A 71372-nucleotide genomic window follows, 5' to 3' on the forward strand; every position below is an offset into this window, starting at 1 on the left:
CTTGCATTGTCCCATTATTTTCATCTGAGTTTTATGATGTCATCAATTCAAGGCATTAGAATGTCAGTTAGTCATCATCAACACATTTTCTGTGACTTCCAGGAGCCCCAGTCCAAAGTGGAAGGAGGAATGAAGTATGGAAGAAGTATGGGGAGGTGGTGCAGGTCTTGGGGAGGCAGGGAAGCCTAAGGAAGTTGGGAGATGTCCCCTCCCTAGCCTTCCAATTTGTTCTGTTGGATGGTTCCCTCCTACACACCCTGCCTTCAAAATTCTATATTTCCAATATCAGAAAAATGGGGGGAGATAGTGAATAAAAAGAGCTTTAGAGTCACTAACAAACTGGCCTATTGGCACTCTCTGCCTGTGGGTCTGCAGCCATCCATGTCCCCACAAGTTTTTGGAGCACATGAAGTTTAGATAATCACACCCTATTCTCAGAGACCAGGTGGAGAAAGGGCTTGGACCAAGCAAATATTTCACCCCAGAGGAAGTTTTAGCAGCAATTTTTGGCTATATCACCTTTTCTTTTTAACATTATAATCTTGTTCCATACTGCTTTTAATTAATCATGTCTTAGAAACTCAGTATCATTTATTATAATAACTTATGAGATTTCATAATATAGAGGGGCTATATCATCTTTTAAAGCAAACTTCCCCCTACCCAGGGAACTCTGTGCTCAAACACTAATTAGCTCTGTAGAGTGGAACACAAAAACTTTTCCAAAGCATTAACCATAAAGAAAAACTAATACATTGTTGGGTGTGTGTGTGTGTGTGTGTGTGTGTGTTGTGTGGATGTGCATGCACGTGCCTTGAATGAGAAAGCACTTATTTGCCGTAAAGTCATTGAAATTTATGTCCATTGGGGGAATAAATTATCAGTTTCAACCTGCCTTTTTTATGGGTTCAGTGTTCCTTGTATATTAACCCGAAGTTATTATTTCTATGCTAGCAAATGGTGCCCATGAAAGCAAATTCACATGAGAAAGTAAGATAAGTGGAATGCATTTTGAGAAGTCACCTGAAAATTAATGACAAATTCTCAAAAAATCTTCTGTATGTGAAGAACATGCAGTGGGGTGACCCTCTTACTCAAGAATTCCACCAAAGCAAATAATGCAAGAAACACTCTGTAAATGGCCTTGTCCTGTAAATCAAGTACCATCCAATTGTTTTCTCATGATTTACTCATTTAGAATTGAGACAGGATAGAATACATAAGGATAGGTTAAAAGAGAGAGAGAGAGAGAGAGAGAGAGAGAGAGAGAGAGAGAGAGAGAGACATGCAGAACAATATAAGAGTAGCCAAGATTAAATTTCGGAATTAAAAAGTCACTTTCATATAACTTAATCACAAAGAGCAATATTCAGTGAATTATTAGACCTTATTCACAGCTACACCAATATAGTATTGTGTTCACAAAGCAGAATTCATCAAAAACAAAGAAGAAATGAAAATGACCCCTGCATTCTGGTAATGGTCAATATATCAGTAAATGACCATCTCAGAAATAGTTAACATGTCAGTAAATGCCCCCTTCCCTGACACCACTAATAATGTTCAATATGACCATTTACCAACAAAATGTACTAAAAATGCCCTCTTAGAACATGTCCCTGTACTGTTGATTTTACATGCATAAACAGGCCTATCTGAGATGTAGCTGTGGGTTCCTCTCCAATGCCCGCACACTACCCTTTCTTTCAGAGTGTATACTTTTTTTCTTTCTCTTAACAAATTTCATCTGAGCCTCACTTTGATCCATCCTCTGGTTCATTTTTTTTTTTTTTTGTTACAAGATTAAGGACCCTAACGGCCCAAACTGAGACCTACTTTCCTTTGTGGAGTTCTTCTCACAATCACACTAACTTCTTTTAAAATTGCTTTAAAAAAAATCATTTGTCGGAAATTTTATGTCTGTGTGATGGTTTACATAAGAGATGTTCCCTAGAAGTTTCTGTGTTAATGCAGGAATGTACAGAGGTAAAACCATTACATTATGAGATGGGTAACCTAACCAGTAGAATGTGAAACTATTCAATTATTAGAACTGTACCCTAATTGATGGATTAATCCATTTGATGGATTAATAATCTGAATAGATTAACTGGGTGGCAACTGCAGGTAGGTGAGGCATGGCGGGAGGGAAGGAGGTCAGTGGGGGCATGCCTTGGGGATTATATCTTGCCCCCTGGCTCCTGTTTCTCTGCTTCCTGGCTGCCATGAGCAGCGCAGCTTTCGCCTGCCTTGCCCTTCTGTCCTGTCCGCCTCACCTGGAACCCAGAGCGATGGAGTCAGCTGTCCATGGACCGAACCTCTGAAACTGTGAGCTAAAATAACCTTTTTCTCCTCTTCGTTGCTCTTGTCAGGTATTTGTGTCACAGTGATGAAAAGCTGACTAACACAGTTGGAGACAGTGAAGGGAAAGAATCATATAAAGTCATCCATAAAAGGCCTCAGGCAAGCAATCGTTCATTTTAATTCAAAACTCTACTTACTGTTTTCAGGGATTACACTTGGAAAATGACTCTCCTTATTAATTCTATTTACATTAAAGTATATGAGCTTATACTCAAAACCCACAAATCTAAAGTACAATTTTAGCACTGTGATCGCACCCAGGTGTTTTACTTTTTCCTGGAAGTACTGGAGGGAGGAAGGTAATTTCTCAGTCACCCTGAGCAGCACCTTGCTGCCCAGATGCAAACCAGAGCAAAGAAGCCCGCCTCCAGGGTGGCCTCACATGGCAGTCCCTGTGGCTTCTTTAAGCTCTCCTACTTGCAAATCAAGCCTAAATTCATTCTTTGTGGCTCATTAGCAAAACATCGGATAGTAGTTGTTTCCATTTGGCTTTTTATGGATCTTACAAAGTCAGTCTGAACTGTTCACAAAGCAATGCCATTTTCTAAAGACTTCTGATGTCAGAATGCTATAAAGAATAAGACAGCCCGGAGAAAACATCACAAATGATGCCAAGTTTATCCAAATCAGATTTCTTCAATCATACTGCAAGTTGGTAGTGGGAGCCTATTTGGAGACTCTTGTTTCCCCTTCCCTGGCCTTCTCCCCTCTTAACTATGTTGGTTATCTAGAATCTGAAAAATTATGAACTAAGTTTTGGCTAGCCATCTTTACTTCTTCTAGGGAATTTGCCATTGCTGTTATTTTTTACTCATCTCCATTAAAAAACCCCAAAAAGAAGGTTCTGACTATTAAGCTGTGTTGATTTGTCCTACTTATTCTATATAACTTTACTATAATATTCACATGGTACATGTGTACTTTTTTGTATATGTCTTTCTCCATACTTGTATATAGTTTCATGAAGACAAGTTTCATTTCTGTGCTTTGTATACTGATATATCTTGAACTTCTACAACAGAATCTGGCATATGGTGAATATTTAATAAATATTTGCTAAGTGAATTAAAAAAAAAAAAAAAAAGACAGCCCGAGATCAACATGATACCTGTTAGTGGATTCCCAAAAGCCTCCTTTATTGGGGGTAACGCCGTGCAGTAAGGAGTCCTGCAAAAACTTCTGTGCCACCTCAGGGCTCCTGAGTATCCGTGACAGGTAGATGGTGTCCTACTCTCATTCCTGATGGCACAAATACAACCGCACCCCACAGGGCCACCAGGACGCAAACTCCGCTCTACCATGTTACTTGCTTGTCACTTTGGATGAAGTATGGAGCCTCCCTGAGTCTGTTTTCTTTCCTGACCCTGGCAACAAGGGGGAAAAAAATCCATCACATAACAAATATTGATGAAATACTATGTAGTCTAGGCAGTCAGTGTTTAAGAAAACAGTGCCCTCCCTCCAAAGAGCTTTCAACTAAGAAGTCAGACAGCATACTAGAGAGGGGTATGTGTGGGTCAGGAAATGGGCATGTTAGGGAGGGGGCCAGGAATACCTCAAGAGAAGGTGATTTGTGAGTCAAGACCAGGAGGAGCTGAGGAATTCAGTCTTGCAGGCCTCTGGGGCAATTGCCTTCCATGGTGAAGGGACAGCAAATGCAAAGTCCCTGCAGCAGGAGCAGTCCTGGTATGTGGGAGGCACAGCATGACTAGGGCAGAAAGGAGAGAAGTAAAAGGAGATGAGATCACAGAAGCCATAAAGAACACAAGATCATCTAGGCAAGAAGTTGACCAACTATGGCTCATGTGTCACATGTGTTATGCCATCTGCTTTTGTAAACAGTTTTTTTTTTTTTTTTAAGGTGTGGTGCAGATATTCTATAATGTTAATACAAACCCAAATCTTTTTATCTTTATAAGCCACCAACCTCAGGACATGGACGACATGTTGTTTCATGATCTCAAAATGGTTGCCAATGTTCCAAACATTACACATTGTATTTATATTTGAGACAGAAAAGCAGGGCAGGTGACATCTGTTCTTCTACCAGGAAAGCAAAAGACGTCTTCATCTACTGCCCCTGGCCAGCACGGGCAGCTAAACTAAAGGTCATTCAAGTGAATTTCCTAAGGTATCGAATAAAACACAGACACACAATTTACTTTTAATTCAAGCCCTGCGTCAGCTCCTCTGCCCTCAGCCTCAAGCTCCCCAAACAGGAGAGCGAGAAAATGTCACGAGAGGGTGGAGAGACAGAGCTAGCATGTTCAGGAGTGGTCTTCTATTGGGGGGACTCTGATTCTTAAAAATTTCCATCCAAAAAAAGGTCAAGAAGGGCAGGGTTACAAGGTAAAGTAACTTAATCCCTGGGGATGTAGGAAGACACACCCACGCATGAAGACACATTTGGCAACATTTTTAGGACTCTCAAGATCAGGGCCACCATCTTCAGCCACTTTGATGAAGCCAGACCACTGGAAGTGAAGACAGAGCCTCAACCAATCAGGAGAGGAAAATGCTGGTCACATGACATGGGGGCCTCCCACATTCATCCTCCATCAAATCCTCTCTCTCCCACATAATTCCGCCCCCCTCCTTAGCCCAGAAGTAGATGTTGTGGCACTGCTAGCTTCAAAGGAAGCTGATTGACTGAGATGGATTTTTTTCATTCTTTTGACTGTGATACACAGTGAGAAACACATTTTATGTCACAGCCTAATACACACAATTGAAACACAAATAACACAAGCCAAGTTTTAGGAAACACAACTTACAATACGTGCTGTATACTGATATTTTCTCATCTATTCTTTTGAGTCTCAACATCCACTTGATTAATCTCATGACCCATTTTCGGGTTGTATGTATAGTATAAAAAACGCAAGCAATCTTGATCCTTTCCTAGGGCCTGGCATGTTGCTGCTCCAAACAAAGTGACTTCTCTCCTTTCTTTCTCTTTTTTTTTTCCTTCCCTTTTATTTTACTTCCTTCCTTTTTTTTTCATTTTTTCTTTTCCAAAGGAGAAGAGAATGATGAAGAGTACTCACAGTATCTAAAGCATTCATCATAATTGAGGGGAGTGGCAGAGAAGGTTCTATGGAATACTGAAAAGCAAGGTGACCCCTCCTTCTGAAAGAATAGAGGATCCTGCTATGGATCATGTGAAATGCAAGTAGAAACACCCACTGCCTGGAGGACTCACAGAATTGCAAGATCCCTGATATGAAGCACTAACACAGTGTCTGACATACAATGGGTACACAGGACACATGGGTTTGCTTCCCAAGCTAAATCACCACTCCAGGCTAGAAGAGCATTCACTGTGACAATGAATCATGCTCAAGTGCTGGGAAACCTTAGGGAAACCAAATATCTCCTGGATGTTCTCTTTACTTTTCCTATTGGAAATTAATTAATTTTGGGGATCTAATGCTCAGAAGTTGAGAGGTTGAATTTTATGCATTGGTTTTAAAAACCTTTAAGAAGCATCCGATTATTGTTCTCAGCTTTAATGTGTCTGACTTCTGGGTTGTAGAAGGACAAATGTCAGCAACCACAGGGACCCCTGGACCTGGTAGAGGATGGGTCATTCTTCAAGAATACAAGCAAAGTAGAGATGGGGGAACACCTCAATTGATCATCTTTAGTGCCTTCACATTTTTTATGTAAGAAAGCAGGCCCAGAAGGGTTGCAACATGGGCAGGATCATGGAGGGAGGCAATACATGGCATAATCTCTCTCTTTTTTTTTTTTGCTTAGGAGGATTTATTGAGAGAATTCATGTTAATTATACAGTGTCTGGCACATATTAAGTACTCAGGTATTAGCCATTATTATTTATATTTCACCTTGCTAAACCCAGTACATATAGAATATAGTATCTTATAGTTATTATGGCTCATGCATAATGAACTAAAAATCAAGATAATTTTATTTATTTTTTTCCCTTTCCCTCCCATCTCATGTCTCTGTTTAATGTTACTCTTTTCTTCCTGCTCTTCCTCCCTGCTCTGTTCATAGTTGCTCTCATTATATCAAAGAAGACATTTGGTATTTGTTTTTTAGGGATTGGCTAGCTTCACTAAGCATAATCTGCTCTAGTGCCATCCATTTCCCTGCAAATTCTATGATTTTGTCATTTTTTATTGCTGCATAGTACTCCATTGTGTATAGATGCCACTTTTTTTTTTTATCCAGCAAATTGGTGCGGCCAATTTGGCATAATCTCTTTGCTCCCAATCCAGCAGTCCTAACAACCATTAACATAGCCCCACTGAACTGAGGTCCTGGGACCCATTGACCCAAATCCCAAGTTGAATGTGACACATATACACCTGCATTTTTTAGAAGATCTCTATCAGATTTTAAAATGGTCCTGTGACCCTGGAAAAATTAGGAAACACAGACTGAGCAAAACTAAAATGACTTATGTTGAGGCTGAGGCCAAAAAGTTCGGAGGTCAGGACTTGGAATGATGAGATAAAACAGAAACTGCTAAATGTTACCATAAGATCCGCTCCCAATCCTGCCAACCCTCACCACAGAAACAGTGAATTCTTCCACTTTCCCTGAATGGCCTGTGGTTTTTCTGTCCTTTCTGCTTCAATGCCCCTAAAGATTAACTTTTTCCTTTCCTTTCTTTTTTCATGAATGAGAGTTATTACATGATACAAAAGTTATTGAACAGGCCATGCCCAGCAAATCGCCAGACTGCACACAGGTGTCCCTTGCACAATAAATAACAAAGGCTCGAGTGTTTATTGATAAGTCCCCCCTCCACTCCCCGCCCCACACCATCCCAAGAACCAAAAGTAATAGCGGCGCCTGCGCGGCGGCCTTTGTTGTAAACCAAAGGGTCCACATCTTCCAAGGGTCCACATTATGCAAGGGTCCCTAGACGCCGTCAGCAGACCCGGTTCTTTGGGGCCAGGTCGAGCTGCTTTTCTTCGCGCATCCTGGAACGCCCTCGGGGACCACAGATTCGGGTCTCGCGGCGCGCCAACCGGTAGTCCGAGGACACCCGGCAATCAGTACGCAGACGTCCCAAACCTTCCCCATCCACCCTCCGGCACCGCCCGGCGCCGGGTCTCCGCGGGTGCCCAGGGCGGAGCGGGGCGGTGCACAAGAACGGTCCCATCGTCCAGTGAGAGGTAAGGGGCTAGTCCAGGACGGGAGGGGAGGGAAGGATGGGGAGGTGCCATTGGCTGGATGGGGTAAGGGCGGGGCGAGGGGCGGGCCGGGTCCCCGTGCAGCAGAGCCGGTGGACCGCAGGCGCTGCGGGCTCAGCTCCCATGCGGGCGCAGCTCTGGTTGGAGGCTGGGACAGGGCTCTGGCAGTGGCTTCTGGATGGAGCGATGACTGGACGGTGAGTGATGCCCGGGCAGGAGTGCTAGTGGGCGTCCATGGAGCACCACACCCCCGAGCCCCGGGCTGTCACCCTGCAGATGCGCTAGAGCCTGGGCACTTGTGCCCTTTGACCGCTGCGCGCGGAGTCTCCTCCCATTGCCAGCCTGGCGCATGGCGGGCTTGGGGCCCAAAGCTTTCAATGGGCACTGTGCCTGGCACCTCCTTTAAGAGGAAGTCACTGTAGGAGCTAAGATATTAGCATGACAGGTGAGTGCGGTCTCAGGCTTCACCTGTGCCCACCTCAACCCTCACCTCAGCCGGTCTCCTAGAAGAATAGACCCTAGAGTTGGGAAGAGAGCTTCAGAGCACTTTTGCACAACTCTCTGATTTCACAGATGGAAAACCGAGACCAAAATATAGGCAGAGAGAGGGGCTTGTCTCACAATCGCTATTTGTGGAGGGTTCGCCTTCTACTAGACTCTGTGCTAAGGGTTTCAACACAATGTACCACACCCTCTGCGGCATTGTGAGATTGACACTTTCATTATCCCCATTTTCAGATGAAAAACTGAGGCTTAAAGAATTACAGAAGTGTCTACCCTTACTCAGAAGAGCCAGTGTTAGAGCAGGAATTTAAACCCAGGGTTGGCTGTGCCTTCAGGCCTCCTTCACCCCACCCTCTGGCTTTAAAGCTTATACAACCTGCTTCCCTGCTCTTCCTGTGCTCTGTACTTAATTGCTGAAGGATGTCTTAATGTTATCATGAGTCTGGCATAACCCTGACAAGGGAGGCCTCCTCTCATACCAGGCCAGTGCCAGGCCAGCCAGCACTTTATTAAAACTCAGTAAGCAGAGATTTAGAAACCCAATTTCACATGGAAATTAAATGAGGTCATGCAGCAAATAAGGCCTGGGATTCTGGAATTCAAACCCAAACAGGTTAGACTCCAAAGTTTGCCACCACAGTGGCAGAAGGGACCCTCACTGTCTTCACTATACTTAGCTGTGTCAATCAAAATCTGTTGTCAGAAATGATAAAAATAAAAACAAAACAAAAACTGAAAGTGAATACTGTAACCAACAGGTAAATGCAAGTCTGCAGACCTCCTGATCCTCTGTGTAGTTCCTGGGCTACTGTCCCTGGGACTGGAAGTTCTAGGGAAAAGAAAGGAGTATGCAGAGGAGAGAGGGAGAGAAGAGAAGATGAAATGCATTGCAATTAGGTGAAAAAGTTGCTGGCTAGAAGTTGTAATGGGGTGCATTTCACCACTTTGTCGGTGTATGATCAGTTTGTCTTTATTAGTTCTAGTCATAATTCTGTGTGTAGTGTGGTGTTTCCAGACTTGTCATTGAAAGTAAGGTTGATGCACAGATTAAAGTGTCCATCTGAACCCCAGGAGCCTCTAGTGGTGGGGGGACCTGAAGGTAGAGAACAGAATTAAGGTTCAGTATCACCTTGGGTCAGGGCCACCTGGATCATGGCAGATAAAAAGCATGAACAAACTTGGGTGTCATTCTACTAATGCAAAGCCTCAGATGGCCTGTGTGAGGCCATCCAGGCTGCAGCCCTGGGGATCTGATTCTGGTTTCAGGAGTAAACTCAGCCTATTTCCTCACTCATCCAGGCTGCAGCCCTGGGGATCTGATTCTGGTTTCAGGAGTAAACTCAGCCTATTTCCTCACTCATCCAGGCTGCAGCCCTGGGGATCTGATTCTGGTTTCAGGAGTAAACTCAGCCTATTTCCTCACTCATAGTCACTTCTGCAGGAAGATAACTCTCATCCTCTTTGAATTTCACATTCCCATTTCCAGATCCTTACTGTTTCTCTGGAGCCTCTAGAACTCCTGACTCCCAATGTCAACAGTGATGTTAATGGGAGCTTCTGTTTATTATAGATGAGTCCATACTATGCCCATCTGAAAGGTCTCATTTGCCTTCATAAAATTCATCTAGAATTATAATTATTTGATAAATGAGAAACCAGAGAGGTTCAGAGGGGGAAGGGAACTTGCCAAGGGTCATACAGCCAGAGAAACACAGAACAGAGCTTTGAGCTCAGCACATTACAAAGGTTGAGAGGTTATCTTCTCACAGAGTACACTGAAGAAAATATTTTGAAATTGTTTTAAAGTAAATTAACATCAAGTAGGAAGTGGGTGCACTTCCCAAAATTTCTGTAGTTTTCTCATTTCTGCTAAAGGGGAACTTTGAGTTTCCTAGGTCTCCTTTTCTGTGTCCAGCCTCCTTCCCCAGCATGTACAACTGATGGAAATCTCTTAAACTCCCTCTCCTTGACTTGCCTGGCCTTGGAGAACACAGATGGGATGTCACAGAGCCCAGGAATGCACTGCTGGGAAGAGCCCTGAAGACATTCTAGTCCAGCTACCACTAAACTCTGGCAAGAACCAGGCCCCAGAGATGCACTGAGGTCATATACCAAGTCAATGCCATTGCAAAACATACCCATCTCTCTGATGCTCCTCTGCCTCCTCTTTTTTTTTTTTTTTTTTTTTTTTTTTTTGCTGTGTCACATTTCAGTACAGATTCTCAGCCTGGGATCTAGGGATTCTAGGGATACATGAAAGCAGTCTCCCTGACCCTTCTTCAATAGTATGCAAGTTTAGTGTATATGTGTGCACACATACATACGTGCAGTTTTTTTGAGGAGAGTGTGGTAAGTTTTCAAGAGACTCATAAGGACTCCATGAGCCAAAAAATTCTGAGATCCACTGTGCCTCCCAGGGAACCATTACCAGCAGCTTCCTGTGGTACACAGCCTGGGGCAGAGGTAGCACCGGTAGGAGATTGCCCAGGGCAGCCAGGCTGCAAGCACTTGTTGGCAAGAGCTTAGAGGGTCTGCCCTTCTGCTCTGCACCCCTGGCCCCAGACAGTTGGGATGTTGTCTAGCTACCATACTAAGCACCTGGTTAACCCAAAAGCTATTTCTTGGGAGGATCTTTCTTTCCAACAAATCCCCTGTTCTACAGACAGGAGGTAAACCTTATTTGTGGTGGGGGACACAGAGCCAGGGAGTTTGGGTATTAAGTATTAAGAAGGGACAGTAAGATTGGAAATGGCTTTCTTATTCCAGGTTGCTGTGACTTGTAAACAAGGGCAGAAAACAGAACCCAGCCCTGGGAGTCTGGGGGAGGGCCACCAGGAAGCATTAGGAGATGGCCAGTCTGCTGCATGCATGGGGGACAAAAATCAGGCTCTTCAGAGAAAGGGGAGGTCCAGGAATCTGAATGGGCTCAGGGAAACCCTTCAGGGGAAGCCCAGGACTGTGGAGGGTTAGGGATCCAATAGAAAAGAGCTGGTTTGATCAGCCCAGAGTTAGGCAGGGAGTGGAGGGAGCAATGGCTGCATCTGCCTCTCCTGCACTTCCCAGGCTTCTGTCACTTCCATCGGACTGTGTGCTGCATCCTCTAGCGCTTCCCAGCTGGCGCAACTGGAGCTGGGTCAGGAGGCTGAACCAGAGGTGGGTGATGGTAGGGGTGGAGAGGGAGGGAGGGGGGACATTGAAACTGAACAGCAGGAGAGAACAGCAGCTGCACAGTCACTGCCCGCTGTCCACACTGGAACAGCTGACTTTTTTTGTTGCTAAGGGGCAGCCTGCTGTCCAGCCAGACCCCCTTAGAGGCAGCTGGCTTCTTCCTGTGGCCAACCTCCCGCCATTTGCTGGCTGACAGGTGCAGGGAGGACCCTTTTAAAGATTCATTGTTTTCAGAGCCTCCCTGCTGCCCTGGATGATGTTTGGAAGTTGTGGCCAGGGCTGCAGAGGAGCGGAGGACTGAGGCTTCCTAGGAATGCAGGGTAGAACAGCCTGCACCCAGTTGTGTCCCTCCATCTGGCCTCCTTTCCTGTGCTTCCCAGGTCACTTTCTTTATTACCTGTTTGATTTCAATCATGCTTAAGTGAGAAAATAAGAGCCGTGATGTCATAAAATGTTAGAACAGAGGTAACCAAGATTTGAACAGGTAATCAAGAGGTAATCCACTTAGATTTCATTGGTGCTATCTTTGAATCTTTTAATTTGGATGTATTATCCATATTTCCAAGAGAGGACCCCAACACCTATGCAAAGAAGACAGTACATAATCTTACTGTAAGAGGCTTTCAAGTGCACACAGTTTAGTTTCCTGAAAATCCTACTTCATTTGGCTCCTTTTTCTCCTTTTACAATTGACCTGTAGAAATTGGGCCCCAGTGTTTCCCTGAAGAATCACAGAGTCACCTTCTTCTGTAATAACTAGCCCCAAGACTGCAAAAAAAGAAAAGAGGGCCCAGGCTTGGTAGTTGTAAAGGCCTCCCTGGCCTTTGTCCCTCCATAGCAGGCTGTCTCTGCACGGCTGGCAGAGCAGCCGCTGAAGTGGAAAGTGAAAACAACTCACTGCTTGTTCACTGAGGACAGGTAGCCTGGCTGGCACACCCGTGCCCCTGGGGGCCTCTCCTCTGAGGAGCCTGGGAAGCAAGCTTGGAGGCCTGAGTTGTGTGCCCTGGGGCCTGGGGCCAGGGAGCAAGCCAGGACAAAGAAGGCTGCTGGGGGGGAGGGGAGGTGCCCTCAGGCAGGCCAACTAGGCCTGTCCAGCTGCATCTGTCACTCTGTGTTTTGCAGACTGTGCCTGGGTAGCAGGCCAGCCTTAGCCTCATCCTTTCTGGGCTCAGGCTTCTGCTTGCACCTAAGCATCCTCTCTTGAATCAACTTGTGCTTTCATTGGGCTTCTGCCTTTTCAAGATTGTGCTGTTATAGAGATTGAAAAAACAGTTTTTCAGAGATATTCAGAGGCCTTTCCCAGGGCACAAGGAGATTCAATGCATGGAAGGCAGTCCAAGGAAAATGTTCCAAATGGAGATACATCCCCCTTCCTCTCCTGCTGGGTGTTACCTTCTTTCCCACAGTTCTCATCCAATGTCATTTCTTGACATTTCTTGACTGTGTCTTAGATACTGTTTGAAACTCACCAAGACCCAGAGAGAGAATGAATGAAAATCAGCTCCACCCTCGATCTGGTAAAGCAGCAGACACAGTGTTTTCATTTGAGTAGAATTCTGCCAGCCATTCCAGAGAGAGAGACTCAGGAGCTCAGGGAGATAGGTTTGTGTTGCCTGCTTGGGATGGAGGCATGTGAGAGTCAGAGAGACCAAGTGACTCACGTAAAGGCCATGCAACTGATTAAAGTCAGAGGATACAAATGCATGTATGGTTCTCTTAAAAGAGAGACTCACTTTCTGTGGGACTAGAATTCCTGTCCCATAAGGTGCATGGCCCAGTCCAGCAAACAGAAAGAGCCCTGTTACTAAAGCGGGCCCCGTCACACCTCCCAGCCTTGCTCACTATCCTCTCTGCCCTCCCATGGGATGGTGTCCCATCCTCCATCCCTGCCAAGCTTGCCTGTTTATCCTATAAGCCCATCTTCCCCTTTCTCCCCTCACTTTGCTATCTGCAGTCTAGGGCCCTCTTTAACTTTCCTCCTGGTTCTTTCTCTGTGCAGTGGATGTCACCCCCACCTCAGCTAGAGACTGAGCACACTGGCCATGTCCTAACATAAACAGGCCCTCAGAGGCAAAGCACTCCTAAATGCTAGCCAGGGAGGCCAGTGCTATCCAAAAAGGAAATCTTGGTGCTCTATTGGATGGGGCTACATGACACACACCTTACTGTCAACCAAAGCAGCTCCTTTTAGTATGATTTGCATAAATTTTTCATTTGAACAAAAAAATCTACAATTAAGAATAGGTCGAACATATTGGAGGTCAATATTCTTTATGGTACAGATGGAAAAATTAAGTCTCTGAAGAAAAAGCAAGCATATAGGTCTTAGCAGCTCCCAGCCCAAAGCTTTTTAGGAAATAACTTCTATTAATAAAAAACCACCATCTGACTTATAGGGAAATTTTACTTTTGGATGTTTCTACTACATACAACAAAATGCTGTGGGAAAATCAAAGTATTGTAGAGTTTTGTCATGAGTTAGAGGACGAAAAACTAGAGCCCCACTAAATGCATCTGCCTCAAAAGTGTGTTAGGTCTGACTATATTCCTTTTGAAATATATTTAAATATAAAATATTAAGTTAAATGTATATGCCATTTTAAATTTACTGCATTAGTAAGGCTAGGGTGGGTTATGGTGCAATAACAAATCTCTGAAATACCAGTGGCCTATCCCAGAGATTTATTTCTCTTTCCCATTGTATATCTGATGTGGATCAGCAGAAGGCTGTGATTCAGAGTCACTCAGGGACAAGGGCTTACTATTGAGTAACTGTGCCAATTAGAACAAGTGGCTTTCTCAGTAATCATGTTAGGAGACAGGTGTTGGTTCTTAAATGCATTGGCCTGGAAGTACCCATAACACTTCTGTTTGTAGCCCATGGGCCAGAGTTCATCACATGACCCGACTGAATTGCAGGGTCTGGGGAAGGTTAGCAATCACATGGTCCTTTCAAGAGCAGTAAATACCTATAATCACTTGACTTTAAACAGTGGAATATAATCCTAACAATCCAGATTTCTGGCTTCCTATCAAACCAGATGATCTATACCTTTGAAGGAGTAATATGTCCCCAATTTCTCACAGATTCTGTTTCTCAACTAAGTCACCTCCTTAGTCCCCAGATGCTGTTATATTTTGTTATCCTGATATGTATGCCCAACTCTGGAGGAGCTGACTTAAGGGGGAGTCTGTGGATCTTCTTGTAGTAATTCAGTCATTCAACAACCATTCAGCCTCTGTTGATGTGCCAGGCTATGCTTGGGGCTGGAAACCAGTAGTAAAGTAGAAATGCATTGCTACCACCTCACCATGCTCCTGTGCTTCTGTGAGTTTTGGAACAAGAGGTATGGCCCTTCAGGGCCCAGCAGGGTGGGAAGTCAAGAGGTGGTACCTGGGTAAAGAGGTGCTGCACCTATCCTGACAGAGGGCTGTTTGGGCAAGGGTTTCTTAGAGAGCTAGCATCAGAATATTGGAAAAGCAGCAGGCTATGTTCTGATTAGAAACTGTAAATGTACTAAAGGAGGAAAAAGCTTGGCACCCACTGTGAGCTGCAATCAACCCAGCAAACCTGAGGCTCAGAATAGGAAGTGGGATTGAGGCTGGATATAGAGGAAGACAAGAGAAAAACCCACCTGCAGTTGTTTCTTTGTAAATCCAGCCCTTCCTACAATAAGCTTTCTTAAAAATATGGCTGGACCCTGTACCCACAGAAAGTGTCAACCCAGAAGCCCAGACTCAGGGCAGCTCCTGCCCCACAAGTGTTTGAGGAACTACCCAAACATGCAGCTGGCAAATCACTTTTTCCACAGGCGAGCTGAGGAGCTGAGGAACTGAAACCCTATTTTGAAACCTCTGCTGCCTGACCAAGAAGAATGCAGCAGGGTGTCCCCAGCTCCAGGTCTCAGTGGTGCCATAGCACTGTGTCCTTGTATAGGTGGGGGGGGGGGTCTACCTTACTTTAGAGCAAGGCAAAAGGAGTGTTAACTGGATGATGCTGAGATCACTGAAAAGCTCACCTCCCTCAGATCATTTCCCTTCTCCATGCTAATTGTATTTTCTCTGCTTCTGCAATCAAATATTCATTCCCAACACAGAGGATGGGTTCATGATATTTGTGAGAGCAAGGAGGAAGAGAACTTGCTGGACGGTCAATATCAGTGTCAGAGGGGACAGAATATTCTGCAGTGACAGGCCCTGAAATCATTAATAAATATAACAGAAGTTGGGCCTGACCTTGAGCTCCCAGTAACATTTGCACACACACAGCTCAGCTTGATAGGCTATGATGGATTCATCTCAACACATGTTGGAGGTTTGTGAATAAGCTGATCTCTGTGGTGGAAGGACATAGAATGCACCCTGGCTGTGTTACCTTCCAGTGTCACTCTACCCCTTTAACCCCTAAATGCAACTGGGAAAGTATGAAGAGAGATAAAAACTGGGTTTTTGTTTTGTTTTTGTTTTTTTTTTTTAGAGAGAGAGAGAATTCTTTAATATTCATTTGTTAGTTCTTGGCGGACACAACATCTTTGTTTGTATGTGGTGCTGAGGATTGAACCCGGGCCGCACGCATGCCAGGCGAGCGCGCTACCCTGCTTGAGCCACATCCCCAGCCCAAGAGAGAAAAACTTTAGCTCATTCCCCAGCATGTAGGAAGCCTTGATAAGAGAGGATCCTCAGCCAGAATGTAATCCTCATCTGTAGTTTTGTTTTCTGTGATTTTTGTTACCCAGGGTCAATCTTAGTTGAAAATACTGTGGGGAAAAAAAATGCAAAAAGGAAGCAACACTATTCTGAGTAGCATGATTAAATCTCATTATCCCACTTCTTCCCACACAGACATGAGACATCCCTTTGTCCAGTCTATCCACACTGTGTACTACCTGACCATTAGTCACTTAGTAGTTGTCTCTGTTTTCAGATCAGCTGTCATGGAATCACAGTGATTGTGTTCAAGCAACCTTCATTTTATTTTATTGCATGGTTCCCAGATGTAAGAGTAGTGATAATGGCAATTCAGGTATGCTAAAGAGAATCTTTATAGTACTTTCTTTAAATGAAAAAAGTTCTTGACTTGATAAGGAAAAAAAAAATCTATACAATGTTGCAAGGATCTATAGTAAGAATATATCTTCTCTTCATGAATTGTGGAGAAGGGAGAAGAAATTCATCTGGCTTTTTTTCCCCCTTTTTTCTTTATTACACCTAAAACTATATAAGTTAGGCCACAGCTTTGACTAAGTGCTTAGTCAAGCTGGAAAAGGGATTAGATTACAGTATTCAATACTATCACAGGTTTCAGGAATCCCCTGGGGATTTTGAAATGTATCCTGTATATGTAAAAGGGGTGTGTGTTATTATAAGGGGAGATAGAGAAGTAGGAATCTGGGCAGCATACCAGCAAGATAGAGAAGACTCTCCTGATTTACCCTCCATGAGAGAAAACCAGGCTGGGCTTGAGAAGCCCTTTAGACCTTTTACAGTATGGAGAGGCACACAGATAGCTTCACATGATAATCCACTACTCATCCTGAAGGCTAGATATGAGCCCACTGCACAAAGGAGAAAAGGAAGCTGATGGTGGTGGGGGAATGCTAAATCCCTGCCCAAAAGCAATATAGAGAAGAGGTTAAGAGACAAGAATCGGAGGTCCAAATGCTTGTGTGCAGATAGTGACTTTGCTTCTTTTTTTTTTTATTTTTAAAACATTTTATATAACTCATAAAACAGTGCTTGTATAAAAATTCACACAAAGTTGCTAGAGAGCATACAATTTCCAAAAATGTCGTGGGTTTTTGTTACATTCAGTTTTCTAAAGATGCACTCAATTCAATGGTAATATGCAGACATTATGCGATATTTCATTATCTTTGGTAAAACTATTCTCATTATTTTGTCTCCTCACAGTATTAACTCTGATATCCGCTTTGTGCAGGGTCTGCTCTCACTAGGATGTCAGAAAATATTAAGGCTGGATCTACTAGAGGCAAATATTCCCAACAGCAGGGACACCCCTGGCCCCCAACCCCACTTCAGAATCGTCACCACAGCCAGACAGGGCAAGAGCTCAATGACCTCCACCAGGGGTCTCAAGAACCCTTGTGGGGGAAGGTGGAAACTGGGGCCATCTCTACAGGAACCCAAGTGGCCATGCTGCGGTGTGGTCAGGCAGCAACGCTTACCAACTCTTACCATTTTAACAGCCAATCCAGTCACCACTAAGTAGATTCCATTGGTTGGTTGATAACTGCTGCTGATATGCCCCCTAACTTGAAAGGAAAGCAAGGTTTGGAGCCAACACTGAAGGGGGGGGGGCACACTAGTGCTAGTGACACAGACACCACTTGATTCCTTGTCAAACTTCTGTCGTCATGTAGACACAGCCATGTGAACTGAAGCAGGATCCGAACACTGAGTACATTTATGACTATCTTCATACATTCTTCAACAACTTACTAACAGAGAAAACCATGACCACTACCACCTGCCATGACTTACTATTTTACTTAACGTCAGAATGTGTCTGTGCTAATTCTTTAGTCCTTGGGATACAAGGCAGAAAATAATCCAAAACACAAACAAGTAAAAACCAAAGAATTAAGATGGGGAGAAGGATGGGGTGATGCCAACAGATTTTATGGAACACACTAAATTCTGGAAAAATAAGTATTTTGTACTTCTATTGCTTCATGTAAAAAAACAACAACAACAAAAAAAAACCATGCCCACTGGAGCCACCTATATGGATGCAGAAGTGAGGACACCATACAGACAGAACACAATCCAGGGGGACAGGAAATGCTCCCAGAGTGTGTCCACCTCTCTTCACTGAAAGGGACTGTAGGATATTGGGGGTCGGGGGGTGAGTTACACAAGAAGGGTGTTAAGGAAACCACCAAAATACAGTTTCCAAAAATTTAACATGCTCTAAGTAACAAAGAGACATATTTAATTTCTAGAACCTGTTGACTTCAATGTTAAGCAAACACGAACTTTTCAAAAATTAACAATTGATTGTGCTTCTGAAGTTGCAGGGTCACATTCACCCTCTAGAAAGCAGGGCAATTTTCACATGGCTTGGAATCCTCTTGGATACATCCTAGAGAGCAGAAAAAAATTCCATGGGACCCCCCCAACTAGTGGGGCCTGCAGGAGAGTGCCACAGCCATCTTTGGGTAGGGCGCATGCACGTGTGTATGTAGTGGAGAGACTAAGGCAGAAAGAAAAGCCCAAGTGAGCAGGGAAGTGAGTCTGCTGGCTGCCCCAGTTCCTTCACAGGCACAAAGGCAAACGAGTATTCACCGAGGTCCCCTTCATCTCACTTAAGTTTTCTAGTAAGGAGAAGTGTGTGTGTGTTTGTGTGTATGGGTGCGTGTGACAGAGTCACTAAGTCCCTGTGCATTTTTCAATTCCAAAAATTCAGGTTTACAGTTTTAACAAAAATAATCTGTAAATGATACTGAAGAGTCATTTTTAAGCAGCTCAAGATCCTGTTATATAAACAAATGTCTACTGAGTGAAGGCAAAATTTATGTCATATAGCTACTGGAACTAAAGTTCTTAAGTATATGAGGAAAATTCACAGGTTATTTCTATTATATCTGCATTTTAAGGTAGCAAAATATTAAACCATTAGGGTATCCAATCTGTAACCTCCCACAAGGCTTTATGACTATCCTGTGTGGGTCGATTTCCCAGGTCTCTGGTAAGATGCATCCAATTTGGGTTAGACTGCTTCCTTTCTTTCTTCAGCATCTGGCCCCCAACATAGGGCAAGTAAAAGTTCTGTCTTTAAAGATGTGACCGGCTGGGGAGTTTCCCAACTGGCGCCCCTAGAGAGCAAACTGCCGGCTTGGAGCAGTGTGACCTTCCCAATCCGTGGGGAGGGGAGAGATGTACACCTAGAAGATAGGGCATGGGCCAGGGTAAGACAGTAGAACCTTCTAGAGGACCCAAGGGGAAAGTTCTGAGTGGACCTGGGAAGGGATGTGGGAGCCCCATTTGAGGTGACCTGTGCCCTTTCAATATCAGGTATCCTCATGAGGGCCCCAGGCCTGGGCCTGCCCAGAGGCATAAAGATGCCATGCTAATGGGAGGAGCTAATGCTGAGGTCTGGCAAGCTATGCAATCAACCTGTGACTTTGCTTCTTGTTTGCCAGGTGATCTTAGGCAGCATGCTTCACCTCTGTCCCTGCTTTCTTATCTATAAAATGGGAATATGTGATCCCTACTTCATAATGTTGTTGTAGGACCAGGTGATTCCTAGAAAATGCTCAACAGTGTCCAGCATGCTGTGAGCACTGTACTGAGTAACCCTGGACTTGGAGAACAGGCCCAGGGGAACTGACTCCCAAGGCAGTGCTAGGGCCACTCTCCAAGCTTAGTGGGAAGGGAAGAGAGATCCAGGGTGGCTTTGAGGACTTGGGGAGCAGCCAAGACAGACGCCATCATTCAGGGTGTTGCCACGAAGGAAAGAGAGCCACATGGCCTGAAACGGTGAGAAAACTGTTCCAAATTCCTAAAGATCATGGAGTTTTCCAGAGTGGGGGACTCCATCCTCTGGGCCTGATTCTTTCAACTATAGTCACCCTACACTTGAACAGGTATGAAGCCAAGGTTACAGGCCTCTGTGCTGGGGCCCCAGGTGCTAGAATATACTAGGTAGAACTCTTCCTGGCTCACTTGTCTGTGAACCCTCCCTCATCTTTCCACCAGGTAACTTCCAGGTCTGCAGACAAGAGAAGATGAAGGAAGAGTGTCCATCCAGCTCTCACGTGCCCATCAGTGACAGCAAGTCTATCCTTAAGTAAGCTTTGGTGTATGGTAAAGGAGATTTTTGCATCTCCTTTTGGCACCTCCCTGCATGGCAGCCATGTGGAGGGATGGGGGACTTTTTCAGAGATAGAATATGTACCCTAGGGACAATTGTGGGTGCTGTGTTTTGAGGCCTGTTTCTTTGGAGATCAGTGTACCCTTCAGAGTATGGATTTGAGCCCAACCTCCTAGAATTCACAAAACCAGGAAGGCAGAATGGTACCCACTGGGGTTCCACAGGGACTACTTTTAATTTATTTACAAACTAGAATGATACTAACACCCTCGCTAAGTTGAATGGTTAAAAAACTCAAAACTGGTTTTGAGTTTTTAGTAAAAAAAAAAAAAAAAGAGTTCTTAGTTAAAAAGTATTTTATTGATGTATTTTTAACTTTGCTTATTTCTATTTACTTTCATAAAAATATTGGGGATATTTTCTCAATCCATTTCTGAACTGAAGAAAAGTATCTTTTTCATTTTGTCTTGCATTTTGAGTCCTGAGTCCAAATATTTTCTAATATTTTTACCCTGCCAACTTGAAGGTGAGCCAACATCCTTGAAATGATTAGCTTTTGCTGAAGACCTTCCCCCAAGGGTCCTCCCAGGAACAATCCAAGAAACACACATTGTTATATCACATCATTGCTTCTCTTCGCATTATTTTTTATTTAAATTTTGTAATAAGAGCAATGTAACAATATAATCTAAAAAGTCATAAAAACCTTAATCATGATTAAGTTCATGTAAATATGTATTTTCTAATAATTTTATGCTCAGCCTTTATCTCCTACACAATGGAGATGTGACACTGAATCCTGCCTTCTTAATACCATAAGTTTATACATTGCTTCCCCTATCAGTTCCCATCATGTCCACGTCACATACAGACCACAGACTCAGGCCCTAGAGCAGGTTCTGCTGTCCTCATTTTGTGTTGTTTGCATGTGGCGGGAGGCACTGCCTGAAAAGGAGCCAGAACCTTGGGCTCCTGCAGGGGAACCTTACACCTCATAAAACTGGCTGGGCAGGTATGGTTCCTAGACCCTCCATAGGGAAAGCACTTTGGCAAAATAAAAAGAATGTATCGGCTTTCACCAATAAATTTTGAATTGGTTCTGCTGATAGTATAACAATTTAGATGTTCTGGGTTCAATAAATGTGTTATCGCTACTAATTTTACCTGTTTTGTTTTCCCTTTCAATATGACTACTAGAAGATTTAAAATTGTGTAGCTGCATCTTGTGTAGATTGTCCTGTGCTGCCTTGCATAGCCTTTTCAGGTGTGGAAGCTATCCTGGTCTTCTCTGTCCAGCACATCTGTCAGGGCACTGTCACTTTTCCTTTATATGGGCAAAGTGGGCTCCCTGGGCCATCAGGATCTGACTCTCAGCCTGTTATCTTCATGCTTTGATTGTTCCTCTGGAAAGTCAAGATGGGCAAGAGGCAGGCACCCCTCCTGTTCTCTCTGCAGAAGCCACACAGGGCCTTTTTAGGAATCAATACCAGGAAAAAGCATGAATCTTTGAAATGTCAATAATCCAAGCCCCGGGTATTCCTCTGAGGAAGTGACAAGAGGTAGAGCACAGGGAAGCTGTCAGGGACGCTGATCTGTGATACTGAAAGTACACATACCCTAGATGTCCTTGGGAGGTTGGGGCCTACCTGCAAGTTTCGCTGCTTTCTGAGCTCCCTCGCCTAGAACATTCCTCTTTTCACAAGGGTCCCTATGCTGGACCTTCTGGAAAATGAAAGGATTGGTGTCATGGTGGCACCGTCAGGGCTCTCTACTGATCATATGCAATTGGCAAAATGTGTGTAATCATGACCATTTTATGAGGGAAGAAACTGAGGCTAGTGAAGTCAAATGTCTTCTCTGGGTCCCCTCCATGCCCCAAGTGTATGTGTGTGTCTTTACCTTTCAGGTCGGAGCTCTTGAGCCTGCTGAAAACCTACAACTGCTACCATGAGGGCAGAAGCTTCCAGCTGAGGCACCGAGAGGTGAGGCCTGGAGGTCTTTTTTGTTCACAGGGTCACATCATTTATGCTGGCTTGCCGAAGACAGCCTGGGCCCACACCTGTGTTTTCCAGGGTAATTATGATGACAATTCCCTTTACTCTGAATGTCCCAGTTTGGATAATAAATTATATGATTACTCTGTCACTTCCTGGTCAGGGACCAGGTTACCAGCCAGCAAAATAAAGTTGGAACATCCCTGTAAGAGTTCAGAGTAGATAGGAATCACTTTCGGTATCTTTTCCCTCCACCTTTGCCCAGGTAAATTGATGGGACAATGGTGTCTGAAGTCTCAGAGATGCCTGGCCTATCACAATGCTCAGTGGAGGAGACCAGGAAAGAGTCAGTCCCTCTTTTTTTCCCAACCAACCCAGCCCAGTATCCCTGCTCTTCTAACCTATGTCCTCAGTGCTCTCATTTGTAAAGTGAGGTATTTGGGCCACTCAGGGTTATAAGTTCATATGGTTGCAGGGCCTTACAGGCTACCCATGGGGAGTAGGTCCAAACGGAGGTTAGCAGCTACCCATCAGATCCAGCCCATGGCTGCCGTGCAAGAATTTGGGCCTCATTCAGCCAAACCTCTTCTATTTTTCAAAAGCAACTAGATGTCTGGAACTTCAGCAAGAATTTCCCAAATCTTAAAACATCATAAAGGCTTAAGAAAATATATATGTCCAAGGTCAAATGCAGCCTCAGACACCAGTTGTACTCCAGGGCTTGTCCTGCAGGACCCAGGCTCAGTAGCCATTGAGGGAAGATGAAGCAGAGCCTGATCTTCCACCAGAATCTTCAGACATTTTACACAGGAGTCACAGTTTTGTATTCCTATCTGGGTCTAATTTAGTGCATTGTATAGCTTAATGGTGAGTCTTACCATATTAAGATTTTATTTGGGGAGTTTCCATGTTGAGATCCTGTTGGCCACCTGTACATTCTCCATTTATTGGTGACTGACAAGGGCCTGTGAATGTCAAGTCGCCTTTCTGCTGTCAAACACGGAATGGGAAACTCACAAGAGACTTCATCAGAGTGGAGGCCACTGACTAATTCTCCCTCATATTAATTATTCATCAGCCCACATCCTTCTTTAGGCAGCAGATGAGAGTGAGCCAGATACACAGTTAGACACCTGAGGCACTCTACAGACCATGCCGGAGGTCACTCTCTTTAGCCTCTAGTTATGTAGGCTGTATGGCTGGGGAGCTTTAGGCTCCTGAATCAGGAAGGCTGGGTGGCTTATGACACACTCCACATTCCTTTGATGTGCCCTCCTGACTTGGTGCTTTGGCACTGGCCCCAACACTTGTCCCCCTCTCTATGTGCACCTCATCCTCTTTCCTCTTCCAGGAACTATCTCTCCAACACCTCTCTTACCTGATCTGCTCCCAGACTACCCTGTCCACACCCAGCTCCTTACTGCCACTGGCATGGCTCTAAACCCACCACCTTGCTATAGTAGGTTCTGCTGGCTCTTTTCTTACCTGAGCAGTGAGCCCCTTGGAGCTGGGTCTGAGCCTCACTTGGTTCTGGCCTTGGTTCCCCAAGCCGCTGGTATCAGTGTGTACCTGTGTGTGCATAGCTGTTGGGTGACCAGCCACAGATACAGGCCTGGAGTGAGTTGGAATGAGAACAGAGTCCTGAGCTCCAGTGTGCTGGGCAGTGGGGAGGGACAGGGGGGAGAAGGGTGTGGCTAATGGGGTCAGAGGGCTTTTGCTCTTTGACCTGTACTGCTAAGTGAGGAGTTGGTTCCCACTTCAGATTGCTGATAGAGGCGGGGGGTATGTTAAGATTATCTACCTGCTGGGCTTCCATTTTTCAATGCAGAGCCTTTCAGGAATTGATCCAAGATCCTGGTTGTTCTCCTTGTGAGGTTCCTGTACCAGCAGTTTCAGCATCACCTGGAAACTGGTTAAAAACACATTCTCACCACCCCCTCCCCCAGGCCTGCTGGATGAGAAACTCTTGGTCCTCCCAGCTGGAAGGGTTTTAACAAGCCCATCAGTGCATTCTGATGAAAGGTCAAGTTTGAGAGACATCAGTAAGAACTTGTTTTGGCACCTGGGATTCCCCAAGATAATCCCCTCTGTAGGAACAGCCATGTGGGGGGCAGGACTGTGAAGTACTCCTCTATTGGTCTTACCCTGTGTGTGCGGGACAGTCCAAGTGGAAAAGTGGGGGACTCCTCAGCCCAGAGGAGCATTTCTGACAGCCTGCAGTGGTAGGAAGTTAACTCACAGCAGGGGGTTTCAGGTCCCTAACCCCAAAGAGGATGTGAAGATCTAACCTGATCTCCATAGAGCCAGAAGTACCTTACAGGAGCTTTCTGCAGGCCTGATAGACATGGGGGTGCCAGTGTGAGTGAGTGTCTTTTTAGGGTAACAACCCCATAAAGATAAGGCTGAGGGCTGGGATTGTGGCTCAGTGGTATAGCACTTGCCTAGCATGGGTGAGGCACTGGGTTCGATTCTCAGCACCACATATAAACAAATAAATAAATGAAAGTCCACCAATAACTGCTAAAATATTTAAGAAAAAAAAAACATGGCTGAAGGTTTGGGGCTCAGCATTATTATACTGATAAGGATGCCAGGTTCTAGGGCATCATGCCTCTTAGGGTCTCTCTGAGTCTTTGTGATATATCCACCAACCATCTCAAAGATTGCAGATCTGATACTTCCTGGGCCTCTGGGATCTCCCAGTCTCAGGCACTTGCTGTAGGGCCATCCCAGGCTGACATCTCCTTGAGCAAAACCTCTAAGACTATAATATAAGAGTTTCGTCCCATGGGAATGACTATTTTTCTTGCAAAGAAATTCCATCTCTCAGAGATTGTCTTTAGTCCAAAGTCACTTTGAAGCAAATAAAAGATGTCAGCAAGGTTCTGAAGTCTGAGCAAAGTTGTTTATAAGATAGCAATTCCATTTCTGACCCTAAGGTTCAGAGGTCTTTAGAGGTCACTCTTGAGTATCACTGAACAGATCCTGGGAATACAGTGCTGTTTGTAGCCCTTGATCCCCAAGCTAAGGTGCCTTTGGGCTGCAAAAGGGCTTGCCACCCAGGTGTGCCCTCCTAAAGCCATACAGTGTACTGAAAGAGACCTCCTGCATATTGTCACTGGGCCTCCCTGGTAGCACTTGCAGCCTGGGTGCTACACTTAGAAGGCACTGTCTTCTTCACGGTCACATCCTGTGTCCGCAGAACTTGGAGAGATGAGGTGCTTCTGTGGGCAGGGACCATACTCTGGGGCAAATGTTTCCTTGTGACCCTTTTCCAGCTTCCTTAGGGTGAAGGCATAGATTCCTTTCTCTGGAGGCTAAGATACCAATGAGCTTTTCCTTTGGGATGATTTTGTTTGTATTGCAATGAAAAGTATAAGCTGCTGAGAGAAATTTGTGCCTTTTGAAGATGGCAGTTTTAAGTAGACTGGCTGGTGTCTCAGAAGAAAAGCTGGCTACCTGGAAATACCTGTATGTAAACCTATCACTCTAGACTTAAGAGGCAGGTTAACTCTCTCCGAACTGTTGCCTTGTACGCAAGCCTTACTCTCAGTTCTCAATGGGCTTACAGGCTCCCCCTGATGGGCATGAGCATTTACTACACCCTATCTAACACAGGCCTTGAGCAAGGTAACAGAAAGAGCTTCTCTATCTACTGTGCTGAAAGACAGGAGCCTTTCCTAGAAAGGTTGCCCCATTCCCTCTCCTAAGCACTGGAAGACCACTGAACCCTGAAATGAGTAGTTGGCCCCTTGGACAGCTGTTCCTTGGGAGCTACAAAGGGCCTTCCCAGCCTGCTCCTTAGGGAGGATCTTGAGTCCCAAGCCCCCTGGTTACTCCAAAAGCCAGGAATCAGGAGAATGTGATTGCTCAACAGAGGCTCTCACCAGGAGTACTTAGCATAAAAGGAATTCTGGGATGTTCTGTCTTCAACAGCTTGGGACACTGCCAGAAATCCCTCTTCCAGCTTTTTAATTCAACTGCTGGTTGGAGAGCACTTTTTGAAGGTGCCATTAACTTCTTTCATATCAAGGATTATTTGAAGAGTCAGAGTCCAGGCATCCACTCACTCCATTTGACCATCCCCCCACCATGACCCCTTGCAACACTGTGGTTTCTGACCATAAATAGGTTATGAAGTTCTACCAGAATGTTGTACTAGTTGCCAGTTACCCACAGTGGCCCAGTTTTCATGCTGCCTTGCAGAAGGGGCTTAAATGAGGGTGGCCCAGCAAACCTGGCTTATCTAGTCCCTAACTAGGAACCCACTGGATAGGACATCCCTGCCCATCACTCCTGAGGACATATTATAGCTAAAGAACACCCTACATATATTTATAGCAGGTCAGGGACCCACAGGTTGGAAGTTATCGAGGAGAGCCAGTGGGCTGTGATAGATGCAGACATGTGTAGCTGGTGCTTATCATTCCATCTCCAAGTTCATTTATCTAGTTTCCCAGCCCCTGTAAGGACAGATGATGGTGTCCCCCACTGTACAGATAAGGAAATTGATGAAATTACTTGTGTGGAACTTTTTCTTTTTGGTATGTGGTTTATATTCTGCCTTCCCAGAAAACCCACAAACAAGGATAGATAAACATTTAACAAATCCAAAGCAATTAAACTAGACATACAAACACAGATGAAGAAAGAAAGAAAACAGATTGATAGTTCACTAAGCAAGATGACAGAGGAGATTCTGTCTTGGCTTGAGCTTGGCTGTGGGCCCCCACTCCTTTTCTCCTTTCTCTCTGCCACTCCATCTTGACCAGGGTCACGCAGCACAAGAGAACACAGTGATGGGTCTTTAGTCATGATTCTTTTCAGTTATCTGAAGCCATATCTACCTCTCTGAGGATGGAAATCCACCCCCATTCCCTGTCCTTTTCCTCATGCTCGCTAGATACCTCCATCAACTGGGGTTCTCCAGGGTGTGGGAACCCAGAGCTGACCTGTGTTGGTCAGAGTCTTCGGACACATGAACTGGCTGGAGATGATGTGGGTAGGGGTAGGGACCAGGCCAATAGGTCCAAGCATTTGGCACCCTGAGGGTTTAATGGCACAGAGTCTGTCTTGGCATGGGGACCTTCCCAATGCCACAACAGGACTTATGTATTGGAGCCATCAGGATTCCCCCAGGGTGCCCAATGACAATTCCCCCTGGAATACAGTGGTGCATTTGTTAAAATTCCATGTTTTATGTTGGTCCAAATGAAACAAGGGCTCTGAGGGTAGGGACCAAGAGTCTGACTTGGGTATATCCAGGGCCTTGCTCTGAAATCTCTTGGGAGCTGAAAGCCCCATCGCCAAGCCCTGCCCCTAATTTCCTCATCTGTGACTGCAATAGCTACCCAGAGTACGGGCTCATATTTGTTTGCTCATCGGAACAGCCTGAAGGCAGGTTCCATCAGTTATGCTCATGTTACCCATGAGAAAAACAAAGAACAGAGGCACAAGTCACTTGCTCAAGGTAACAGTCCAGTAGGGAGTAGAGCAAATGGCATCCGTCATGTCTCCTCATGTGAGACAGGCTGTCATCACTCTTCAGAGAAGGGGGGCTTCTCACTGTGAATTGCTAGAACAGGCAGCTCTTGCATGAAAGCATTTCCCTCTCAAAGACCTGCCAGGGACAGTGTCCACTGTAAGGGAGGGAGGGTGGGGAGGCAATGTAGACCCAGCACACTCTTTACAGAAGCCTTTATTGGGGAGGGGTCAGAGTTCATGGATCACAGGGAGGTGCAAGTAAAGACTTCTGAGAATACTACTTGGGCGGGGGTTGCAGGGGGAGGCTGTGGCGCGACCTGGCTGCCCAGAAGTCCAGTTATTCAGGTTGGAGCTCTGGTGCACATCCTGTGATGGTCTTGTCAGAGAGTGTCCAAATGCCCTGGCTTCAAAGAGCCTCCTTCTGGGGGACCCACTGGGCTTGCCACTGTTGGCCTCTCTGTGTGCACTCCAGTGTCCTGCAGAGGGGCCAGTTCTTCTGAGCAGGTCCCTCCTATTTGTCTCATTTCTCTGAGACTCCCCAAAGATCCAGTCCAGAGGATCAGTAGTGCCAGCAGAGGGCAGTGTGGACTGCTGACCACTGAAGCTGGCAGTGTTGTCCTGTAGGGATGCTGCAGGGTGACTTTTCTCACTGGACCAGGCTGACCTGTGGGGTCTGCTGGGTCGGCTTCTGGCTGTGACCTTGTCAAGCAAAGAGGTGGGCTGTGCCAGTTGACAGATAGACCTCACATAGTCATCCAGGCTGGGAGAGGCTGGGGGATCCTGCCCAGTCCCCCCTGGCAGGATCTCCTCTGAAGTCTCTCGAATTGTGGGCAGGTGGGCCACAGAAAGTAGAAGGCGGGACCTCATTGCTTCTAGTAAAACAGAGGGAGTAACCTGTTGGGCGATAGAGAACAAGTGGTGAAGACCCGCCATGCCATCCGGACACCCCCCTCCTGTGTCCCCTCCATCATCTGAGGTTGTCTGAAGGAATCAGGTGCCCTGAGAGCAATGTGGAATCTGCAGACCAGGAATCAGACTCCTGGGCTCATCCTTCCCACCAACATTAAAACTACGTGTGCTAAAGACTTTATTACTGTGGTTTAAGATTGTGCACAGAAAAGATAACCCAAATGCACAAATGTGGGATCAGAAGAAACTTGGGCTTAAAGTCAGCATCTGCCATCTACTGACTTTGAGACCTTTGGCCAGATCACCTTTCTAAGCCTCCACTTACTTATTCATAAAACAGGGTTATAAATATAACCCTGGCAGGGGGGCTGTGGGAAGCACAGGAGATAACACCTCTTGTGTGACAGCTCTTTGTAAAATCAAAGCCTTCTGCAGATGTGGCACTTAGCCCCCGGCAGACTGCCATAGCACCCTCCTAGTCTCCATCCTATAGAGAGATTGTTCAAGTCAAGGCTAACAATCGCTCTCAAAAGTAAACAAAACCCTTGTGTTTTATCTCAAACCAGAGAGCATTTACTCTCTCTTACCTGTAGCTCAAAGGTCTAGGAGTGGCAGGGAGGCTGGATGACCCAGGACAATCCTATCCAAAGGGAAGCCCCGGAAAGCTCCAGGGTGGAGAGGTGGGAGTCCGGCAGCTGGAGCCCTGTGTCCAGTGTTGGGTCACGGGGAAGAGGACCGTAAAGGCGAAGTGCTGTGGGTTGATATCCAAGGTCCGCGGTGGAAGCTTCTCCCTGTGCTGTCTGGCAAGCTTTGAAGCCCGCTGGCTGCTTTTATACCTTTCCTCCAGTCCTCAATCACTGTCACGAGGGCCAAAAATAGCAGTGCTCAGGAAGGCCCTCTGAGGAAAACAGTGTGACGGGCGGGCGGGGCCTGGCCCAGCTGCCAGCCTGGAGCCTGTGTTTGTGCCTGTGGGAGGGTGGAGAGTGTGTACACTGGAGGGTGGGGGCGGGGTGGCCTTCACTCCTGGACACCTCAGTGTCCTTGGAGAGTCAGGGGGCTCCACGGATTCCCATAGCCAGACCCAGGGGCCCAGAGTCTGCCACCTGCTCTTGTATTATATCAGTGGCCTGTGACCCTGGGACATCCTGGTGTTGTGGTCATCCCTGCTGAGTGCTGGGCCTACCTCTGTGAGGTGGGGCTGGCCAGGTCCTCAGGCAGAGCCCCAGCCTGGAGGCTTCCTGGGCCCACCCCAAGGTGCGGTATATCCACCTTGGACTGGGCACCAGGGCAGCCTGCTGGAAGTCTGATCCTCATCTTGCAACATCCCAGATGAGGTATTTTTAAAAGCGAATGTGTTTATTTACTTGTTCACTAAATACATAGTGTTACTGTGTGCAAGAGACTGCTTTAAGTGTAATAAACATAGCAATGGACAGTCATGGCCCCCTGGAGCTTATATTCCAGGAAGAGAGACAATTAGGTCATCTGTCAACAGATGTTGTGACTTCAGGTATCCATGAGAGCTGCAAAGAAAAGAATAGCAGTGACATGGGACAGGGTGGCAGACTACGCTGAAAGTAGAGCAGTCAGGAGTATCTTCCCTAAGAAACGACATTGATGTAGAGACTTGAAAAATGTGGCAGCATGGGCAAAGACCCTGTGATATGAGCGTGCTCGACATGTTCAAGGGACATTATGCCTGCCCCTATGGGAGGTCATAGAATCTTAGCCTGGACACTGGTTTTCCCACAGAGGCTGATGGAAGGACAATGCAGGGTTTGAACAGGGTCCTACAGTTGGATTTCTGCTCTGGCTACTGTGTCCGGATTATAGGGGGTGGCTACTCGGAAGGCCAGGGCTCACCTGGGCAGCATTGGGAAGTTAGTGGGGGCTTCCAGGACAGGAAGTGGCTGAGGACAAGGTGGGCAGGCCCTGGGAAAGGTCTTGGTAAAGAATCAGCACTATGCCAGCACAGACAGGCCCCTAGGTTCTCCACCCCAGCCTGAGCCCACCTGGAACACCCCGGTCCTCAGTTGGGGGAGGAAGAGGAGTCATAGAAGGGAGAGGGCTCCCCAATCCTGAGATCTTGGTCTCGAGTTCTTGCTTCCAAGTGGGCAAAGGTGTGAGGCACCTGTGAACGGTGAGCAGGATTTCAGTGCAGCGGGGCAATTACCCCCTTGGCGGTTCTTATATCTGAAGGTTTCCATCCTTTATCTGTTTCTCTGGCACTTCGTTGGATTTATTAGTAATTAGTTAATTAGTCAAGAGAATGAACTGAGGAGGAAAGAGTTGACTGGGACACAGATTTAGAGGGCCACAATAACTTTCTGGTATGTGAAATTTGAGGCCTTTCTAAGGTTGGTGTTACCATCAGAATCAGGAGACATATCTCCTGCCTCTGCCTGCCGGCACTTCTACTAGCAGATTAACCTAGTAGAATCTGCTCTGGCCTTAGTTTTTCATTGATTTTATCAGAGATAGCTTTAGGCTAATAGGGCCTCCCATCCATGAGGATGGATCTAGAAAGAGAGGAGGGTATATCCATGGTGGGTGAGCATGTTGGGAGCACAGGACACACATGGGTAGGGACATCCAGCATGGTCCCATCCAGTCAATCCATACCTTGCCTCCTCCTTCATTGCAAGATCCCCAGATTGTCCTCCCTCAAGGAAAAGACTTGGCTGTCCAGCCCCACTGCCTGTCCGAGCTGTGCCTTTTCCTCTTCCTAGAGTGGGGTAGGCATTCCTTCCTTATGCTGACTAAACTCACTCCTCTCCCCTCCAGCAACCTCCAGGACCTCTTCTGGTCTTGGGCAGTGGGGAATGGCCAGCTTCCTATCTTTTTCAGCTGTCTTGGGCTTTCTTCAGGCTGACCAAGCTGTTCCTTGCCTCTCACTGTCTTTGTCCAGGCAGGTCCTACTGTCTGGAATACCTGCTCCCCCATCCTCTCCATCCACCTTCAACCATTTCCAAGGACCAGTGCACAGGCACCTTCTCCAAGAGCCTCCCTCAGCTCTCCTTCTGCACCCAGGTGTGAGTCCGCTGTGGCTGGAACCATGTCTGCTTCATTTCCCTCTGAGGGTAGTGGGTCTTCATGAATGAGGTAATCCCCCACGCTGAGATGTTATAGGAAGGGCAGGGTCTTGTGATAGAAGTACCTGAGGCCAAGGCAGAAGAGCTGAATCTTACCTTGGCTTTTCTTATTTTCCCCAGATACCTTTACCTCCATAGCTCAAATGGCCTTTATAGGGAGTTTGGTTTTACATCTGAGCTTGCATAACATCAGTGGGTATCAAAATGGCTCTCATATTTTCTTGTTTGGTTTCTTTTTTCAGCAAACAGGACAACGTCATATCATAGAGTTATGTGTAGGTTCAATAACTTTAGAGGAGATCATTTTATCAGACTGTTTGAACTAGAAATGATTGCTAACTGTAATTCCAAACCCTGCAAGGCACCTCTGTAAACACTGCCAGAGATATGAAGAAATTTCTACAGTGCCCTGTTCTCCTAGGGCTTTCACTGCTCATGAGGAGAGAGAAATGAAATTTGTGAATCTCAGTGTTGTTCAAAAATAACTGCAGGATTCCACCCACTTAAGTGAGAAGTCTAAAATAAACTCACAGACGCATAGAGAAGAACGGTGGTTACCAGGGACAGTGGGGGAGGGTGGGTGAAATGGGGATCGGTGTTCAATGAGTATAAAGTTACAGTTACGCAAGATGAATAAGTTTAAGAGATCTGCTGGACAACACAGTGCTTAGAGTGAACAATACTGCATTGTGCGCCTAAACATTCATTAAGGGAGCAGGTCTTGGGTTGTATGTTCTTACAACAAAAACAAATAAGTAAATAAAGAAATACAATATTGGATGAGATTGTAATGGGAGAATGATTCTTAAGTTCTCTGGCTCAGTGGGGAGGGTGTTCAAGGAAGCCTGGTCAAGTCCACTTTGGGGTCATCCAAATGGGTGCAGAGAATCTGAAATGGTCACTGAGAGACTGAGGCCATAAAATAGGTCAGAGAGAAAGAATTAAGGACACAACGGGTGTGTGAGCCAGAGCCAACCAAGGTGCTTGTGAGCAGAGGGTTCTGTGGATTAGGATTTCAGGTTGAGTGGCAGGGAAGGAGCTGTTCTATCTGCAGAACTAAGGGAACCAACACTGGTTGGGGACACAGGATGAAAGCGGTTTTACAGAAATACTGGAGGGGGATTTGGGACTGGCAATGTCCTAGAAGTAGTGAGAAAGGCAAGGTCAGCTATCAGGAAAAAAGCCAGTTGGAATTCTGTTTGTAGAATGAGTCCCAACAAATGAGAACTGCCGCCATCAGAAGTATGGGGAGAAGGACAGGGCTGAGACCCATCTGGAGGAGGAAGTCCTTTGTCCTGGCACACATGAGATCCAGCAGGATCTGGTGAAATAGGAACCTGGCCCAGGCACAGTGTAGGCAAAGCAGTGTCTTGTGTGGACGGGTGGTCATACTGTGCTGCTCTGGAACACGCTTCCTCCCTGCAGTGTGGACGTGCCTGCTAGACAGCTGTGGGTTCCTGTGGGACACCTGACTCAGTCCTCTGTTCTGACCCTGGCTGTGCCTCTGGCCAGGCCAGAGCTGGACAGTGGAAAGCACGCCTCAGGCTTCCTCCCACAGCGCCCTGGCCTCCTGTCCTGGAGCACGTAGAGTCTTGCAGCTCTTCCTTGGCGGATGAGGAAACGCCAAGGAGAAGGAGTGTTTGGGGGCTCTCCTGAGTGTCCTGTCCCTGCGTGGGTATGGGAAGAATGAGCAGTAACTCTGAGGGTGGCTGCTCTGGGGTGGACGTTTGATGTGTGTGGGCCCCACAGGAGGAAGGGGCTCTGATCATCGAGGGACTCCTCAACATCGCCTGGGGACTCAGACGGCCCATCCGACTCCAGATGCAAGATGACCGGGAGCGAGTGCACCTCCCCTCAGCTTCGTGGACACCTGGACAGCCCAGCTGCCCACTGTGAGTGCCCAGAGGGCTGAGTGGGGTCAGTGGGCCTCATGACACCTTTCAACCCTAGCATTACTGTTTAGGGTGTTTGTGGGATCGGCTCAGCCTCAGAATGCACAACCCACTCTGGACAGGTTCTGGCATGGGAGCGTAGCCCAGCCTGGCCTCCATTGTCCTGTGACTACCTCAGTCCCTCCTCACTTTGTGTGCACAAAATGCAGCCTTGCCCAGGGTAACCTTGCTAGATAACAACCACATTGTCTCCCTCACAGAACATTCCTAGGCTTCCATCGCCTCCATTCTACATTGCTGGAGGGGGATCCCAGGGCCAAGCACTCTACCACTGAGCTGCATTCCAAGTCCATTCAAACCTGATCTGCAGGGGAGGGGGACTGAGAAATCACACAGATTTAGCTTCCTACCACTCTATTTTATTTTAATGTCAGATTTTATTTTTGTAAATATGTTAGAATTTAAGATCAGACTTATTTTGGGGAGAATGTTTTGATCAGAAGGACAAAGTTTTCTTACCAATCCTACTGTTTCATGGACGTTTACCTCCTCCCACACTCCTACCTCTCAAAAGGGCACTCTGCTTGTTTCTGCATGGTATGCCTGTTTTTAAGAGGCAAACATTCACAACTGTGCCCCCTACAAACCTGGAGGTAAAACAGATGCTCTGGAATGACTCACCGTGTTGACACATAAGCATATCCCCATATGCTCAGAGGACAGGTCTGAAGTGCCTAAAGACCTTCTGGGCTCCATGAGACAGCATATCCCCACGTGTCCCAAATTTTGAGCCACACAGACTTAAAGCATAAAGAAAGACTGGAGAGCTATGGGTTCCTGTAAAGCAGTAGTGTGATCCATGTTCCTTTCCTGGGATAAATCTGGTCCCAGATGCTATCAGCAATTGCAGACAGCAGCCCACGTATTCCCCTGGACCCTCCTGTCTGATTCTTCCTGGTAACGCTTTATTGCAGGCAGTATCTCATTGTGCCTGTTCTTTCTCCATCCTGGCATGGACTATGTGGGCATAGGGTCAGTCCTACAAGAAATGTGGAGGATGGCCCTTTGGAGGTTGCCTCTGCCTGACTCCCTACCAGGCCCTTGGAAAACTCAATTTTCAAAATTGTTCAGGGCCCTGAAGCTGAGCCCACTGGGTCCATAGCTGCATAGGGATGCACAGCACTGGCCCTGTGCATGTGTCTAAATCTTGCAGCCCAGCATGGCCACTAGGGTCTATGGGGCTAGATATTTGCTCTTCCCACAGATGCCTGTGGGAAAATTTTGCATTTCTTTGGTTTTTTGCATTCACTTGTCTCAGCTTGCCCCATTTCTGTCCTGTATCCTGCCCCCAGAGGCAGCCAGCTTCATCTCTTGGGCCTAAGCCACCTGAGCATTGTGATTGTCTCTTTTCAGAAAGGAACCACCTCCCCAGGACAGCAAAATCACTGCTGAGGAACCAAGCACTCAGGCTGTGCCCGAAGCTGAGAGTTCCAGAGATGGCTCAGGTAAGTGGAGCCCAGGAGCTGTCAGGACCCTGTTTCATCCAGGGAACGAGGGGATTGATGCACAACCACAGTCTCCAAAGTGCAGGCTTGTGGAATAGCCCCAAGTGGCTTCATTTATCTTAGGAGTGACCCGTTCTAATAGAAAGCACTTTGCTTACAACCTCATTTACTCCCCTTTATGGAAAAGGGAGCAGAGACTTGCAGAAGGGTCACAGTGTGTCAGTGCCTTGAGTTCCCTGCACTGTGTCACGCTATACAAAGAAGGAACATCAGCAGAAGGCGCTGTGCCCTCCTGGCCCTAGGACTCTGGGGGCTTCATTCATAATCCCTTACCTGTCCTCTTTGTGCCTCTTCCCTTAGCACTCGGTGAAGGTCTGAAGTGCCTAAAGACCTTGCTGGGCTCCATAACAGACAGGGAGGCTTATGGTCACGTGATGTGACACAAGTTACACATTCCTGTCTGCAAACTGTCTGCAAATTGTCTAAGCTCTGCCCCTGCCTCTAACACTAATGCCATTGTGTGCTGCAGTGCGGTTTGACCACAGGATTCTTGGGAGCCTCACAAATCCCAAAGGTGGCCTGGTGGCTAGACCCACGGCAGTTTCTCTGCCGCCGCCCTCCACTCTGCCACCATCTGTTCCATTTCTCTCCATAGGGTCCCTGGAGGAAGAGGAGGAAGTACCACAGTTGATGAGGACCAAGAGTGATGCCAGCTGTATGATCCAGAGGAGGCCCAAGTGCCGTGCTCCTGGCGAGGCCCAGCGGATCCGCCGACACCGATTCTCCATCAATGGGCACTTTTATAATCACAAGGTGATAGTCCCCCCTGGTATCTTCCAGTGCCCTGAAGCTGAGAGCACAGGAGCCATGCCTAAGCACAGGCACTGCAGCCCTATGATCCTTGTCACCCCCCCCCATCCTAAAGGCTCAGGAGGAAAAGAATCTTGCCCAAAGACCCATTGGCATGACAACTCATTCATGATCTGTGCTTTCTCTGCCACACACTCACTGTCTTTCCATTCTCCAAGTGGTGTGGATTTTTGGCAAGCTCAAGGCAGACAGTAATGCCAACTTATCTTTAGTGAGGCAATGTTCTATAAAGTTTCCCTCCAAGTTCAATTGATCATTCCATGGGAACAGCATGTATCCAACCATCACTCTCACTTGTTAAATTAAGCCTGCTAGCAGAGGTGTGGCTAGGAGCAAGTGTGTTTGTTCCCAGAGAACCTGAACAACTCCTGATTCCCAGCACCCGCCTTTTGTCCGAGTATGTATTGTACTGAACTTAGGAAAAGATCACCTTCCCCAAATTACATCATTCCACAAACAAACGGAACTGTAAAAGGAGAAGTTAATTGTTACTATAAATGGAATGAGTGGCAGTTTGGGTGAGGCCCTGGTTGGAGTGTCCTGTGATAGGCCATATCCTGCTGCTCTGGGAAATGAAAGCAAAGGTTTCCAGTTTGAGCAGCTGCCTTCCTTGATAGAGCATGACTCATGGAGATGGAGGAACCTGGGAGGTCCTAGGATTCAGGTCTGAAGGAACAAGTAGGTCAGGTCTTCTAGAGGTTATTCAGGCTTGCCCTTGAGGCACCCTGGATTTTGGGATAAAGATTTCAACTCTGCAAGCTGAAGGGAAAACTTCTTTAATCTCATTACCTCCCTTCCGTGCCTTGCTAAGTTTGCAGTCAGTGTTTACAAATGACAGGGTTTTATTTGTTAAGTCCAGAAAAATTCAATGTGAAAATCAAGTCTCCTGAAAAAGCACAGGGATAGCCAGGGTTGAAGTTCAATGGAGATTAAGAATATTATCTAGATTAACAATAAGACCATATTATAATTTGGGTATCCTTTAAATCTTGTTTCAAAAAAGGTTTAATCTGTAAAGGGTTAAGCTCCAATTGTTAGTATTTGAATAAATATTGACATGCTATTTTAAGAAATTTTCAAAAATTGTCAATGAATTTGTATATGAGGCCAGGTGTGGAGGGACACACCTGTAATCCCACTGGTTTAGGAGACTGAGGCAAGCGGATAGAAATTCAAAGCTAGCCTCAGCAATTTAAAGAGACTCTGAATAACTTCACTCAGTCTTTCCCCAAACATGATCTGATTCACAGTGAAGTTAATTTTATTAACTTCAGACTGGGTAAAACTTTTTAGCTGTTCTCACTGCTTTGTCCTGGCCTATTGGATTTGAATGTGGTCTATTAGAGAGAAACATTTTGTGGTTAATGATGAGAAAGCAGCCCTAAGGCTTTAGTTCTCACTTGGAGTTGGTTTGTTTCATCTTGAGTTTTTTTTTTTTTTTTTTTTTTTTTTTTTTTTTTTTTTAGGGGGGTGGTTTCTGGGGATTGAACTTTGAACTCAGGGGCACTTGACCCTGTCTCAAAATAAAAATTAAAACAGGCTAGGGATGTGGCTTGGTGGTTTAATACTCCTGGGTTCAATCCCTGGTACCAAAAAAAAAAAAAAAAATAGAATATGTACATAAGTTTAGGTTGTTTTCTAATTCTGTGCTCCTAACAAACAAAGAAGAATATTTTGCCCCATGGTTCAAGGTAAAAAATAGTGGGGTTTAACTCCAGTACATTGACTTCTCTAGTGTATCTAAGAAATATGTCTGGAACATTGAACCTTATTTTAGTCATTGCAAATATCTCAGGAACATGATGTCTGGAGCACTCTGTGAGCTTAAAAGAAAGGAAGAATGAGGTTTCTCAGCACAGCCACAGCCTTATTTCCATTTGAACCACCCTCCTAAGAGAGGCTGCTCAGCCAGCCACACACTCAGGCCTTGGACTATTACCACCACCCCCGCACCCCCCGCCGGGAACAGACTTACCTGGAGAATATGGGTGCATTTTTTCTGACAGATGTCCTACTTTCCAGAACACAGACATTTTGGACAGTGGATCACATCTCCTGGGTGAGAAAGGAGCTTCAAAATAGAAACCCTACGTGAAAGCCCTCATTCTTACCTGCTCTACATCCGTACCCAGTTAGTATTCATAGAAATTAGGGTACAAATTCCTTGAGTCACAAGCAACAGTTGAAGGGCGGGGGAAAGAATAGTAGCACTGACTTCTGGTGGGAGTTCCAGGGTTTATTTCTTAGAACTGTGTACTTGTACTTCACTCAGTCATTTCCACAAACTGTTTTGATTCACAGTGAGATTGGTTTTATTTCCAAACTGGGTAAAATATTTTAACTGTTCCTATACTGCTTTGTCCTGGCCTATTGTATTTGAATGTGGTCTATTAGAGAGAAACCTTTCTGTGGTTAGAGTTGAGAAAGCAGCACTAAGACTTTTGTTCCCACTTGGAATTGGTTGGCTTCATCTTGAATATCTGTTTTTTTTGGGGGGTGGGTGGTTTCTAAGAATTGAATTCAGGGGCACTTGAACACTGAGCCATAACCCCAGCCCTATTTTGTTTTATTTAGAGACAGGGTCTCACTGAGTTACTTAACACCTCACTTTTGCTAAGACTGGCTTTGAACTCAGGATCCTGCCTCAGCCTCCTGAGCTGCTGGGATTACAGGCATGCACCATGTGCCTGGCTCATCTTGAGTTTCTCAATGCTTTGTGCAGAAGAAACACCAACAGTCTCTTGTAAATAAGACCTTTCAACTCCTTGAAATGGCTTAACCACTCTTTTCCATGTTTCTTGGGAACTGATGTCTTTCTGAATAACATACAACCCAGACTCAGTCTAGTTCTCATCTATGGAAGAAGCAGATTGGGCTTTGAGGCTGCCTCTGGATCTTATCAGAATAGAGACCAGCTGGGGTTACTGAGAAAGTCCCTTAAGCACCCTGAGTCTCAAATACTCTCTTGAGAAAGCATACCAGAGAGGAGGAATATGTGAATTTGAACTCAGCTTAGAAAGGAAAGAGAACTGACTACTTGCAGAGTAGTCCGTTTCTTCAGGAGGCACCTGAACCCAGAGTTAATGAGCGGCTTTAAGCATTGCAGAATCCTTATGTGGCAAAGTTCTTTCTAGATAGGTGACCCTGAGCAGCTATTTAACCTCCTATAATCCTATGTTTTCTAAGAAAAAGGGAACACATTATAGGCACTTAAAATGGTTGTTATGAGGATTAAATCAAAGATTGGATGTAAAATATTTAGCAGGTTCACTACATGGTTAGTACTTACTGAGGACTTATTAAGTATCAGGCAATATCCTAGGTGATTTCATATTCAGATATTCCTCCACTTGTGTTTTAGTCACCTTTTTCACTGCTGTGACTAAAGGACGCAACCAGAACAATTGTAGAGGAGGAAAAGTTTATTTGAGGGCTCACAATTGCAGAGTTTTCGTTTCATATACAGCTAGCTTCATTTCTCAAGGCTCAAGGTGACGCTAAAGATCATGGCAGAAGAGTGTGGCAGAGGGAATTAGTTCATATGAAGACTAGGAAGCAAATAGAGTCTCTACTCACCAGATACAAAATATATACCCCAAAGCCATGCCCCCAATGCCCATCTTCTCCAGCCATACCCCACAGACCTTCAGTTACCATTCAATTAATCCCATCAGATGATTGATTCTCTGATTGAATTAAGTCTCTCATAACCTAATCAATCATCTCTTCTTTGAACCTTCTTGCATTGTTTCACATGTGAGCTTTTGGGGGATGCCTCACATCCAACTATAACAAATTGTGATGAGATTGTGTCCCAATAAACCCATCATATATTGAAAATATCAATGATGAAAATGTATCTAGTACACCTGACCAACCAAACATCATTGCTTAGCAACACAACATTCTGTAGAGAGATGGTGGTTTTTCCTTGTGATCCCATGACAGTCTGGGAGCTGTGGCTCACTGCCCTGTCCAGCACTGAGAGAGAAGATAGGATCACATTATCAGTAGCCCAGAAAAAGATCCAAATTCAAAATTCAAAGTACAGTTTCTATTGAATGTGTATTGCTTCTGCCCCATTGCAAAGTTGAAAAATTGTGAGTCAAACCACCATAAGTTGGTGTCTCATAGGCATAAGCAAGATACATACAAGATTATAATGTCCCCATCTTCTGAGGAAAAAGCAAAACTGTGAAGAAGCCCATGTGGCTGGAACACAGGGTGCTTGTGAGTGGGTCTTAGTATCATAGATGCATAACAATTAGAGGAGCTGTGGATGGTGTTGCATAGACTGTGGGAAGTCTTCAGATCTTTTTAATTAGAACCATACTTTTTATTTTAATTTTATTTTTTATATATTTTTTTGTTATAGTTGGACACATATATTTATTTAATTAATTTATTTATATGTGGTACTGAGGATCAAACCCGGGGCTTCGCGCCTGCTAGGCGAGCGCTCTACCGCTGAGCCACAACCCCAGCACCCCCCAAATGCTTTTTATAAACTTCTCTCTGACAAATTGTGCTGTACAGATAGCATGGCCTGGCATTCTTTCCAACTGCAGATTCTAAGTCAGGAGGTCTGATTTGGGTTAGGAGAAGTGGGAGGGCCGAGGTGGGACTTTAGACTGTAAAGCAGACCAGACCACACACTACATTTCAGGGTTCTTTAAAAGGTGGTACACATGTTTGGGCAGCAATTTGGAGACTGGTTTGGAGGGGCTGAGATGAAGGGAACATGTTGGAAACTGCTATAGCATGACTTGAGGACCTCTGCTCAGGCACCACTAAGAGAATGTAGACTAAATAGATCTGGGACATTTAAGTCTTAGAATCAGCAAATCCTTGGTGATTCAACTGACAAAAAGAGTGAAGGGAAAACTTGCTTCCCCTTCCTCAATGAATTACTTCCGGGACGCTGGTTCTTAGGATCCAGAGGGCTTTCCCTGGTGGTATGCAGGGAGTGAGGTTATCTTTCTTAGGGATCTCTGTAAGACAGGAACCATTACAATTTCCCTGAGTGTCTCTAGGTCTGGGAACAGTTTGCACATAGATCTGCATGAATGGACAGGTGCAGGTGTTCCTAGAGCCCGGCATCTGTTGCTTGACTGTGCTCAGCACTGTGATGCCAGCCATGAGCTGTCTTCTTACCCCACACAGACCTCTGTGTTCACTCCTGCCTATGGATCCGTGACCAATGTGAGGGTCAACAGTACCATGACCACTCTGCAGGTGCTCACCCTGCTGCTGAACAAGTTCAGAGTAAGTCTGGGCACAATGGAGCAGAGTTTCCCTGGGATGATGATGCTTTGCTGTTTTGCTGGGAGGAGAGCTGGAGAGGCTGGGGAGGGCTGCACACTAGCAAGGTTTCCTCTGCTGAACTGATATCTCTGGTATTTTCAGTAAAGAGGGAAGTAAATCTCTGGTATTTTTGTTGGGGATCTCATGGGTGTCAGGAGGGGCTCATGCTGCAAAATCATATAATTTTGGTGCCTTGTCTATGTGGCTTTGTGGCTGTGGTTACTTTGTTCCATCTTGTCTCAAAAAGTTGTTAAGACTGACTTTCTGTGACTTCCTGTGCAGGTGGAAGATGGCCCTGGTGAGTTTGCACTCTACATCGTCCATGAGTCTGGGGGTAAGTGTCAGCTTCTGCTTCCAGATTATAAAAGCAAGAAGATTCTGCTCCTATAGCAAGCTTGCCAACTGTACTTCTTCCTTGAGGGCTCTGGGCTGGCCTTCCTGGCACTAGGCAGCCCTCCTATACTGGCATATATTGCACTTAAACCACACACCTTCTTCCCCAACCCCAATCCAGGCACACTTGCCATCACTCTCAGAATCCCACCAAAAGTGTGAACAAAGCCACCGTCACCAACCTCTTCAAATAAAATGGACTTTTCTCAAGCTCATTGTGATTCAGTCAGGAGAGGTGGGGAGTGTAGGCCAGAAGCCCTGACACAGAGCTGCTGCCACAGAGCCTGCATGCCTCTCTCTGCAGCACTGGCGTAGCAATGTCCTGTGACTGAGCTGGCCTGCACTTCCCCATTTCTTTTCCCCCTCCTGTCCACTCAGCTCCTGTTTCTTTCCTGGCTGGATTTTGTTGAATGACACTATAGGAGAAGGAAAAAAGTATTTTCCCTCTACCCTCCTTTTTTGTAAATAAGATTGGGAAGAGAAAAACAAAAGGGGGTTTGTGAACAGGTGCATGGTGTATACCCATGGGAGCTCTCAGAAATGAGTGACTCAAAGGGGCGGTTAGAAATTGGGCTTTCAAAGAACTTCAACAGAAGAATAAGTTTTTAGAAAAGTGACCAAACAAAGAAGGGATTTGAGTTTCCAGAGAGGTAAATAGTGTGAAGGCCAAGATATCAGGGAATTAATGGGAGATGAGGACTACTTTCAATATTAACTATGTAGATTCCTCTGATGCTAGTTCTGAGATGACAAGGGTCTAGAGCTGTCTCTGGTAATTAACTTCTGTCCTTTCTGGTAGAGGGGGAAAGGGACACATTGATAAATTTATTTTCTGCTTTTAGGCAAATAGGAGCAGGACACAGAGCTTTTCTTGTATTCATTCCTTCTCAGTTGCCTTTAGCTCAGCATAATCCTGTGCCAAAGTGGCAGATTGGGGTTGGCTTGTCCTGCAGCCTTTCCACAGGAAGTGAGGTCTGAAGAGGGTTCCCTGAGCTCCCTGAACATCCAATCCCTACAATGTTTCTGTCCTGGTTCAAAGAGAGACATTTCTAACATCTTATGGATTTTATAAATTGCCTTTTGTTTCAGAGAGGACAAAATTAAAAGACAGCGAGTATCCACTGATTTCCAGAATCCTGCATGGACCCTGTGAGAAGATCGTCAAGATCTTCCTGATGGAAGCTGACTTGGGCGAGGAAGTCCCCCACGATGTGAGTAGGGGCTAGATGGGGGCCTGCTTCCTTGGGAGGGTCTAGGAGGAAACATGTGGATTCCAGAGGGCTCTAAAGATGACCTTGGCCAGAATCCTCTCAGGTGATGTCTCCTGGGACCACACAGCTGTCCTGAAAGGGCTCCGATTCCCCTTCTTCATAGTGACCACCAGCTTCGTCAGCTGGCTTAGAAGAAAGAAGTTGAGTCCTAGAAAACTGGGGCCCCGTGCTTTCACTCTCACACTAGTGAACCCTCTTCCTTCTTTGGAGTGTACCTTTATTGTTATTACATTCAATGCCCACACAAGAGCTCCTTGACTAGGGCCTATGCAAGGGAAGAAGATGGCTAAGTCCTACCAACAGTCTGACCAGACAGTGAACACATGTTCAAACTCCTGTGCACAGAAAAAGCCCTAAAGGTTTGGACCCCAAGGAGACAGTCTAGTAACCCAGTCTCCCTCAGCCTCTTCCCAGAGCTGGTACTGTTTCATTCCATTGTTAAAAACAATGCTGTTCTCACCAGCCTCCCCACACCCACCTATAGAGAACACCCAGTGAGACAATGCTGCAGTATTGAATGCTCTTCCTAATATTCAACTCAATATTTCCTCCCAGGGATAATAGTTGCCTTCAAGATAAGAATGGTTCCCATTCTCCCATCCTACACAGCAGGGCAGTGTTGGGGGTAGGGTGGGAAGAAGGGCAGCTACTTCTGTGGACACAGGATGTTGGCTGGATTGGCCACTATGGAAGCCATGAGAAAAAGAAAATACATTTTGGGCTTCTCATTTAAAGCACATTAAAATGTTCTTGGATTTTCTAGGTCGCCCAGTACATTAAGTTTGAAATGCCGGTGCTGGACAGTTTTGTTGAAAAATTAAAAGAAGAGGAGGAAAGAGAAATAATCAAACTAACCACGAAGTAAGCAGCACTTAATCAGCCAGTCGTGGGTTCTGATCATCAGGGCATGTCTGCAGGGCACGCTTGTGCTGGGTACCTGGTGCCCTTGCAGTTTGAGGAGGCCTGCTTGTCCTGGCTCCTAGCATCACCCTCTGGTCTCTCAGTACTGACAGCATACTAGGGTGACAGCCTGCCAAAACGGAGGGAACCCAATCTAGACTGCCCAGCCAGCCTTGGCATTCTCACAATCCTGGAATAAAACTGCAGAAAACTGGGAGAGAAAGGCAGAGGCAAGAGCAAGGGTGGGCACTGGATCTAGTGATCTAACTCTGAAAAAGCAACCACAGAGAGGGCCTGCTAGGTGCAGCTTCTGTCTGGTCGGAGACCTTTTGTACTAGCAGGAATACTAATCCTGCTGGAAGGTGGCAATTGTTGGAACTCAAGCACCAGCTGCTATTGCATCAAGGATGAGTTCAATAGAAAGGGGAACAGGGCCTGGCTGTGTGAGATTAGCCAGACTGCAGGTCCCCATGACCTATCTCTCCTTCAGCCACATTGAGGAGAACATGTGGAAACATTCCCAGGGTCTGAGGAAGGAAAGGCAGGCTACTCTGCAGAACCTTGGGTTGGTAACTGGTTTGGATTCTGGTGTCTGACTGACTGACTCTTGGAAAACCTCATCCCCCCCAACAGCTTCCAACGGTGCATTTGGGACCCACAGAGGGAGTCTGTGGAGATCCCAGAGTGAAGGATCTCTTGTGCCATTGATCATGTCACTGTAGGGTTTTAGAGCAGAAAGGGACCTGGGGATCACTTGATCAGTCTACTCAGTGTGCAGGGAGGAAACTGAGGCCCAAAATGAGGAAGGACGTCGTACAGGTTATCTGTAGAGCCTGGGCTGGAACACAGGCTTCCTGACCCCTGACATGTTGCCCCGTGCATTCCAGTATGCTCCTGCCTATGCTGGAGAGTTTTTGGAATGGAATTGTACCAATCTCTACGTGGTAAAGAGCCTTACTGATGCTCCTCACAGGAGCAGGCTGGACTCTTTGCTTCATAGAGGAGAGGAAGTGACTGCCAATCATCCACTCAAGAGCAGTAATCTGGGTCAGATATCTTTGTGCTCCCTCCCTTCTTCTACTCCTACCTTACTGCCCCTCCAGCCTCAGTGAGTCCCCTTGTCTTTGTCTCCCTCCAGGTTCCAAGCCCTGCGTGTGACAATGCTGCAACGCCTAGAGCAGCTGGTGGAGGCCAAATAGCAAGCCAGCACATGTCTCTTCTAATGCCCACTGCAGCAAGTGCACATGGAGTCCCAGCAGCCAGGCCTTGACTGGTCACACTGATTAATGGCTGCCTAAGGAATCTAGTGCCTGTGTTTTTAACCTGTCTGAAGTCTAAGCATTGTGAGTCCTGCATTCCTATCCTTTGCTCCATAGTGAGCACACACAGGAAGCAGACCCAGGCCCCAGGAGCCAGGAACTTGCCAGTTGTGTTCTGCTTGGCAGACTAGCCTTGAAGTGATTGGCTCTGAAACTGTGCCAATGGCTGTGTCTCCTGCTCAGGAGAATAGTATCTGACTAGCCCCTGGGATGTAGGCTTCACCCATTGGCCTAGTACCTGGCTTAGAGTTCCAGTAGGGCCACCAAGTACTCACTGTCCTCATTCTCCATGTGCACCACGAGATCCCTGTCTATCCCATATCATACTGCTACTTGGTTACTCTACTGGGGAAAGCAGGTGTTGCCAGAAGTTATGGGATGTACCCTGTTTCCAGCTATCACTTTATCACAATATCCCAGGCCTCTAAACTTCTTTGCACAGCCCATCACCTCTACTGCAGAGCTTAGATCAGGAATAAAACCATGGGGAATCCAACTGCTTTCTGCAGAGATCATTCTTCTCAACAAAGCCCAAAGGAATTATTAAAAGAAGCTTGCTGAAAGAAATTCACCAATTTAATCACGTTGGGGAGGTGGCTTCTATGGCATTGAATGGACACTGCTGGCAGTGGCTTAAGAAGGCAGTGCTTGGCCCTCATCACCACTGTCCTTCGGACACCTATCTGCCTCATGCCTTCTCTGGACATGTGTACTTCCTATTTAGTGGACAGGGGACAACTGTAAACACTTCCCTGTGTGGTAATGAGGAGAAAGGTCTGTTTGGGGAGAAAGGGCTTTAAATTCCCTGGGGCCAGATACTGAGCAATTTGTGTTTGTGGACTATTGGAGAATTTTTGGAGTGAATGAGAAATCCTTTGCAAAAACTGTAACAGTTTACATCAGCCATATTGGTCTAAAACAGAAAACAGAAGATCAAATTCTTCTGCTGGGGTTTGTGAATGGCAGATTTAAAAGGAAGAACCATAAAGACTTGCAAAGATAGGAGAGATTTCATCAGCTAGGCATGTAGAAGCTCCTTATGGGGTCCCCAAAAGAGCAGAGCATGGAAACAATCAGGCAGTGTGGAGTCACTTGTCAGGGTAGACTTCATACCAGATTGCCCTCACCAGATCTGTCACCATAGAGACTCACAGATTCCAGGGGAGGTCTGACAGCAGTTCTCTTGTCTTTTCTTTTGATTGGCAGTATATTTTCTTAGGTGCTCAATAAAGGTATGCTGTATTAAACTGAAGAAGTGAAGACCAAGCTTTTCTTTTCTTTTTCTTTCTGCATATCCATATTGACCTCTTCTTCTAATCTCTAAATCTCTTAGAGAGCTTGGCAGGAGAGCCACAACCCAATTCGACAGGACTCCTGTGCTTTTCAGGCCTAGCCTGGGGATTGGTGTGGGGTCTGAGGTGAGACTGCTGTAGGACATGAAGGAAGAGTCATGGTGACAGCCTATGAGTGATCTGAGCAATATGGTCATCCTGCATCAAAGAATCTTAGCATCAGAAAGGCCTCAGTAATCTTCCAGGCAGTGGCTCAGTAAAGGGTAAAAAAGGAACCAAGCAGAAACTTTCAGGTAATTTTATTTGCTCACTAGTCCATATTTATAACCTCAGGTCTGACAACTGCCCATCTATTGTTCAGGAGTAACTGAGTGACTGCCTTATGCCAGACCTGTGCCCAGCCTGGAAGAACAAGATGGAGTGACCATCTGTCCTGTGTTCAGAGATCTCCTTGTCAAAGCAGGCCATCTGGGAATGTCAGGAGACCAGTTTAGCAAGCCAGCTAATCTCCCAGGAAGGAGGCCTGAGGCTGAGCTGCGAATGGCCAAGATAGTGTGTGTGTTTTTGCAGGCCAGGAGACCCATGCCAGTGAGGAGCAGGACAGGGGCCCGATGCTTTGGAAGCCACTGCAGCAGGAAACTCCATAAGTTCCAACTTGGTTGTTTAGTTTTTACAGATGCTAAAATACTATTTAAGGCCTTTTTAGCTAAGTGTCACTTTCAAAATATACATTATCAAAACTGATTCCTGAATATCATAGCTAAGAAAAGTCTGTACCAAGTTGTATAGAAAAGGATATGCCCTCTCCTGGAATCCTCTCAGGGCTCACAAATCTTTCTTTCAATACCACGTTTGTTTTCCTGAGGCAATCAGAAAAGGATTCATCCAGGTCACCCCAACACCAGGATTTCATATTTTAGACTTTGTGATTTCTTATTGATTTGGGGGAGCATCAGCTTCATATAGTTTACAGTATTTCTCTTATGAGATAGTAAAAGTATCTGAAGATAAAGATCCCTGCAAGAATGTGCTGTTTTCCTAGGCCAGCCCTCAGGGACCAGCGAGTATAATAATAAACAACTCAGGATAAATCAACATGATTGCAAAAGGACTGGAATCTGGAAAAACAGGGTTGTTTGTCCAGAACAAATGAGCAGAAGGGATCAAAAAAACAGCTTGTTTTTCTGCCATGATAACCATGTGCTACCTGCTTGGAGTGTTTACCAGAAAGTGGATTAAAGGCCTTCTCACTGTCAAATAAATCCATCTACCCAGGATACATCTGGCCCCTAAATTCTAGAGAAACAAGGCCCAAGGTTTATGCAGTCTGACCAGGTGATCTGTAGAGGAATCAAGAATGCCCAATGTGCCCATATGTGTAGAGCACAGGCACCCCACAGCTGTACAGGAAGCAGTGAGATATCTTTGTCAGGTGCAGAGGTGAGCTGCAGCCCCCCTGACCTTCAGTTCCTCAGTAGTGTTCAGGCAGGAAGCTCAGTTGGTCAGATCCAAGCAGCTCCAAGTGTAAAAACAGCCAGATGCACACACTATATTTAGAACAAGCTGTGATTGGGAGTGAGCCAGCTGTAGACGTGCTAGAGATGCACAGCATGCAGGGTGGGGCACTAAACCCTCCTTGTGGGGCTTTAACAGAGATATTTTCTGCAGGCACAGGAATGGGAATTCCCAGGGTTTCCTTTCCCAAAGAGCTGAGAGGAAACTATCTCAGCTTAGTAGACAGAAACATTGTTCAGGGACCTTGTGCTGAGGGGTCTGCTTTGTGGGAAATGTACCACTCCGGCCCCTTCATTCCTGTCACACTTGACTGGCTTGTTGCACTAGGGTTGTGGCTCCATGTTGCCAAACGCAGCACTCCCTGTTGAGAGAGTGCTTGTGACTGTGAGCGTGTGTGTGCTCGCACTTGTATGCAAACACGTGTTCACACACAAGGGAACAAGGAGTTCAAGGGAAAAAGCCAAAGGAAAAGGAAGCTGTCTTTCCAGGATGTTTCTTAGCTCAGAAAATCCTTCTTCCTAAAAAGAGCCCTTCAAACACTGCCACACTCAGCAACACAGAGCCTCTGCTTTCCGAGAGAAGTCCCAGCTGTGAAGGGGCTGACCCTCTTTTGGCTCAGGTTCCCCAGAAAGATGCAAAGTTAGATGCCTAGGCTGTGCATACCTCCTCCCTCTTCCCCCTTCTTTGTATTTTGTAAGTATAGTGTGTGAACCCTCTCAATAATTTAACTGACATAAAAACAACCAGACTTCCTGGCTTCAGAGTCTGACTGTGTCACTGATAAATGTGTGACTTTGGGTGTTTGGGGAAAATTAGGTCCTAGTGTTTGAGAATTGGCCACCAAAGGCAGAAGTTGTCATGAGATTGAAGAAAGGCAGATAGATCCAGGATTGTGCAAAGTGAATTCATTAGTGACTTGCAGACTGAAGTGTGTCTTGGGTGGCAGCAAAATATGGATCTCTGCACACCAAGGCAGAAAGAAAGGATTTATATGTTAAGCTAGACAAAGGTACATTTGTACCAGAATGTATCTGGTTTAAAAAAAAAAAAAAAAGACTATTAACATATCCAACATCAATTAAGAAACAATCTGGGTATCAGTGACCAGAACACCATACTTAGCTGACTATCTTAACAAATTTGTCCTATAAAGTTTGGGATATGTGCCAGGGTCAGCTGGTAAGCAAAATGGTGGTTATAATAAAGACAGATGTAGTCATGTCAAGCTGGATCCTACATTGGGCAAGTTACTTGCCTCAGTTTTCCTATCAGAAAATGGGGTGATAATAACAATTCCTCTCTCAAGGTTGGTAAAAGGTATATTAGCTTTTAGGGCACTAACAAATGGCATCAAGAATCTCAGCCTACAAGAACATTTATTTCTCTCACATGTTCCATGGGATTGTACTGACTACAGGTGCTCCATTGTATCTTTCCATCCTGGGTCCTAGGCTGAAGGAGCAGCCCCTCTTTGGGACATTCTATTCTTGAGGCAGGGAGAAAGAGCAGAGTGCTGGGGCAGAAGCACAGTGACTCAAAGCTGCTGCTGGGCTGGGATGTGTCTCCCATCCACTCGTGTGCAAGTCACGTGGTAAAGTCTACATTGGTGGATGGGCATATTGTTCACTAGGAGGCATGTAGAGTCACATGGCAATGGCCAATAATGGAAAATCAGAGAAGGGTGTCACAAATGCACAGGTATAATCATACCATGGGAATATTAATAAGGTACTGCAAGTGCTTTAAACAGTGGCTGGCACAAAATAAGCCTTCAGCAAATGTTAACTATTTTTAAACTAATAAATAAATTACGAGCATAAAATTGCGCCTAATTATTTTTCAGTTCTTTTTTTCTTTTCCCCTTAATTACTCATGTCCTTTTCCATGTTCTTTCTTCACCCTTACCTCTTACTCCATCCACTCTTGGCCATTTGCCTCTTCATATTTCATCTTCCTTTTAAAATTCATAATTCATTACCCAGTTCTATAATCTGCATACCCCTGGGACTTCTGTGGCTGGCTCAGTTGTTTTCAGGGTAGGAAAAGGAAAATACACCTTTAAATGGGACATGGCAAAACTTAGTTTTTAAATTTATGGCTGTCTTACAAAACGTTTTTGAAAAATTTTATTATTTTCACATACATAGAATAGTCCTAGCAGATAATCTTTGCTCTTAAAACTTCCTAAGCCATCCCTGGCATCTCTGGTTATTATTGCCTTTTATCCCCAGCACCTCCAACCACCAATATCAATAGCTTGTAATAATAATTTAAAAATAAAAGTAATAACAATGGCTCACATTTCTTATGTGTTATGTATTGTGTTAAGTGCCTTACATTATTTTACCTAATCCTTTCAATAGTACAGATATTATCTGGATTACTGGGTTTTATCTTCATGATCTGGACCTCTTTCAGTTTTATGCTTTAACATTTGCAGAGGGAGCTCCTTGAATAACACAAAGTTCCAGTTTTGGAGTATGAAAGAGAAACATGCCTCTTACTTATCTGCCAGACAGATGTGATGGTCCCTAATGTATGAGACTATAGTAAAGATGAATGACCAGAACATACATGTAAAAGCAGTTTGTAAGCTGGGCATGGTAGCTCAGGAAGCTGAGGCAGGAGGATTGTGAGTCCAAAGTCAACCTCAGCAAAAGTGAGACCTGTCTTTAAATAAAATACAAAAAAGGGCTGGGGATGTGGCTCAGTGACTGAGTGCCCCTGAGTTCAATCCCCAGAACCAAATAAATAAAGGAAGGAAGGAAGGAAGGAAGGAAGGAAGGAAGGAAGGAAGGAAGGAAGGAAGGAAGGAAAAAACCACTTTGTAAACAATTAAGCATCTTATATATTCATTCTTGCAACAAATATTTATTGAGTGGCTTCTTCCTGCTGAACACTGTTCTTCCCACTGAGTCATAATAAAGAACAAAAAAGATACATCATGGTTGACACATTTATGGTTGTTGGGTTTTGCTCTAATGAGACAGGAAGCTTTTAAAGGGTTCTGAACACATGAATAACACGGTTTCACTTGGGTTTTAAGAAGATTATCTGGCTGTGAGAAGAGAATAAAATCCAGTCAGGAAGCCAATGCAATAATCCAGCCAGGAGGTGATGAGTGGCTAGGTGGAGATTATAGCAGCAGAGACATGGAAAGCAGCTTGATTCTCTATATATTTTGGATATAAACCCATTAGAATTTGTTGGTGGATTAGATGTGAGTTTGGGATGAAAATAAGAAGAGATAACTATGACATCCAAGTTTTTGGCTTGAGTAGCTGAAAACAATCAAGTTGCCATCAATTGCTGGGATGAAGACCATTGAGGAACAGTGAAATGAGTATCAGGAGTTCATTTTGAGGTATATTAAGTTTGAGAAACCTATTACACATACAAATGGAATTCCTGAGTTGCTGATTGGATGTATGAGTCTGGAGTTCAATAATATTTGCCTTCCAGGATCAGTCTGGAGTTAACAATGAGGGAATCCTCAGCATATATGATGGTATTTGAAGACTTTGGACTAGATTCCCAGAAAATGCTGCACCAGCCAGGCTGGCTGAGGAGCAGCCTGTAAAGGAGCAGAAGCAAGAGTGTTCATTACTAAAGAGAAACAAGAGGGGTATGTGGAGAATCACAAGGCTTTGAGAGGAAAAGGGCTGTTTCAAAATTGGGTAGTTCACTTACTGTGTGAACTTGAGCAAACTTCTTCTCTAAGCCTTGGTTTCTTTCCTGTAAATCCAGTGTGATCATTCCCACCTTGGGGAAGCCTTCTGGCGATAAATGACTCACGAAAAACATCAGGAACAGTTTAGGCTCTGCAAAGGGATCTCTCTATACCAGACACTCAATATTTGAATTAAAAATACAGTTTCGAGGCTGGCAGGCTGGTTTCAAACGCCCTGACACAGGCTACGGTTTCTATCGACTATTCAGGTCACTCCTCGACCGCAAAGGGAGGCAACCGTAGGTCTTGTGGTCCTGGGATCGCCACATGCCTTCCGAGAAGTGGGAGAGTTTAACAAAGCCAACACTGCAAGAAACCAACAAAACGGTCGGATGGGTCCGGGACCATAGAGGGTCGCTCCGCCACATTCCTAGAGCGGCCGCGCGGCGCCAGCAAAGGGCCCGCACTTCCGGCGGCGGGAGAGGCACGGGGCGAGCGAGGGCGGCGGCCGGTGCGGCGCGGTGAGTGGACTGAGGGCGCGGGGAGCCGCGGCGGGTGCTTAGGAGCCCTTGGGCGCTGGCTGGCTGCCGCAAGGGAGGCGCCGGCCGGGCTGGCGGCGTGGCGGGCGCCTCGGGCCTCCCGGCCGGGCCTGGCCCCAGACACCGCAGGGAGGCCGCGCGTGTCCGGTGCTGACTACGGCCAATGGGGCGGGTCCGTGCGGAGCGGCCCAGGGATGCCTCGGGAGAAGAGAGAAGTTAACTGGGATACCCAACCCATGGGGGCCAGAAAAGGACGGAAACGAGTCTGTGAGCCTCGGGCCTTCCTTCTTCCGTTGCTCATGGCGAGATTAAAGATCAAATCTATTGTACAAAAGCGTGAACAGGTCACGGTTGTTCTGAGCGATTTATAGTGACTCATTTTTAACTTCTTATTCCCTGATGAAATGCCATTTTTCTTGTCATCCTCTCAGTTCTATGGATGAGGAAACTGAGGCTTATTCCTGTGAGTTTTGCAGGAGAGGAGCTCCTATGGATCAAGTTCACCTGAGTACCCATACCTGCCCGAGAATGTGTGGTCTCAGTGCTGAACTTGTTTTTGAAAGAGGTGACAGACGCATCAGTACTGCCACTAAGAACCCAGGCTCTGGAGTCAGGCTGCTAAGAATTGGGAACCATGCTGGTGTGTTAACTACCATTGTGCCTGCATTTTCTTAGCTCATAATGGAGATAATTGCATGTAGCTGCTATGAGAACTAGAGACCCAGCCCAGAATTAAATAAGCTCAGTGGCTGGCACATAGGCTTCCTTTTAGTACGATGTTTTCAACGGTAGGTATATTTGATAATCTCAAGAGTTTCTGACCTCTTTAATATCAAAGTAGACACGTGGTTTTTTTAAAAGCATAATTATCATTGTAGCTGTTTTTTGAATGCTATGCACCTAATTCAGTGTCTCCTAGATGGTCAGTAAATGTTTGAGAAAGTTAAGAAATGGGTAGTGCTCGCTCTAATTTTGTTTTCTGCAATTTGCACTTTCTGATACCATAATTATAGCATATATAATTATTGAAAATCCCCACCCGCAAAAGTCCCAGGCACTATTAGGCCTAGAGTCTCTATTATATCCTAAAATGAAAAAAAGGCAAAAAAGAAAAAAGAAAAGATGTTATTTATGTTTTCATTTACTTGGTTTATATGCTTTTATATAGAGAAACTCAGGATAGTTATTCCTGTTTTAAAGTCTACTTCCTGACAAGATACAGAGAATAATTTCCATAATTTTATTATTTTTGTAGTCCTTGCTTCACCCACATCTAACCCATTTGGAATTTGTGGAGTTTTCTCTGTTGTTTTGATTATTTTAAATAACGCTGAGGCAACTCTATAAGTAAATAAAAGTATTTACTTGAAAATTTCAATTTTGTAGCATTTGGCTATTTTTAAAATGCCATCCTATTTTTACATGAAAATTATTTTCTTCCCTTTCTCCTTTTCACATGTTCTACCTACCATGCTTTTTCTACTCAGTTTTAAGCTTTCTGCTACCTTATAAACTTTCTGTTGAAGTTTCTCTTGGAAACTTTGAATTCTTGGATTATTCAATCTAAAAAAAGTTATAATAAAACATCTATTATTTGAGATTTTACTCTTCTAGTATTTAAGGATAAAACTCCTTTAGAACTCCTTATAGAGTAGCTTTTACTTTCAAAACAGTGTATGCTACATAGACCTAGGTTGTTACCTGTAGATGTAAAAGTGGAATCGCCAAATAAATAAGAATAAAGAGGAATATATCATAAAGTAGTATGATTTGTCATTTCCTTCAGGTTTGGACGCTTTAGATAGTCACTATTAAATAAAAAGTTTAACAAGAGAGTACATATTAAAACATAATGGGATGTTGGGGATGTAGCTCAGTTAGTACAGTGCTTGCCTTGCATATACAAGCCCTTGGGTTCAATCCCCAGCTCTGCCAAAAAACAAAACAAAACAAAAAAACCCATAAAGATATTCTGTTACACAAATATTGATTGTCTTTTGAAGTTATTTCTTCCCATTAACTGTTTATTTTCTCTCCATATTTTAGTCCATCAAAATAGTGTACTCATTTGATAGTACCTAAAAAAATTATATTTTCCTTTATCACATTATCCTCTAGAATTATTATGCAAATATTTTTCCCTTCAGAATTATTTTTTCATTTGTATTGAATATGTTTTTAATTTAAAAATGAATGTAATTTCAATGGCTTGTAAAGGCATTAAAGTTGAATAACTAATAGTTCATTAGTAATTTGTTTTTATTTTTTATTCTACCCACAGAAAACTGAGCTTTGTAGCGCTAGGAAATGAAGCCTTAGTTCAGAAGAAGACAGTAGACTCTAACGAATACACTTGGCTATTCACCATGAGGTTAGGAAAACCTAAAGGGGGTATTTCTCGAAGCTCAAACCAAGGAAAAACCTATGAAAACAAGCGTAAAACAGTTCGGCAGCGGCAGAAATGGGGAATGACTGTTCGTTTTGATTCAGGCTTGAGTAGACTGAGAAGAAGCTTGGATGAAAAACCCTATAAATGCACAGAATGTGAGAAGTGTTTCAGTCAGAGTTCAACTCTTTTTCAACATCAGAAGATCCATACTGGAAAGAAATCCCATAAATGTGCTGATTGTGGGAAAAGTTTCTTTCAAAGTTCTAATCTCATTCAGCATCGACGGATCCATACTGGGGAAAAGCCCTATAAATGTGATGAGTGTGGAGAAAGTTTTAAGCAAAGTTCAAACCTCATTCAGCACCAGAGAATTCATACTGGAGAAAAACCCTATCAGTGTGATGAATGTGGCAGATGTTTCAGCCAGAGTTCCCACCTTATTCAGCATCAGAGAACCCATACCGGGGAGAAACCCTACCAGTGCAGTGAATGTGGCAAGTGCTTCAGCCAGAGCTCTCATCTGAGGCAGCACATGAAGGTGCACAAAGAAGAGAAGCCTCGTAAAGCCCGGGGTAAAAACATCAGGGCAAAAACTCACTTAGTATCCTCTTGGAAAGCTGGTACAGGAAGGAAGTCAGTGGCTGGTCTCCGCCAAGTTAAGGGCAGTGCTTCAGCCCTCTTTAAAAAAAAGTAAAGTGTAAAGACATAGGCTATCTCTTAGAATTTGGGATACTATAGTAGAGCACTTAGATACTGGATTCTTCTTTAGCATGGAGACATTGAAAGTTTAATGACATTATAGGGCTGAATATAAAGACCAGTTGACCTTATTTTTATGTAACATGGAGCACAAAAAATGAAAATATAAGATCCTTGATCTCACTTGAAATTGCTTCCTGCATTGTTTTGACAAAGAGCATCATGTTTTCATGACATTTGTGAAAGTGCAGGCATGCCAATGATTACTCAGTTTTAAGACTTCTGTGGAAGGAATGAAAAGAAAGGGAGAAGGAATTAGTTTCATTAGCTTTGAAGTTATCTGACATTAGGAGAGTTTATGTTTGTAAAAGTTTGTAGTATATTAACCATTGGTTTATAAGTGTGACTCAACTAAATAAAATGTATTCAAGTTCACAGACTTTTTAATCAATAAGGCCCATCTATGTTAGTTTTGTTTTTATTCTCTTCTACTTATGTCCCTGTTTTTCACCATATTCTAAGGAATCCAAAGTGAGAACTGAATTAAACCACAAGTCTCCTATTTCTACTAATACTGTTCTTTGTGTTGGTATTACTGCTGTATCACTGGTTTTCTTGAAGTTGGGATGGATTTATATTGATTGATGTCCATGGCCTCTTTTGGTACATGTTTGACAAATTAAGCCAGCCTTCTAGACTACATGAATAAACATCATATTCTATCAACAAAATTTCAGCTTCTGGCAAAAAAAAAAAAAAAAAAAAAAAAAATCAAAACAGGAATTTATAGGCCTTCCTGCCAGCAAGACTTCTGAGCTTTTAATTATCCTGGTTTTCTTAGACAAATATTTGTTGATAGCAAAATTCATTTAATGTGTAAGTACATTGGAGCTCCTTTAAAATTTTGACTTTTTATACTATAGGAATTATTTAATAAGGTTAACATAGTTTCTTAATGTCCATCAGAAAGGTGCCAGATGTTACACATCTCTGATCAGCCTTTAGCTCAGGTTTTATTTCTATTAAACTCTTAACATTCTTCTGATTTTTTTGGTATCTTTTATAATCCTATCAGTTCCTGATGTATTAATGACCAATTATCCACAAAAATAAAGAATGAAATATTTTGCATAATACTACCTTCTGTTTTTCTTTTGGGATATTGTTTTAATGATTTAGGGAGTGGATCTAAAAATCACAACTTAGAAGAATCGTTTGTTATACCAGTTTTGATTTCCTCAAACCTGAATTTTGCCTCCATTCTGGCCTTGCACTGGGTTCAGGGCCATAGATTTTAGCCTTATTGACAACACATTCATCCAAAAGGATATCCAGAAAATATTTTCTAAGTATTAGGCGATTATAGTTATCTTTTACAAAACACTTGATCTTTTACTTCCTGTTATTTATAGCCAAGTCACTTTGTAGCAGTGCATGACTGTAGGGCCCTTTTAAGAATCTACTGTCAAGTTATTCATTTTGTGTCTGGAACAGCTTCTGACTAGAGCCAACCCCACTTTTTAAGTTTGTCCATTTTGAGAGCAACCACAGGGTCTTGCAAAAGACAAAACCTCTGTATTGCTGGAATTTATAGTTTACATTTTTATTTTTGATAGATTTGTATTCTCTATAAAAGTAAAGCAAGTACTCTTCAGATTTTAGTGTAATCCCAGTTTGACTTAGTTTGCATTTCTTAGAGCCCCAAAGCTGAGAACAAATAGATTAGTAGCATGGTAGCTTTCTGTGGTAGTTAGTGGACATTGAATAATGTACATCTGGTAGGTAGTGCATCAGAGTACAGTCTCATTGATGAAAATATGCTAGCTGCTCCTCTCCCAATTCTGAATTTCCAGCATTATTCAGGTGCTTACCAAACATTAAATCCTTTTATTCTTTGGCAGACCATCCCCACTCTTTCTGCCTGAGGTACTGTGGATTGAACCCAAGGACTTTGCAAGTGTTCTGCCACTGAGCTATATCCCCAGAGGACTCATTTTTAAATACATCATTTGTTTGTTATATTTTAAATCTTGTATTTGGGGAAAACAAACCTCCAAGGTTATTTTTCTTAAGTATTGCTGAAATTTCTTCTGCCCTACACCAGTGAGCCAAATGTGTTGTTAAAAGTCACCTGATTGGGGCTGGGGTGGTGACTCAGTGGTAGAAACCTTGCCTAGAATGTGTGAGGCACTGGGTTCTATTCTCAGCACCACATATAAATAAAATAGAGCTTCATTGAAAATTAAAAAATGTTTTTTAAAAAGTCATCTGATTTCCATGCTCTTATTTATTCATTCAATCATTTAATATATGTGGCAGAAATAAAACATTAAATAAGAGAGCTTCAAGGAACTTAGGTTAAGTAGTAAAGCAAGCACAAGAGGCTGTGGGAGCACGTAGGGACATCTACTTGAGTGATTCTCAATTTCAACATGCATCACAATCACCTGGAGAGCTTGTTAAACCAGATTGGTGGATCTATCCCCAGAGTTGCTTATTTAGTAGGTCTGGGTCTTAGCCAATTTGTATTTCTAGTAAGAGCTGCTGATTTGCTCCTTGAGCACACATTTTGAGGACCACTGCAGTAACTCATTACTTTTGCTTGTATAAAATGGTGTTCAAGTCATCATAATACTATCTAGATGAGAATTTAACAGTGAATTTATTTGGAGTCAGTTGTAGGTTTGTATCTTAGTTAGCTGTTAATTGGACAATTTGAATTTTTGCTCTGAACTATAAATTGGAGAAGATACCAATGATTGAGTTGTATGAATAAGGAACTCAGCATAGAATCTGAGAATGTTTAAAATGTTTTAGTTCTTTACTTTTTAGATCACCAGAAGCAGAGAAGCTATTGAATCAAATCTGAAATAGTCAATGGCAAAAGTTTTTGCTTCCATAAATTTAAAGGTGAGTTCTATTTTATTTTGGCTGAGCCAAGACTGTTGGAGAGAAGAGTAACTCATAAAGGCAAGAATCATTTAAGATTTTAAAGGAAAATAAAAGGTATGACGCCATGGGAATAACCTCTTCAATATGGAAAGACATAGCCACTAACATAGTATTCATTCCCCATATTAGGGAAAGGTATGCAAAAATTCTGCATGCTAGTTTATGTAGTGACTCTGCTTAGGGCGAGATGGCGGTGCAGGGAGAGAGGTAGATAATGGAATGGAAGCTGCTTAGCACAGTAGAATCTACCCAGGGAACAGTACTTTTGACATTCTAGTTTTATACAGGAGTTGTGGGAGATAAGGCTGGAACGATCCTCCAGGAGAATCTTAAATATACTTAAGAATGAAATATCTTTGCTGGAGAGGTGGTGCACTGTTATAATCTCAGTAACTCATGAGGCTGAGGCTGGAGGATTACAAATTCAAGGCCAGCTTTAGCAACTTTGCAAGGTCCTAAGCACCTTAGGGTGCTTAAAATAAAAAAAAAAATAAAAAGGGCTAAGGGTGTAGCTCAGTGGTAAATACCTAGTGGGTTAATTCTTAGTAAACAAAAGCAAAACAATACAGAAAAAAAAAACATTTTGACAGGATGGGATGGACAAAAAATTTTGGAGCGTGGCTTAGAAGGTGATGATCTAATGGGAAATAACCATACTTCTAGGAGAAAGACTTCCCCGACAGAGACCTTGCTAGAGAATTGAAACTACAAGGGCTTCACCTGCTCCCTTGGGCTCAAAGTCTTGTCTTCTTTCATGACCTGCCCCAAATTAAATGGCAGCAACTCTAAACAATTGCATCTTTGCTTATTCAGCTTTGATCAACCCCTGTTCTGAGAGCCTTCTAGGAAGTCAGCCTTCATATCTTAGATACATTTCATCCAAATTGAAATGTACTGATACATGTTTTGATTTCTCTCAATTTCCCTTTTTTCTGTTAGACTGAACTCCCTGCTTATAGGTCATTCAATTTAAAGTTTCTGTGAAGAAAAACCAAGAAGTATAAAAAGAAGGGTGAAGAAAGAGGTAAGAAGTTAATTTGGTAAAGTTCCCAGCCTGACCACTGGCTATTACAGTCCTATCTAGAACCCAAACACCTAGCCCTTTTGCTTCAGTATTCTATTCTGTGAGAGCTCCTAGTTCATTGCATTATTCATTATTTAGCCTTGCAAATGTTATCCACTTATATTTGTTGAGTGAATTAATGAATAAATGAAGAAATGTATAAAATGACATCAATGATTCTCATAGTCTTAAGGGATCCAGAAAACCATTTACCTTATCCTCTTCAAAACTTGATGTCTATTTTTAAATTATCTGGATTCCTAATTTATGCCCTTGGAATCATATACACATATACATATAGACTCTAACATAGTTATGGAAAACTAATATCACTTTTAAAGTAAGAACACTTCTCTTCTTCCTTTAAAATCAGATATGAAGCATAAGAGAACTTTGCAGACTTTAACATAACACACATACTTTTTAAATATTGATTTGGTAACCAAGCAGTTCCAGATGCTATAAAACTGGGAAGCCATTGTAAGTTTTGGAAGATATTTTAAGTTGATAATTTGGAGAGAGGATTCCTCAATGGTTTGAAAGATAGACACTTTGGTCAAGGAGACTTATTTGCATCAGGGGGGTCAAGAGATCTCTTAAAATAAACCAAGAGGAAGAAATGTTTGCAATAGGGCTTGGAGAGGAAGAGCAGAAGTAAGGGATACATAGGGTGACAGAATGAACAGACCTGGAGATGTGTAAGATTCAAGGTGCAAACAAGAAGAAACACGATGATGGAGATTTCCAGTGAGATGACTGGAAGAGTCATGTTTGGAGGAGAAGATGAAACATTTGTTTTAGAAATTGTTTACCTTGAGACACTTGTGGAACTATCTGATTGGAAAAGAGTAATAGATATTGGAATATGTGTGTCTTAATTGTGGAAGATGCTGAGGAAAGAAATTAATATTTGGACCATTATATACTAGGTGCTTTAACTTCATTGGATGATTTGATGGTTTGATTGCGTTGCCATCAATCAACACACACACACACACGCACACACACGCACGCATGCACACACACAGACTGGGTGGCTTAAACAATAGAAATTTGTTTTCTTACAATTCTGGAGGCCAGAAACCTAACTAGCAGGGTTGGTTTCTGATGAGGTCTTGCTTCCTGATTTGCAGGAGGTCACCCTCTAACTTTGCCTTCAAATGGCCTTTTCTCTGCATGCATGGAGAAGGAAAACAATTGTGTATTTCTGTTATAAGGACACCAGTCCTATAGGATCAAGGCTTCACCTTTATGACCTCACTTAACCTTAGTTCTCATCTTGAAAACTTTCTCCAATAGGGTTTGAACACATGAACAGGGTGGGGGACACAATATAGTTCATAACATATTATTCTGGATCTTTTTTGGATATGAAAAGAGATCAACTGACTTACTGAAGATCAAACAGGACCAAATATCAGTGGCTTTTGGATGCTTTTAAAAAAAATCTTATTACCCCATATTATACTATGTGAGATAAATCTGCCTTTGTAACTGTCAAAATGAAAATAACCTTGACCTCTCTAACCTCAAAAGTAAAAGGCAAGAATTATATATGATAGCAATAAAGGTTAGATTTATACACAGCCTAAAGCTCTCCTGGTTCCTAGCTTAAATAGCCATCCACAAGTCTGGATTTATTTGTCCCTTAAAAACCAAAGGTATTGCGGGTGCAGTTGTGCATGCTTGTAATCCTGGTGGCTTGGAAGGCTAAGGCAGAAGGATTTCAAGTTCAAAGCCAGCCTCAGCAAAGGCAAAGTGCCAAGCATCTCAGTGAGACCCTATTTCTAAATAAAATACAAAATAGGGCTGGGGATGTGGCTCAGTGGCTGAGTGTCCCTGAGTTCAATCCCAAATATACCCCACCCACCCCCAACCCACCACCAAAACAAAACGAAAAAACAAAAGGATCAAAAGCTAGGTCCTTTGGGATACAATAGGAAAGCATCAGACACTGAGAAGTTTATAAGTGACACAAACATATTTCTCACAATTCTCGAGGTTGGATGTCTAAGATCATAATCTGTTCTGGTGTGGTCCCTCTTCCTGGGTTCCAATATGTCTGCTTATTATCTCTTCACATGACAGAGAGTGAGATAGCTTTATGGCCTTTTCTTATATCTTATTCATAGGGGCTGTATCCTCATGTTCTAACCGTCTCCCAAACGTTCCTTATACTGTCATCTCAGAGGAAAGGGTTTCAACATATGAATTGGCGGGGGGGGGGGGGAGCATATTCTATTTTATATAGTAATCTTAGTTTTTCATTCTGTCCCTCCAAGGACAGTCTTGCAAGTCTTGATGTAAGGTTTCTCCTAGAGTCTCAATAAAATGCCTGTAGTTGTAGGGATTTGCAGAGGGTGCCCTCTAACATCTGACAGGTATGGAAAGGGTGGTGAAGTCTTCTGTTGGCTAGTATTTTTCCAGAACTGAAAAGCTGTTTTGTGTTAATAAGGTCTGAAATTTGGCAGTAGAAGCACTGCTAGATCCTGAAGGAGCTGAGCATAAAATAAGATATAGCTGCTGCCCCCTGTTGACCAGGTCTCTCCTTGAACCAGCAGCAGACAGACCTATCCAGAGCTCCAAGGGCAACAGGGGCACAGGGTTTTTATGCATACTGATCCTCTTTCCTCATTTTATACAGTGAACCCACCCTTAGTTTCTTTGTATTGAAATCCTAGAGGTTATTAGTGTGGAAGGTAAAGCCTGTATGCCACGGTAAGTTTTCCAAAAGGAAAGGGCAACACAGTGTGGGAGAATTACAAGAAGCTTTCAAACAAGCATTTCTGGCTCTGTGAAGAACCTGGTTAGATAAGAAAACAATAGCAATTGTTTTTGTGTGTTTCGTGTGGCAAAATAAAGATCTCCATTAAATGCCCATCACCATTTTTATTATTCCAAAATGTTGTGAACAACCAATAAAAAAAAAAAAGAGAGAACACATAAATGCCCATCTCACTTTGAGTTGTCTACAAAAGGCCAAAGGGGTAAGTACAGCTGCATCAAGGCAGAAAATTCTAATTTAGTAAATCTAGTTGTTAACATTTTGGAATATTTTCATGCTTGTTGTCAATTGGTCATTGCTTTTAGTAACCCAAGTACTAACTTCTCCACCACAACCCACCAGCATTACCACATTCCTGGTTCCTTCCTTACCCATTCTGGCTCCTTCCCAAAATGCCTTCAGTGACTAAAACCACAGGCATCTACCTTGTGACCAGACAGGACCTTTGCCATATTGTCTGTTAATTACTTTGACTATCACTTCTGTAGTAAATATTTCCAGTTCAGACATTTTAGAGAAAAGAGAGTATTTGTTTGAGGATTAAACAATGAGGAATAGTTACAATTATGGAATCAAGTTTGTAATAGAAGCAATCAGAAGAGACAAGAATCTTGAGAATACAATGTTTCAGATACATTTCAGGAAGGAAATGAGGAAAGAAATGAGGGGGTGGTTGGCACTTCCTCTTAGCTCACTACCCATTGAGCTGATAAACATTAAGTCACTGTACCAATGCTGCAGATGTATAAGAAAGCATGTTCCTGCCTTCAAGGAACATATAGTTAAATTGAGGAGAAGATGGAATGGAAAGAAATATTAAGGAGTATGAGGAATGTGGATTATTAAGAGTAATAAAGAGCACAGAGCAGAAGTGGTTATAGCAAAAGCTGTCTAACTATGAGATCTGAATCAGGAGTTGGCTGATTTATCTGAAAAGTTGTACATAGAGCAAAATTACAAATTATGATTAATTGTGATAAAAATATTCTGTTTTAACTTAAGCATAGTAGTATGTATTCATTCACTTTCATGTTGTAGAGTGAAAGGCTGAACAAAGAAACACTTCCACCTTCAAGGAGGTGTCTTCCCTTTAGGAAACTAGGATTGCCACAGAGAGGGGTCTCTGGGCATTTTTCATTCTTCCCTACTGGGCACAGCAATGCATTACCCTTTTCCTCTGCCATGTCTGGAGACACACACAGATATAATCTTTTTTTAATTTGTTATAATTAATTATACATGACAGAAGAATGCATTTTGATTCATTGTACACAAATGGAGCACAACTTTCATTTCTCTGATTGCACATGTTGTAGAGTCGCACCACATGTGCAGTCATACATGTACCTAGGGTAATGATGTTCATCTCATTCCACCATCTTTTCTGCCCCATACCCCCTCCTCTCCAGTCCTCCCCTTTGCCCAAACAAAATTCCTCCCTCCACCCCACCCCCATTATGGATCAGCATCCACTTATCAGAGAAAACATTTGGCCTTTGATTTTTTTGGGGGGATTGGCTTACATGAATTTAGCATGATATTCTCCAACTCCACCCATTTTCCTGCAAATGCGGTAATTTTGTTCTCTTTTAATGCTGAGTAATATTCCATTCTGTATATATACCACAATTTCTTTATCCATTCATCTACTGAAGAGCATCTAGGTTGGTTCCACAGTTTAGCTATTGTGAATTGAGTACTATGAACATTGATGTGGCTGCTTCTCTATAGTATATTGACTTTAAGTCCTTTGAGTATAGACCAAGGAGTGGGATAGCTGGGCCAAATGGTGGTTTCATTCCTAGTTTTTTGAGGAATCTCCATACTGCTTTCCATAGTGGTTGTTCCAATTCGCAGTCCACCAGCAATGTATGAGTGTTCCTTTTCCCCTACATCCTCACCAACACTTATTATTGCTTATATTCTTGATGATTGCCATTCTGACTGGAGTGAGAGAAATGCAAATCCAAACTACTCTGAGAGACAGAATCTTTTTGGTTGGCAAGGCTCTAGATTCATGGGAGTCAGAGAAAGGCCTGATCTGGAGATAACCCAGAGATCTTGGATTTTCAGGTTGTGGAGATAATTGTATGGGATTTGGGGCTGTCTTCCTAGGGGAGAAGGTGAGTGTGTTCCATGGGGAAGAAGTGGGAGAGAAGGGGATGTTTGCCAATCAAATACCCAAGTATTTCCCCACATTTCCCAGCACTTTTGCTGTTGATTGAGAAATAGTTCTGGCCATTGTACTGAATGATGATTTTAACATTGATTGGGTTATTCTCCATGCTCCTGTGTGCCAGGCTATAGCAGAGGGGATGTTACAGAACTATGCCATTAGTTCAGGATATGCCTGAGCCCCTTGCCAACATGCTTGGGACATAGAATGAGAGTGACAAACTCTATTGGGTTAAGCCATGGAGACTTCCTGGTGGACTTCGTACCACAATATTACCCACCCTTTCCCAACTGATACACGTGTACTGCTTTTGTTTTTGTGCCTCAAGTACTCACCTACCTAGTCTCAAAATCTGTTCCTTCAGTGACCTAAAGAGGAAAAAAACCTTCTTTGTTAGGATCAGTAGAGAAACACCAACTCCCCCATCTTCCTTCCTATTTCTACCAGGATGCCTCTAATGGCAAGAAATAAAACTTGCTCTTTATTCCTTTCTGGGCCTTAATGGCAGCATTAAGAGTGAGAGGATGGTGAGTAGGTGCCAAGAAGACTCTCCTATAAGAGCAAGAACCTTCACTGCCAAAGGCACAGTTCTGTTTTTCCACCTTGATATCAAATAGATGGGCCAGCTTGGACAAACTAGCATTCAGTTGCAGTGTGATGATGAACTGAAGACCAAAGGATATCTCTCCAATTTCCAGGTACCACATGAGGACCTAGAATGTCATGTAACTCTAGAGATGCCATAGGAATATTAAAATAGGATTGAAGTTAGAATTTTCACCATCCTAGTGACTTGAGGATGTTTGTTTTATTTTAGGGAAAAATATAATGGGCTATTTCTTAAATTCAGGATTCTGTAGTAAAACACATAATCCAGAGGGTTTTTTTTTCAATCATTTACAGATAAAGCACTGTGACTTTATCTAGTAAAATAACTACTTTTTTGTTTTTCTGGAGTTGTTGAGAAAAAGTGAAAAATAATCCATTCCATTAGATAATGATAAATTTTGCTGCTTAACAATGAGAAGAGATGAAAACTATAGAAACACGGTTCATACTTGCATTTCTTTTTAAATTTATTGATTTAAAAAAATAAATGACAGCAGAATGCATTACAATTCTTTTTTTTATTTTATTGTTGGTTATTCAAAACATTACATAGTTCTTAATATACCATATTTCACAGATTGATTCAAGTGGGTTATGAACACCCATTTTTACCCCGTATACAGATTGCTGTGTCACATCAGTTACATTTCCATTGATTTACAAATTGCCTTTCTAGTGACTGATGTATTCTGCTGTCTATCCCATTCTCCATACAATTCTTATTACATGTATACAGCACAATTTTTATATCTCTGGTTGTATATAAAGTATGTTGACACCAATTTGTGTCTTCATACATGTACTTTGGATGATGATATCTATCACATTCCACCATCCTTGCTTCATACTTGCATTTCTTATAACACCAAGTACAAATAAACCCACTACTGCTTAGACTGTTGCATTTCTTAAAAACTAAATCTTCCATAGTTATTTCATGAGTTGATTACTTCTTGTCTATTGGCTAATTGGTAATATATCCAAATAATTTCTGCAATGTAGTTGTACTAAGTAATTGCATTTTTATCATTTTAGTGTTATATCTGACAGTATTATATTTAGATCTTTTGCATCCACCAATATACAGGGATTGACTTAGTTGTAAATTTATTTTTTGTGTTGTTATCTTTGTTATACATGTTGATATTGATTACATATTAGAGCACTTCATTTAGAAATTGGTTCAAGATTATAGTATCAAATGGCTTGATTAATGATTAATTAATCATCAATTAATTAATGATTAATGTGTCACTCTGCTTCTTATTTGTCAAGAGACCTCTCAGGCCTGGATATTTTAAAATTTAGGACTTTGGGTTAGGTGTCCTGACTTGAATGAAGATTCTGAGATGAATAACCTCCTCAGATCCCAGAGAGCCTATGGTCATATCTTTATGTTAATGTCAATCTAAGTGGATTCCCTAGGATATAATAATTCTATTAGTGAGATTTGAAAGAGATTCATCAGAGTTTGAGAAGGTGAGTTAGAGATTGGGAAATATGATGATTCAATGGGGCAAAGAGTTATGATGAGAAGTTACAGTTTGGATTAGAAGTTAAGGGAAACCAAAACTACTGTATATATTTAAAAATGGATAGTTCTCTTTTGATTGTTGTTTTTGCTATGGTGGTGAGGTTGGGAATTGAACCCAGAGTTTTACATGTGCTATGCAAGATCTCTACTACCAAGCCACCCCCCACCCCAAATGAAGAGTTTTAATATAGCTAATTAGACTTATTGTCTTTCAGTTACCTCCATGTTTCCTGTTTGCCTTATTAAATTTACTGATTCCTGTTTAATATATTGACTGTATTCAGTTTTCTCTGTTAAAAATACTTCCCCTGATTTCTCTTTCCAGGAGTGAACCTTAACTGAAACAACAATACTAAGAGAAACAAACTATACCATTTGTTGTATAGCAGATGAAATATGTAATACTTAATCTATTGGTGAGGCTTTGGAGAAACAAACAAACCCAATTATTGATGGTGGGATATACAATGTTCTACTGGGGAGGGATAATGTGTATATGAGCATTTACTCTTTGATGAAAAAATTATGCTTCTAGAAGTTGTTTATAAGACACAGTACCAGAAATATGAAATAACATACATACTTAGCAGCATATTTTTATAGAAGCATTCATTTCTCACTATATGACATTTGGCTGTAATGCAAATATATTTGTTTTATGATGGATTCATTTTTCATGGTGCCCTCAAGACTGTTTGTGCTGTAGTTGGATCACAATTCTCATTTTCAGGGATGAGTCCAGAAACATGTTAGTAAGTGCTCTTGAGTAGGTTGAGTGTCACCATTAATGCAAACCTGCAAATTAAATTCCTAGGCTCAATAGGAAACACTTCCAACCCAGTGAGGTCTCTGTAAGGTACTTATGCTTTCTACACTTTACATTACCTCAAATTGTCACTAGATGGCAGCAAAGGAGATATAATGGAAACCGTTCTGTAGTTTATCTGCATTCAACTTGTTTTTTCCATTGATATTACCATAATCAAAACATTGAAAACTTTGAGAATACTTTTTACATTTGAGACTCAGAAAAATATTTTTGAAGATACAAGCATAATTTAAAAAGTCAAGCAAATGTTAATCAAATTACCTGAGTGCCATTTCCATTTCCACTGTTGAATAACTTATGGGACACAGAGTGATGGGTAAGTCCTTTTCTTATTCTGGTAGAAGAAGAAAAGAAATGATCTATAATGTTATCTAAACAAAGCATGGCTATTTTATCAGCTTCTGTCTGCTCTCCTCTATAATCATTTGTTTAAGATTTATCTACATTTATCTTCCCAATTTCCTCACCTGGCCTTCTCCCCTCAATTCATTCCCATCAAGTTTTTATCTACCTCTTTACTTAGAAACATGCTTTCCCAAATTCTGCATGGAAATTTATAAAGAGGAGTGTACAAAAGAAGAAAGAACAGAGCTCAAGGCCAAAGCCCTTGGGGACTCTTGAGAAATGGAATGCAATTGCTGAGACTGATGAAGGGGCTTTAGAGTAGGGAGAAGAGTTTATTTTCAGAGTTATAAGCTGCTTGAACTTATTATGTATATGCACAATACTTACAACTAAAATATAAATTCTGACTAAATTATATTCCAGTAGCAAAGGGTTGATTGGGAACTGCCTGGGCAAATAGGAGGGTGGGGGGAGTCACAAAGCAATGCTTCAGTGCTTTATCTACTTAGTCTGGTGGAAGAGAAATTTGCATAGCATTGCATTTTGTAAGCATATCATCTCATCCAGAACCTATTCTTTTAAGCATTTTCCTTGCTTCCAAAAGTCTGAATCATATCACAGAGTCCGTGCCTATGAATGTATTAGTGCAGATCTGTCATGGGGATCTAGAATGTAAGAGGCAGTGTGATTTAAGAGAAAAATGTTTGAATTAGAATTATCAGTCCTGGGTTCTAGATCTAGTTCTGCTGTAAAATATTTATGTGTCCTTAGGCAAATAGTTTTTCCTTTCTGATCCTAAGTCTTCTTTATGTATCTAATTAAACAATATTTGGCAATTAAACTAGTTATTTCAGTTATGACTATGGCTAAAAGCTGCTGAAACAAACTAACTCAAGTAAAATAAAGAGAAAGATGATTGAAGAAAGAATTAAACCATCAGAGTTTAGGATAGAGGGAGTCAGGGCAGCCTAGGGTATCTCAAAATTATGGGTGGACTCCTTAGGAGACTACCATTAGAAATTCTCAGATCTAACTACCTCAGACTGATGGCTTTTATGAAAGGGCTCCTTCCTGTCTTCAATGTGTGTGTTTGCAGTGTGTAGGAATGTCATTTCTACCAACAATAAAGAAGGAAAGAAAGGGTGGGAGAGAAGAAAATAAAAACAAAAAACAAATGGAATTTATACTCCTGAAACATATAAATTATCTCCAAAGGCAATTTTCAAAATTTCAAATTGGTGATCTAACAATATTTTGATTAAGGCTAGCATTACAACATAAGTTTTTTCTTTGTTTTTGCACTCCCATGTTTATTATAGTACTATTGTCATTATCCAAGAGATGGAAACAACCTAAGTGTACACAAACTGATAATTAAGAAAATGGGGCAAATATACACAGAGGAATATTATTCACCCACAAAGTGGAGAAAATCCTGTAGTTTGCTACCAAACAGTTGGGACTGGAGGTGATTATGTTAAGTAAACATGCAAAGAATGACAACTTTCACATGATCTCACTCATACGTGGAATATAAGAAAGTCAACCTCATAGAAATTAAGAGTAAAATAGTTGTTACCTGAAGTTGGGAAGAATGGGAGAGGGAGGGATGGGGAAAAGTTAGCCAACAAGTAATAAGTTATTGTTGCATAGAAAAATTAAGCTAGGATTCTCCATCTTTTAAAATTTGCTTTTGTAGGGTTTTGTCAAATTCCATTTTTATCTGAAAATATATCAATTTTAGTCTTTTTCTATAATATTATTACTGAGTATTAAAAGTAACTTTTCATGTTAAAATATTCTCTTTCAGCATGTTTTTTATTTGTTCTAATTAGCTATACATGATAGTAGAATGCATTTTCATTCATTGTACACAAATGGAGAACAACTTTTCATTTTTCTGATTGTACACATGTAGAATCACACCGTTCATGCAATCATACATGTACCTAGGGTAATGATGTCATTCTACCACCTCCACTCAACCCATTTGCCCAGTCCAAAGTTCCTCCATTCTTCCCATGAATCAGCATCCACTTATCAGAGAAAACATCTGGCTTTTGGTTTTGGGGGATTGCTTACTTCACTTAGCATGATATTCTCCAACTCAGTTCATATTCTCCAACTCAGTTCATTTAGTTGCACACTCCATAATTTTATTCTTTTATAATGCTTAGTAATATTCCATTCTCTCTCTCTCTCTCTCTCTCTCTCTCTCTCTCTCTCTCTCTCTATATATATATATATATATATATATATATATCTCAGTTTCTCTCTCTCTCTCTCTCTCTCTCTCTCTCTCTATATATATATATATATATATATATATATATATATATATATATATATCCAGTTTCTTTAATCATTCATCTGGTGAAGGGCACCTAGGTTGGTTTCAGAGTTTAGCTATTGTGAATTGAACTGTTATAAATATTGATGTGGCTGCGTCACTATAGTGTGCTGATTTTAAGTCCTCTGATATAGACCGAGGAGTGGGGTAGGTGGGTCAAATGGTGGTTTCATTTAAACTTTTCTAAGGAATCTCCATACTGCTTTCAATAATGGTTGCACCAATTTGCAGTCCCACTAGCAATGTATGATTGTGCTTTTTCCCCACATCCTCACCAAAACTTACTGTTGCTTTTACTCTTAATAACTGCCATTCTGACTGGAGTGAGATGAAATCTTACACTAGTTTTGATTTGCATTTCTATAATTGCTAGAGATGTTGAACATTTTTTCATATATTTGTTGATTGATTATGTATCTTCTTCTGAGAAGTGTCTGTTCAGTTCCTTGCCCATTTATTGATTGGGTTATTTGTTTTTTTGGTGTTAAGTTTTTTGAGTGCTGGAAATTAGTGCTCTGTCTTCTGTGTGTGTGCTAAAGACTTTCTCCCATTCTATAGGCTCTCCTTTCGCATTATTGATTGTTTATTTTGCTGAGAAGCAGCTTTTTAGTTTAAATCCATCCCATTTATTGATTCTTGATTTTATTTCTTGGGCTTTAAGAGTTTTGTTAAGCAAGTCAGTTCCTAATCCAATGTGGTGAAGATTTGGGCCTACTTTTTCTTCTTTAGGTGTAGGGTCTCTGGTCTAATTCCTAGGTCCTTCATCCACTTTGAGTTGAGTTTTGTGCATGGTGACAGGGGTTTAATTTCATTTTGCTGCATATGGATTTCCAGTTTTTCCAGCACCATTTGTTCTATTTAAACAATGTATTATTTTGATTTTTGATCCTCACTAATGGGACCCCTTCCCCCAATATCGTGAAAGCATTCTAATTTTCTGTTACTTGTAAGTCCAGATGCACTGTGACTTGGCCTGAGCTACAGAATCAGCTATCTTCCAAAGGTCCTGGTTGATGTTCCAGAAAAATAATACTGGAGATACAAATCTGGTTACTGTGTGTGGGCAAGAGAGTCACAAAGCTGGAGGAGGCATGCATTTTGAGACTTTGTGTTCACACTGCTTTTTTTCTCCTTTTCAGTTAAAGTTAGGTAGTCATGTTCTATTTAACACATAAGATTCAATTTGATCTACCTTTGATTTTCTACCGTATAAACACCAAAGTGTTCTTCTCTGATGGGACTTTGGAAGGACATTCAGCATTCTACTATGTATCTTTTAATCAAAGGCATTCATGAGCACTGGACCATACTGCCAGTATGGGGCTTTTATTTATTTATTTATTTTTAAAGAGAGAGAGAATTTTAATATTTATTTTTTTAGTTTCTCGGCGGACACAACATCTTTGTTTGTATGTGGTGCTGAGGCTCGAACCCGGGTCGCACACATGCCAGCAGAGTGCGCTACCGCTTGAGCCACATCCCCAGCCCAGTATGGGGCTTTTAATGGGCCATGTGCCCTGCTAACAGAGCTCCACCATTATAGAAAAGTCAACTATGAAACAAAATCTAAAATGGGGCTATATGAAAAATAAAGACCTGCAATTGCTCTGGCAGGGCACTAAGGTTTGAGAAGGCCTCCTCAATTTGGATAGTGA

At 43.2% G+C, this 71372-nt stretch overlaps 3 protein-coding genes across 4 annotated transcripts; 2 read left to right on the forward strand and 1 right to left on the reverse strand.

Annotated features, from left to right (window-relative positions):
- Positions 1-7576: 7576 nt before the first annotated feature.
- RASSF4 (Ras association domain family member 4) lies at positions 7577-50078 on the forward strand. Of its 2 annotated transcripts, XM_081267016.1 has the most exons (12): positions 7624-7729; positions 11100-11189; positions 19923-20013; positions 21944-22019; positions 33266-33408; positions 34822-34913; positions 35569-35726; positions 40947-41048; positions 41370-41421; positions 42570-42691; positions 43515-43612; positions 44790-50078. In XM_081267016.1, exons 3-12 carry the CDS (start codon positions 19952-19954, stop codon positions 44848-44850), a joined length of 966 nt encoding a protein of 321 aa, XP_081123142.1. In that variant the 5' UTR covers positions 7624-7729; positions 11100-11189; positions 19923-19951; the 3' UTR covers positions 44851-50078. The 2 variants fall into 2 exon arrangements, with proteins under 2 accessions (XP_081123141.1, XP_081123142.1); XM_081267015.1 differs by lacking the exon at positions 11100-11189 and having other exon boundaries at positions 7577-7729.
- DEPP1 (DEPP autophagy regulator 1) lies at positions 27677-29248 on the reverse strand. Its single transcript, XM_081267017.1, has 2 exons — positions 29012-29248; positions 27677-28409 (listed from the first exon to the last, which is right to left on the reverse strand). The coding sequence occupies exon 2, from the start codon at positions 28380-28382 to the stop codon at positions 27744-27746; it is 639 nt and encodes a 212-aa protein (XP_081123143.1). The 5' UTR covers positions 28383-28409; positions 29012-29248; the 3' UTR covers positions 27677-27743.
- A 1266-nt stretch (positions 50079-51344) lies between the features above and the next one.
- Positions 51345-56204, forward strand: ZNF22 (zinc finger protein 22). Its single transcript, XM_081268615.1, has 2 exons — positions 51345-51968; positions 54268-56204. Exons 1-2 carry the CDS (start codon positions 51775-51777, stop codon positions 55067-55069), a joined length of 996 nt encoding a protein of 331 aa, XP_081124741.1. The 5' UTR covers positions 51345-51774; the 3' UTR covers positions 55070-56204.
- The last annotated feature ends 15168 nt before the right edge of the window (positions 56205-71372 follow it).

The sequence above is a fragment of the Spermophilus citellus genome (assembly GCF_964194105.1).
Source record: "Spermophilus citellus genome assembly, chromosome: 15".
NCBI classification, from domain to species: domain Eukaryota; kingdom Metazoa; phylum Chordata; class Mammalia; order Rodentia; family Sciuridae; genus Spermophilus; species Spermophilus citellus.

Coding starts and splice junctions, on each gene's coding strand:
- DEPP1 (XM_081267017.1), bottom strand. CDS start 28,382: ATGAGGTCCCGCCTTCTACTTTCTGTGGCCCACCTGCCCACAATTCGA.
- RASSF4 (XM_081267015.1), top strand. CDS start 19,952: ATGAAGGAAGAGTGTCCATCCAGCTCTCACGTGCCCATCAGTGACAGC. Junction 33,409..34,821: donor GGACAGCCCAGCTGCCCACT/GTGAGTGCCCAG, acceptor GTCTCTTTTCAG/AAAGGAACCACCTCCCCAGG. Junction 43,613..44,789: donor ATAATCAAACTAACCACGAA/GTAAGCAGCACT, acceptor GTCTCCCTCCAG/GTTCCAAGCCCTGCGTGTGA.
- ZNF22 (XM_081268615.1), top strand. CDS start 51,775: ATGCCTTCCGAGAAGTGGGAGAGTTTAACAAAGCCAACACTGCAAGAA. Junction 51,969..54,267: donor GCGGCGGCCGGTGCGGCGCG/GTGAGTGGACTG, acceptor TTCTACCCACAG/AAAACTGAGCTTTGTAGCGC.